General features: G+C 36.6%; 3 protein-coding genes and 1 pseudogene across 3 annotated transcripts; all 4 read left to right on the top strand.

Annotated features, from left to right (window-relative positions):
- Positions 1 to 13,949: 13,949 nt before the first annotated feature.
- On the top strand, positions 13,950 to 15,141 carry KRTAP26-1 (keratin associated protein 26-1). The gene has a single exon (XM_003319032.6). It carries the CDS (start codon positions 14,230 to 14,232, stop codon positions 14,860 to 14,862), a length of 633 nt encoding a protein of 210 aa, XP_003319080.2. The 5' UTR covers positions 13,950 to 14,229; the 3' UTR covers positions 14,863 to 15,141.
- Positions 15,142 to 44,731: 29,590 nt separating this feature from the next.
- On the top strand, positions 44,732 to 45,101 carry KRTAP25-1 (keratin associated protein 25-1). Its single transcript, XM_003319031.4, has one exon. It carries the CDS (start codon positions 44,756 to 44,758, stop codon positions 45,062 to 45,064), a length of 309 nt encoding a protein of 102 aa, XP_003319079.3. The 5' UTR covers positions 44,732 to 44,755; the 3' UTR covers positions 45,065 to 45,101.
- Positions 45,102 to 51,287: 6,186 nt separating this feature from the next.
- On the top strand, positions 51,288 to 52,924 carry KRTAP24-1 (keratin associated protein 24-1). The gene has a single exon (XM_003319030.3). The coding sequence runs from the start codon at positions 51,306 to 51,308 to the stop codon at positions 52,068 to 52,070; it is 765 nt and encodes a 254-aa protein (XP_003319078.2). The 5' UTR covers positions 51,288 to 51,305; the 3' UTR covers positions 52,071 to 52,924.
- Positions 52,925 to 66,628: 13,704 nt separating this feature from the next.
- On the top strand, positions 66,629 to 70,821 carry LOC100609486 (large ribosomal subunit protein uL2-like; annotated as a pseudogene).
- Positions 70,822 to 72,089: the final 1,268 nt, after the last annotated feature.

Raw genomic sequence — 72,089 nt, 5'->3', positions numbered from 1 at the left:
CTGAAGCAAACAACATTGACATAAAGCTTCCGTCCACAGCACTGATGGCAGTAACACAGCATTGGCAACAGTAAAGACAGAATTTATCTCGTGGCAGCTTCTCAGGATTCTAGTCACAGCCAATCATGTGAACATAGATCAAGTTCATCCACAATAAGGATTTTTACTAATGCAATGCCAATTGGGTTGCCCAGAAAAAGCTCAATTCATTTGGACCACTGTTTCTAAAGACAAGAGGGAAAACCTACCCATTCCATGTGCCTTCCAAGTATATATTATTTTACTGGGTGTAGCTTGCTGAGAAAACAGGACTTTGGCAAAAACGGGCTATGTGTGGTATGTGTTGTGGAGCAGGGGAGTGCCAGGAAAGAGGGACGTGATGTTAAGTTTCACTTTCCCATCTACTCTGTTCATCATTCTACACATTAGCTTTCCAGGCTGAGCTTGACCACTGCTAGAAGGAGAAGCTAGCTGAAGAAGGAGCCAGTATTTAATCTAACTCAACATGGAGCATATTAGAGCTCCTCATAGAAAGAAATTATGTGGACTCAGGTACAAAAAGACTTTTGATATTGGAATATGGAATGCCATAATTATATAAACCTTGGTAGAAAATTTAATGTAAGGAAAAGGACATGAATCTTATAGTATGACTAGATCTTACTCAATTCCAAATTCTGTGTATTAAAAGCTATGTGCTCTGGGATGAATTAACATTCTTTTTTTCTTTTTCTTTTTCTTTTTCTTTTTTTTTTGTCAGCGTCTCACTTTGCTGCCCAGGCTGGAGGGCAGTAGTGCAATGTTAGCTCCCTGCAAACTCTGTCTCCCGGGTTCAAGCGATTCTCATGCCTCAGCCTCCCAAGTAGCTGGAATTACAGGTGCATGCCACAACACCTGGCTAATATTTGTACTTCTTGTAGAGATGGGGTTTCATCATGCTGGGCAGGCTGGTCTCAAACTCCTGACATCAAGTGATCCATCTGCCTCAGCCTTCAAAAATGCTGGGATTACAGGCATGAGCCACTGCACCTGGCCCAAATTAACATTTCTGAGACTTGGTTCCATTATTGTAAAATGGAGATAATAATATTAAAGTCATTGGATGATTATGACAACTAAATGGCATGATTCCAATTAAATGCTTAGTGGAGTGTTTGGCACATAATAAGAGCACAATATATGCTAGGTATCATTTGATACTTCGTCTGATATTTTTCTCTTGGGCCTCAATTTCAGTTTGTTTTTATGATTGTCTATAATGCATTTGAATCCAGGGCAGAGACCAAGAAAATCATTTCATTGCATGTCAAAAGAATGTAAGCAGTATGGGACATAACCAGGATATTCCATGCAGGACTCATTTTTAAGCAATGTCAAAACATATCGGTGGGAATATGCATGCTACAGAGCATTCTTCATAGACCAAGGGACTTCTTCCTGCCTAAAAAGAATGGTAGGATTTGTACATTGGTATCCTGAACACTTCAAGACATTGGTAGTTTAACCACATGTTTTTCTCTTAGAAGTAAAGCATAATGACTATCGAGAATGTCTTCTTGCCTGTACAGTGCAGGGTCAAGAGCCATAAAATAGCTCTTATTAATTGGGTGCTTACTATTTACCTAACACTTTGTACATATTTTGTCATTTTAAACTCAAATAACCCAGTGGTATAAGTAACATTAGTAAATCCCCCTTTTTCCAGTGAGGACAAAGGCACCAATTTGTTCTGTGGAGGACAAGACTTTGCTTTGTGTTAGAAGAGAATTACTCATATCTTTCTTTAAGCCATGATATCCTTCCCTAGTTCTACTCTGTCTGTCTACTTTCAAGAGTCTTACTTACTCCCTACTCTGTAATTTAAGTAACTTTTCCAGTACAGGAAGTAAATGGTGGAACGAGGGTTTTAACCCATGAATCTTTAAAGTTTGAGTATAACGCTTTAATACTTTAATTGTGCTTTACTTATATTATACTTCTAGTCATTAGAGTAGCTTCAAATGTGGAAGAAATATCTGTGCAATGTGGAGGACCGATAAAATAATTTGACTAAAAATGATTGGTCTGGTTATATTGTATTGTTGTGAGACTGCAGAGGAAACACCCAGAGAACTGAGTATTGTTGACTGGATGGCTCATTTGTAACTCAAAAATAAATGCAATAAAGGAAATGAACATATTTTCATTAGAGTTTGTAAAATATTATGCACTTGAAATATCTTAGAAAAGAACAAATACTAACTTCAAGTCATGCATAATCAATAGACTCTCGATGCTAGGAAAAGGATTTAGATGGCATGGAGTCAGATTCACCTACAATACAACGATTATCGTCTTAATGGTAGTACTTTCATTTTCCATATCCTTTAGTCCTTATTCTTTTTAAATTAAATACTATTTCTCTTGAAAATTTTGAGCTCATTGTAGACACTAATAGGATTGGACAGGACTTTGCTCCATGTTAGATGAGAATCACTCGTATCTCTATTGAAGCCACAATATCCTTCCCTAGTTGTGCTTTCTGTTTTATTTCCAGGAGTCTTACTTACTTCCTCATTTGAAATTCTTTTACCTAGAGAGTTGTTCTAAAATCTTCCACTTGGACTCAAATAATAGTTGATTGAAAAAATATTTAAGAAGGAAACAGCTAATATAATTAATAAATAATATTCTGGTTATATCAGAGATATGGCCTTGATGAAGTATAAAATGCATCATAGGTAGATAGGTACAAATACACTAAACATCTAAAGCTGAATTTTAAAATAAAATACAAGTCTTTTTGTAGTTGCATAAGAATAAGTTATTTGCCTGACTTTTTGTATAACTTCCTCTAGCTTTACGGAAACAAAGTCACTGATGGCATTCAAAGAGAGTTGTCCCTTGTATCTCAGAGGCAAAACTAATGTAGTTGTATCCAAACTTAAGAACATAGAAATGTTGAGGGTAAATTTCAGAAAATAGTTAAGCCAATTTCTATTCTTCCATTACTCAATGGTACTGGGTCGTTGGCCCTGAAGGAGTTTAGTAACTACGAATTGACAAAGATAATGAGAAAAGAAGGCTGAAAATCAAAGAGAAAGCTAAGAATAGCATCGCCCTTATTATTGCAGTGCCTTGTCACTATTACTTTATGGACAGTTGCATGCTCCTTATTTAAATTGACTGTGCAGAGTGAAACACCTGGATTAAAAAGCCCTCTTTCACAATAAACTGTGTCAAAATTTAGAGTAGAGTTATTAGCCATTGTTCTTATCTCCCACTTGGCATGAGCGAATTCACTTTCACACTCTATATGTTAGGAAACCAATCTAATAATGCATGTTGAGATTCTTAGGAACAAAGTACCTTCCTCTAGACCTCATATTTTATTAAATTAAACTGCAGGAGCAAGTACAATAAATAGATTTTAAATTTTAGCTGTTGATATTCACAAGGTTTGTAGTGATTACCGGTGTACTTACCAGATTAAAGTTAGAATATACATTACCACTGAAAGAAACACATCTTTCTTAGAAAACAGAAACAGGCTTCATGTGTTTCTTCCATTTTTCAAGTCTATATTTATTCAGCAGCTTGCTTAAAGTGGGCCTGCTCCCACATTCCCATCTCTCTGAGGCTACAGCTGATGGTGGCTTGGTCCTCAGGAGTCTGGTTTAATTTCCAGCAGTGAATGATGGTGGAGATCAAACCATTGATCTTGAGAAGGTCCTGGAGGGGCTTCTAATGCAAGGTCAGTGCTCCACGGCCCTGAGGCTACAAATGAAATGTTAGGCAATTAAAAAAAACAATATTCTACACTTTGAGCCTTTGAGTTTTCCTTAGAGGACAAATATCAGCCCAAGCTGTGTTTTGCTCTGAAAGATGCCTAATCAGAGTTAAATGTTTCCCAAGCTTCCATCAGATATCTGAGTGAAATGCTGTGGTCTTTGTATTTATGGCAAAGACCAGTGACCATTTTTGCATGGTTTCTTCTGAAGCTGCCTCATTTCTATCACAGTTATGATTTCATAGAATCACAATCATGTCTAAATGTGTAAGAGATCTTTAGTGAACCTTACTTATTCTGCAGTTGAGCAAATACATCTGCTGAAGTTAAATGAGTTCTTCAATTTCACGTGGCTAATTACCAGCCGATCAGGGCTAGAACTCAAGCCTTGTGATGCTCAACCTAGTGTCCTACTGATTGTACATCGAAGTATCTCTCATGAGAAGTTTATTAAAAATATTTAAACATATGAAGCACAATAATTTTAGTGAGCCCTTTATGTACCTTAAAGGCCACACTTAACACATATACAAGTCTTTATTAGGTCATAAATGTAACCTATTTTAAATGAATATTCCAGGTGTAATAAATATTCATCTAGCCACAGAATTTTAAATATATTTTAATAAAACTTGAAATATTGTTTTTCTAGATGCATGGTTTGTTAAACAGTAAACAAGACCACAGTTCTCTTGCTTTAGAGATTCACTGAGTACTTTTTTCATAGTAATAAGTAGCCATTTTCCCTGACATCTGAATAATTGAGCTATGTTCATAACCACATTTGAAATAGTGAGTCAGAATAAAACCTACACTGAATGCTAGTAGTCATTACTAAAAAATTCTAGAAGCCACAGCAAAGAAGGAGAAATAGCATTAAGTAAGTGCGAGTACTTTACCTATAATCTAAACTAAGGTCATCTTGTCTTTCAATAATTGCTCAGGTGAAAACCACAGCTGTCATTCCCTCAATGGTTATTGCCATGGGGCTGTCATCCCCTCTAATAGCCCCTTTTTTCATGTGACCCTCAGAGATGTCCTCTGCTAAGCCAGGAACAGCTATGGCAGAATCCAGCTCCTGAATTACTGCCAAGAAACCTGAGGGGATCCCCAGCTGCCAACAGCATGCCGCGTACCCAGCTCTTGTGAAACCACTCCCTGTACTCCTCTGCTTGTGATGTGTCCAGAACTTGCCATACAATCTTTTTCACCCTAAGTCTTTACTTCCTTCCACCAAGCAATCTGTGATCAATGTTTTGGACTACATGAACAGCAGTGGCTGTCCCAGGATTCTCTGGTCTTAGAGCTATTAACCTCTGGGCTGGCTCTTGCATCTCATTCATGATTGGGATTTAGCAGCTGCTGCCCCCTCGTGCAGCACCTTCACTTGTTAACAAATGATGAGCTATATAATAAACAGCTTTTGCCCCTGACTTGCATACTGTGTATGTATACATATTGTATACCTATGCTTATTGTATACAAATGCATCATATTGTATACATATTGCCATATCTATACATATTGTATACATATTGTATACCTATACATATTATATACAATATGGAAGTCAGGGGCAAAAGCTGTTGCTTATATAGCTCACGGGGGTATTTTGAGTACTCCCTCATAATTGTCAATTCCCAAGTAAACTATCCAAACATTTCTATCTAGCATAGTTGGGGAAAATGGGCAGTCTCATGGAGGGCTATGTTATATGGCTGGATTGCTGTAAAAAATATGTGACAGACCTATTTATTGCTCTCCTATTCCATGAGCAGACTGTTTATTAACTAAACTGTGGTTCACATGTGTCCCTTTTCTTTGTCAGCTTTTTCTTTTAATGCCTTATAAGCCTTTAAGATGTATTTTCAATATGGTATCAAGTTGCTTTCTTTATCTTCTAATAGCTTCGATTAATCTCTACTAGTTATTACTGCATAAATTGCCCATAATTATTTCAATATTATTATGACTATATTATATTTTGACTAAAATGTCTGTGTCTTATTAAAAGATTGTCAAAGCAATAGAGTTGGTGATTATGATGACGTTGCAGTGCCACAATTTCAACTAGAAAACCGAAATCTGTGGAAGGGGCATTGAGAACTGTGAAAAGTCAGAAATTTTATCCTATTTGTATGCTAACAAGTTAACCCGTCATAGTTTCGGGAATGCAGGCAGAAGACATAAGAAGCCTAGGTTAGAGACAAAGACCTTTATCATTTATGGCAATAGCCAAAGCCAGAGTGTTAGGATTGACACCAGATCCCTGAGCTCCAATTCCCATAGGGCCAGCTGACACCTGCATATGCAGCAGGTTGTTTCACAGGAGAGGAATGTTGAGTTTAGGAACCTTGGATCATAGACATAATGAAGAGTAAGCATGTTTGACATTTGATCCTGAGAGAAACACTGTATCTATTTTCCAAGACTGTTTCTCTAAAAACATGCTTGAAAAGTTAATTTAGAACAAAGGGAGCCAGTGACTCTGCACTGAAGACATGCAGAAATGCAAGAGACCCATGGGGATTATTTTCTCTGAAACAATACCCAACTCTTATCTCTACACTGCACTGCTCCTGATGAATTTTCCCATGAGAATGACATTCCACTGACCACTCCGATTAGTCTGACCAATAGAGGCTGCAACCAAATCTATTTAATATATCTCATATATCATTCAGGTTAGAATACTATTAACAAGACTCCAAGTGGCATTCAGTGAGTGGAGGCGTCTACCTATGCTAAGTGCTCCAATAACAAAATCATCAGTCGCAGTGACTTGTAACTCACAGAGACCCCAAAAGTACTAGCACTTCTATGAATACAGATCTTCACAATCGGTGGAATCCCTTTTGTAATTTATGGAACGGGGTAACATAGTCATATAACACAACAGCAAAAGTATAGTTTGCCCTCTGTATCTGTGGGTTCACCATCTGTGGATTCAACTAATCACAGACTGAAAACATTAAGGGAAGCAAAGATGATTGCATATGTGTTGAACATATACAGACATTTTTCCTTATAATTAGTCCCTAGAAAACACATAATAACTATTTACATAGCACTTACATTGTATCAGCTATTATTAGTAATCTAGAAATGATTTAAAGTAGATGACAGCCTGTGTGTGAATTAAATGCAAATACTATATCATTTTATAACAAGTACTTGAGTATCCATAAATTTTGGTATCTGCAGGGATTCTGGAACCAGTCCCCCAAAGATGCCAAGGGCCAATTGTACATTAAACTGACACAAAGGGCTCCACCTAGAAAGTCACATTATTTTTCCTTTCCATCTGTAATCTCTTCCAAAGCCTCATTAGCTGTATTCAAGTATTTCCCTTTCACCTCCACTGGACTGAGTAAAATGGTAACTTGGACACCTGTATCCAAGAGAGCGACAAAAGTTTGAGTTCCTCTTTTTCTTGAAGTTCCTCAACATATCTGAATGAGTGTATACAGCTTCGGTCTCTCTTGGGGAAAGATAGACATTTTTCCTACCCTGAATTGTCTTTCTCCTTAAAGTGACTTATGTCAGGATAGAGAAGGAGGAACAGATTAGCAGGTGTGGAGAGACAGCAGCTTAGCACCAGAAAACAAGATGCTTTTACTTATAGTTTTTGGCAGCAAGACATCTGCTAGGGGCTCAAACAAACAAACATGTAATTTTTTAGTCCACCCAATGTTCTATATTAAGCAGTAATATAATCATTATTGACACAGTTTAATTAAGCCATGGAGTAACTGGACCAGCAGTTGCAGCCATGTTGTTTTCCTGCTGCAGACACAAAGTTTGTACCTTTTGGCTACATGAGACTTGAGAGACATGTTTGTTAATCATGAGTATCTACTCCCCCATTATGAAGAAAAATGACTTGTCACAAACTAGGGAAGTTTCATGAGACTATCAGGAAATTTCTCAGCAAAATCCTTTGAGGCCAGTAGAGTGGAATGATGTATTCAAAGTGCTGAAACAGACAAACAAACACTTGCCAACTAAGAATAATATCCCCAGTGAAGCTGGCTCTCAGAAATGAAAAAGAAATAAAGACTTTCTGAGATATACAAAAGCCCAAGAATTTCCTCAACACTAGATCTGCCTTATAAGGTATGCTAAAGGGAGGTCTTCAACTTGAAATGAAAAGGCACTAATAAGGAACATGAAAACTTGAGAAAGTATAAAACTCACTGTTAAAGGTAAGTATCTACTCAAATTCAGAATACTTTAATATTGTAATGGTGGTATATAAATCACTTTTAACTTTAGTATAAAAGTTAAAAGACAAAAGTATTAAAAACAACTATAACTACTGTGATAGTTAATTACAGGTGTCAATTTGGCTGGTTAAGGATTTACCAAAATAGTGGGCAAAGCATATTTCTAGATGTGTCTGTGAAGGTGTTTCTAAAAGAGATTAGCATTTGAATTAGTAGACTAAATAAGGAAGATCTGCCCTTATCAATCTGTCAGACCTCATCCAATCCAATGGAGCCCAGGAGGGAAGAAAATGGTGCAGGAAAGGTAAATTTCCTCTCTCTTCTGGAGCTGGGAGAGCCGTCTTCTCCTGCTCTTCGATACTGGAGCTCCTGGTTTTTGGGCCTTTGGACTCCAGGATTTACACCAACACTCCCTTCCCCAACCCTCCATGGTTCTCAGGCCCTTGGACTCATATTAAATTACACCACTGACTTTTCTGGTTCTCCATCTTGCAGATGGCATGGATGGAGCTTCTCGGCCTTCATAACCATGTGAGTCAATTTTCATAATAAATATCCTCATATATTTATATATATTCTATTAGTTTTGATCCTCTGAAGAACCCTAATACAGCTAAAATAATTTGTTAATAGATACATAATATAAAAAGATGTAATTATGACATCAATAACAAAATATGTGTGTGTGGGGAAGAAGTGTAGAACTTCTGTATGTGATCAAAGTGAAATTATTGTCAGCTTAAAATAAACAGTTAGAAGATGTTTTATGTAAGCCTTATGGTGATCACCAAGAATAAGCTGTAGTAAACACATTAAAATTAAAAGAATCAAAGCATACCACTACGAAAAAATCGTCAAATCAAAAAGAACAAGGAATCACAAAACAGACAGAAAACCATTAAAATGGCAGTAGTAAGTTCTTCGCAGCAGTAAAGTAAAGTAATCAAGAATTACTTTAAACGTAAATGGATTTAAATATCCACTTAAAAAATACAGGGTGGCTGAATATATTTTTTTAAAAGATCCAACTAAAATGCTGTCTACAAGAGACTCACTTGAGAGTTTAGAACTCACATAGGCTGAAAGTGAAAGTTATTCCATGAAAATGGTAACCAAATGAGAGCAGGGGTGGCTAGATCTTCTACTGTGCAAAATAGTCTTTACACCAAAAACTATCATAAGGACAAAGAAGGTCATTATATCATGAAAAAGGAGTCCATTCATAAAGAGGATATAACAATCACAAATACATATGCACCCAACATTGGAATACCTAAATATAAAAACAAATATTAACAGAACTGAGGGGAGAAATGGACAGTAGTATGATAATCATAGGAGACTTTGATACCCCGGTTTCAACAGTGGATACATCACCCAGACAGAAGATCAAAAAGGAAACAGCAGACTTACCTAACAGATTTATACAAAACATTTCATCCAAGAGGAGAAGAATACACATTCTTTTCTAGCACACACTAAATATTATCCAGGATAGATTATGGGTTAGCCCCCAAAAAAGTCTTAGGGAAATTAAAATCATATTAAACATCCAACCATAATGATATTAAACCACCAAACTAGAAATCAGTAACAAGAGGAAAATTGAAAAATTCACAAATATGTGAAAATTAAACAACACACTACTGAACAACCAATAAATCAAAGAAAAAATCAAAAGAGAAATTAAAAAATATTGAGACAATGAAAATGGAAGCACAACATTCCAAAACTTTGGAGTGCATCGAAAACCATTTTAAGATGTTTACAGCAAAAAATACCTACCTGAAAAAAGAAAGATTTCAAACAACTTAACTTCTCAAGAAGTTAGAAAAAGAATAACAAACTAAGCCCAAAGTCAGTAGAAGAAAAAAAAATAGAGCAGAAAAAAGTCAAATAGAAAATTTTTTATAAAATTAGGAAGATTTGTAGAAGTAAGGCTTGTTGTTTTTTAAACATTTCCAAATTTATTTTACAAAACCAGCATTACCCTGATACCAGTGTTGGTCAAGGAAAATAAAAGATAAAACAGAAATGAAAACATAAACTGGAAGCCAATATGCCTGATTAAGATAGATGCAAAAGTCCTCAACAAAATACTAGCAAGCAGGATTCAATGGCACATTCAAAGGATGATACAACATGATTAAGTGAATTTTATTCCTGGGAGGCTAGGATGATTCAACACATGCATATCAATGAAAGTGATACACCAAATTAGCAGAAAGAAGGATAAAAGTTATCATCTCTATGGATGTAGAAAAAGCATTTGACAGAATTCAACAAACTTTCACGATAAAGACTTTAACAAATTAGGCATAGAAGGAATATACTTCAACATAACAAAGTCCATATATGACAGACTCACAGGTGAAACACGCAATGGTGAAAACCTAAAAGATTTTCTCCCTAGATCAGGAACAAGACAAAGATGCCCACTCTTTCTACTTCTATTCAATATAGTACTAGAAGTCCTAGCCAGACCAATTAGTCAGAAAAAAAAAAAAAAGAAAATCACCCAAATCATAACGAAGTAAAATTGTCTCTGTTTGCATATGACACGATTCTATACATTAGAAACCCTAAAGACTCCACCACAAAACTATTAGAACTAGTAAATATTAACAGGCAACCCAAAAAAGTAGGAGAGAATCTTTACTGGAAAGTAGAGAAGGGCCAGACAAGTGTCAGAACAATTCTCTGTTGACAAAGAGAAATCATCCACTTTTTTGAGAAAGAGAATCATATGATGAAATTAATTTCATGAGTATTATTTCAAATGCATTATTCAGGCAAAATAGAAGACCATAGGGACAGAAGTCAAAGGTGGCAGTAGGAAATTCACCGAAGGAGAACAAAAAAGCCCAACTTAAATCATTGCCATGATAACAGAAAGAAAAAAATGGAAAGAAATATGTAATTTTAGAAGATAAAGGGAGAAAAGCATAACAGGTTTTCCCACTTTCCAATTTATGCTGCAAATTAACCTCAGCACTCTCTTCTTGAAACACATTACTGGATCACCACACCTTTAGAACAATATCTGAACTACTTCCCCCAGTAATTTCAACATGTGAATATGAGTTTGCTTCTTAGAATCCTTCACTGGGAAGCTCTATGTTGTCATTTTCTCTACCTTGACATCTTCTTCCATAGCCTAAAGTGTTTTCCTCTTCTCCAAAGCCCCTTCCATCTTTCAAAATTAATATCAAATGTTAAGTTTTTGGTAAGGTGAATGAACTATGTTTGCTCTTCTCTGTACATTACTTACGGAACTTAGTAAACACTGACATGGGTTATGTACCTGTCTTATTACGCTTACCAGATAGTGTACGTCTGAGAGCAGAAACCAATTTTATGTTGGTTCCATTGCCAGCATCTATCATAATGTTTTGCACATACTACATGCTCAATAATATTTGCTGAATGGATGAGTTAAAAGTACCTTGTTTATTGGCACAACTTTATTGTTGAAATGTTCTGGGGATTTTTTGTCTCTAAGACAGAGAAACTCAGAATTCTCCTTCTACAGTAGGAGAGACAAAGATCCATGGTTTATTTAAAAAAAAAAAAAGCAACGCCATGGGTAAATCTGGGAAATCACACAGGATGCCCAGTTCCTCCGATTATCCCTGGGCTCTTAACTCAGAAGAGAAGTCTGAAACATGTAGTTTATAGGATCCTGCTAATGAGGTACCTGGTATTATGCCCAAATAAGCAATTCTCTATTAGTGACACAGCCACTACGAAATAATTTCAGTTCAACCTATATTACATGAAGGACAACTTATATTCAGGGCACTTCACTTTCTGAAGATCTGTTGATATTTTTGCAATTTTACCCCCCACCACCGCCCCCCCCCCCCCACACACACACGAGAAACTCATGGTGGTGCTCTAAAGAAATGAAACCCAAGGTCGTACTCTCTGGAATGGGTTAAGAACGCCAAAGCAAGAAAATAGATTACTCTTGTATAACGTTTTACAGTTTATTTTAACTTTTAATGACATCTCAATATATTCCTGAAATGTCACTGAAAAGTAGATACTATTAATATTTCCATAAAATTATACTGATAGTGACTGGGGAGCAGAGCAATTATGCAAATTACCCAATTCACACGGTTATTGGTTATTAAATGATAGTATCAATGCATCTCTATGTAATGCCATATTGGATAGAGAAAAACTGTTTGGGGAGTCAAGGAGCCTTTTTTCAGATGTTTTTCGTAATATCTATTACTGCAACTTTCTAAAGCTCAAGTTTTCTCGTATGAGTACTTGAAATAGTAAGATCTACTGTATAGAATTGTGAGGACAAAGTGAATGGCACATGTGGGCACCCACAGCACGAGGTTCTTCAGAGTAGGCATTCCATGAATGCCAGTTTCCTCTTATTCCACACCCCTTCTCTTCATGGAAAACCATCCATGTATACATAGAACATGTAGTATATACATCTATCCACACATACACACAAGCGTATTGATGTACTAATGATACAGACGTTGGGCTCTTGTTTATATTAGAGAAGAGCAGACATAAAAAGGATCAACATACAATTTCATAAGCATTCAGCTAAATATGACTGTACCTATTACTAACGCCATTCAGCTGATGCAACCAGGATTTTACAAGAAGACTCTAGCAGCTGTATACGCAGAGTATTAGGTGATGTCCAAAGTAAACAAAGTATCCGGTTATACAAACAGTATTAGGTGATGAGGGCCTGGGGTTGGGGGTTGGAGTGAGTGGGGCTTTCTCAAATACATCAGGTACAAATCATCTGACCTAAAATACTGAGATAAATTCAACATGTTAGTACAGGACCTCCGGGATTATACCATTTTATTTTTATATTTCTCCCCCGGTAGTAAAATAGTCTAGTGTTGTCTCATTGAGAAACCAACTTTCTATTTCAGAGATTTCACTCCTCCAGGACAGAGGGAGACTTGATAAGCACAAGTATGTCCCTCAAACACCAAAATAGAAGAAAGTGTTATGATTTAAATTGACTAGCCAAAAGGAATTGGAACTTAGAGCCAGCAGATAATTTAAAATCCCATTAAAATAGCTACTGGAGCCACTGGGTATGTCAGTATGAGAAAAATATAGAGGGATAGTTGAAACTAACTAAAATCATACATTTTTAAAAACAATTTTACCAGAAATACATATTCTCAAACGGCCTTTAAAGTACTAAAACTTGGGAAAACAATAATTTATCCTGATGCTTTTCCCTATGTAAAGCAGTTTAGAAGCTCCTTTTTGGAAATTGACATCAAGGCCAATGTAGAAAGCAAAATAAATTCATGTCATAATCAATGTATTTGTTAACCAGGAACAATATTTTTTCAGTTGGAATATGAGAAACCATGCAATACATAAGCTTGAAATAATCATGAAAAATGTCAAGATGCCTGATTTTCTTTAAGGGGTCTACTTCTTTGCTTTTGTTCACAGTAGGATACATAATTTTAACTTGGCCCAACTTCATTATCTATATTCAAGAATATCTTAAACATAAGCCAAGGTTTCAGCTTCACTCAGCTTATTTATTTATTGAAATGACTAAAATGAGCACATATTTTTGAATAAAGATATTTTGGTAGAAAGTCAAGTCTGAATAGAATTCTGAAATAAAGCAAATCACAACTTAGAAAAATAAATTCTAACCAAGCAAAACATATTGAAATTGTCCATATTTCTGTCATATAGTTTGCAAGGATTTTCATTTTCTCTTATACTTGTTCCAAGTTACTCACTTCTGGCAATTTCCAAGAAGAATAGAATTTTTCTTCAAAAAGATGTAAGTTCTCACTGTTTCAAAGAAGTTGCTACAACTTTCAAAGACAATTCTAAGAGAGGAATCTTAAGAATGTTTGTGCAATGGTGGTTATAATTGGAATAAGCACATAGGCTTTAAAATGTGTCTGTTTTGTTTGGATAATTTAAGAAGGATAGATCCTATTAAAACGCAGTCGCATTGGTTTATAGATAGACGTAATCAATGGATGGCATTGCAAGGAGCATCCAGTTTTATGGAAGGTGGAAGCATCACTTCCTTGGCTATAATAAAGAGTTCTGATGCATCTTCATACAACAAGAGGAAGAGTCTGCACGCAGAAGCACCACCTTCTAGGGATAAATAAAGGGTGAAGCTAAGGAAGGGCAGAACAAACTTCAGACACTCACTTCTTTGCCTCAACTGCAGCCTGCTCTCACAACCTCACTATGTCTTGCCCCAACTACTGCTCGGGAAACTCCAGCTCAGGATCTCTCAGAACCTCCCGCCATATTCCTCTCACCTCCATCGACCTCTGCCCTACCAGCGTGAGCTGTGGAGATGTCCTCTACTTACCCACTAGCTCTCAAGACCATACCTGGGTCACAGACAACTGCCAAGAGACCTGCGGTGAACCAACCAGCTGCCAGCCGGTCCACTGTGAGACCGGCAGTCTTGAAACCTCTTGCGGTTCTTCCACTGCTTACTACGTGCCCAGGCCTTGCCAAGGAAGCAGTTTTCTTCCTGCTTCTTTCTTCTCCAGTTCCTGCCTTCCAGTATCCTGTAGACCACAGAGGTATGTGTCCAGCGGCTGTCGTCCACTGAGGCCGCTGCTCAATAGTTACCAGCCCATAGGAGACTGTGTGCCCAATGCCTATCGCCCCCAATTCTGCTTGTCCAAGAGTTGCCAGCCCCAAAACCTCCTCACTTCTGGATGCCAACCCTCGAGTTGCTTGGCCTATCGTCCTCAAAGTCTTCACGTTGTGTCCAGCAGCCTCAGACCTCTGGGGCCTCTGTTCAGTGGTTGCCAACCTCTGACCCATGTGTTCAGCACGTGTCGTCCATCTTGCTCTGGACTGTGAAACCAGCAGCTTCTTTGTTCCAGTGAATAATCACTCTGAGCATCCACAACAAAAATTCAAACTCCATGGACTTTTGCTTCTTTGCTAGTAGCAACTGATGTTTCTTAGTTTTACTGTGTCTGATCTAATGCAAGCTGCTTCTCTCGCATGTTTTATCTTGTTTTCATCTTTTCTTGACATCAAAAAAATTAGTTTACAATGCTATTCAATGTTGCTCTGGTCTGGGAAGAATGTATTTGTTTTGCACTATAATAAATGCGATTAAGTCCAAATTAAGAATCTGGTTCAGCACTTTGTGTTTCATGACTTAATTTTAACACAGAAATAACCAACGTCAATTGCTTGCAAGATGACTGAGTTGGACAAGTGATACTCAACCATATATTCTTACCTGACAGTAGAGGGATTGTTTGATGGTTTATTCCTTAAGCTGCTTTTTAGACTTCTGACCTTATGTACTTGAGAGACCCAAAAAGTCCTTGGGAAAGCTGTTTTGAAAAGGAAAAATTAGGAGTGATGTCTCTTATCTCTCTACCCCATGAACACACTTCCACCAGAATGTTCTTTCTAATTGCAAACCTAACCAAGTTTCTGCTTACGTCTTTGATGGCTTCCTATAATCTATTCCCATAAGATAAATATTCAAACCTCTTAGCATGACACCTAGTTCCCCCACTGTCTTTCTCCCCCATACCTCTCTGGCTTCATGCTCTTTTGCTCAATATTGCAAATAATAAAACTAAGCTCCTGCGATCCTGACTTACACATGGGTCCCCAAACATATGCTTTTTACAATCATCCATCCTTTTGCATAGGTCATCATCGAGAGCGGTATGTTCTTCAGCTCTGTTTTGAAAACTCATACTTGCTTTTAAAAAAACACAGTCTGAGTTCATTAATTAATCTTTTGATTTATTCAGAAACAAATGTACTGCTTGCATACTATATGCCAGGCACAAAAGATACTGAGGTGAACAAAACAGTCCTGAACTATCACAGAATTTGCCAGAAGTTATAAGCTATGGGACATGTAACAATTAAAGATACATTTTTTCTCTCACTCAACCTAAAATGTGTGGGGGCGTATATTTCATTAATTAAAAGAAAATAAAGTTTTAAAAGCATGAATATTTACCTTTTTGAGGAACTGGAATAGCTAGAAAAGCTAGAAACTGTATCACTGTGCAAGAAAGTGATTGGCAGGCAGCTCGCAGTAACTCCCAGCTGTTCCCTTTAGACAGGGCACACACTTTTGGTTCTCAGTTCAATCTTGCCCTAGAGACTTCCTGACAATGAAGCAGAATACCAGTACCACTTACTATCATGATCATGCCACTGTTGTTAATTTCATTCTGGTTCATTATTTGCCTTATTTGCTTGCTCTCCTGGATATTTTGAATTTGTGACATCTGTATCCCCTATTTTTTGAAGCCTTTCCCCGGCCCTCTCTGTGCCTCTTACCCTAATCACACATTGGCTCAGCCTGAATTTTATCTCAGCCATATGTCTACTGTTAATCTTGTTGAACTGTTATTTTTAACATCATTTTAAATGAGATTTTAGTTAACATATAACATACATAACTAATTTTTGCATGTTCTTGAACTGTAAAATGAAATTATAAAGTATTTACCCATTGGTGTCTGTCTTCTTGTACTAAATATTATGTGTGATTTTTCCATATTGTTATATGTACCAGTAGTCTTTTAATTTTTTGTGTACATAATATTCAAGGCTAAAACACCAAAATATATTTATACATTCTTTTGTTGATGAGCCTTTGGGTTGTTTCTAGTTTGGATCTATTAGAATTAGTGTACAGAATATTCTTGTATTCTTCGGCTATATTTTAATACACATCTGGATCTATTTCTATTCTGCAATATGTGTAAGGGTGGAATTAAGTTATGTAGGATGTGCTTGTTCAGCTCTATTTTATACCATTACAAAGTTATCCTTGCAGTTATGCTAATATTGACTTCTACTATCAGAGTATGAGAATTCCAGTTGTTCTACACCCTCACCAACACTTGAAGTTGTCAGCCTATTTACATTTAGCACTTCTAGTGAGAATGTAATTCTAAAAAATGTTTGTTTTATTTTTAATTTTCTTGATGGTCCATTGAACTGAGCACTTTTTAAATAAAATGTTTCTTGTTTCTTGGCCATTTAAATTTTTTGCTTGAAGTAACATCCATGTCATTTGTCCCTATTTTTAGTAGGTTTGTCTGTCTTCAGGATTGGATAGTTCTTCACATGGTCTAGATATTAACTCTTTGTTGATTATACATATTTAGCTTAACTTCTTCCATATCATTCCTTGTCTTTTTATGCCCTTAATGGTGTATTTAGATTAACAGAAATGAATCTAATTTATTGATCTTCTGTTTATAGTTAGTAATTTTCTCATCCTTTTAAATAAATCTTTGTTTACCCCAAATTAATAAAAATATTAACTTTAGAAACTTTCTCATTTGATTTTCCACATTTAAATATGCCATCAATGAAAAGCTGTTTGTGTGTTTATGTGTGTGTGTCTGTGTGCCTGTGTGTGATGTGAGTTAGTGGTCAAAATTCTGTTGAATCAGCACTATCTCCTAAAACACTCTCCTTTTTCTACTACTCTGCAGTTCCGTGCCCCTTTTTTCGTAAATACATTATCTTTAAATGGATGGGTCTATTTCTTGACTCTATTCTGTTCTGTTGACTAATTGTCTAGCCTTACCTCACTAACATGTTTTATTTTTCATTATTTGCATTTATAAACTCTCCTCTACACTTTGAGCCCTTCAAATGCTGCTTTTGTGGCAGTACCATGACTAGGCTCTCTGTAAATGTTTATTGATTTGAATGACAGTAGATTGCATTTTGATTGGATGGTGATGAGAAATTCACATTTTTTCCTTTGGAGTTTTGTTTTATGCTATCTTTCCTGAGTCTGGGGGAAATAAATGTTTGCTTCTCATTTCCCCACAGCTTACAAGTCCAAGCGCTAGGAATTAAGGAAAGTTCTGTATCAATTATCCCGTGACTAGACAGGACATGCTAATAGCTATACCTTAGTCCACCTTTGATACTTGTCTGTTGCCAGCTATGTCTGATTTAGTATTTTATTAATTTAATTTCTTTAATATCCAGCACAGTAGCTCTAATTGTTCATAATTTAGCCACAATCATAGAGATTGTAAATTACTTGTCTGAGATTTATTTTTAAGTTTTCTCAAAGTCTGTGTTTCTCCACAGTAAACTACATTACAAGTGTAATATGAAGATTTATTTATTTGAGCAAATTACAGGGCAATGTACTATCTGATAAGTTTTGACTTCTAGTTGTATAGGTTTTATTCCCATGAGTAAGGTAAGTGGAGGGTAGATCTTTAGGCTCCTCTTTTCACAAAATTTAAATATTTCTTTATTAATATTCAGGTACCATTGTGTTCCTTGTGATTAACCTTCTGGATGTAGTCATTTTCAAACTGGATTTTATAAAAGCTGACATCATTTTGTCAAACCATAAGCGCAAATAATACATTGCCCTTTTCAACTGAACTTTAATCAGGAAAGCGTTAGTCTCCATCAAAAGCAATTGTGAAGCATCACTACTTTTCCTTAATTTCAAGATGAGACTCCACATACCAAATACATAAGAAAGACACACAGAATCATCTTCTTCTTTATCTTGATTGAAATGGGTTGAGGTAAAAGTAAACATATACCTTAATAATTATTAGAGTCTTTAAATCAGTCATACATAAGAAAAATGAAAACAGAGTTAGTCTAACAGATACTCAGATATTTTGAGGGTAGAATTTGGATTCTGAGTCTTCTTTCTAAACTTAACTCTGAATAGTCACTTGCCAGTATAAACATTAATTTCATTCTCCACTGAAACTATATTTTTGCTTAGAGAATTTTTCCAGAAATTAATGAAAGTGATGCCATTGGGGATGATGACTCAACAAATGTATGGATTTCTGGTTTCCATTCCAACCCGTAAGGAGCTTAAGAGTCACCAATCCTGTCTTACAACAAGAAAACAATGGGCAACTTGAAAATCAATGACTTTTCCTGAACCCGTCAAAGAGCTAAGTCTGGAGGGCCAAATTCCACTCCAAAATCTGGGGAGGCAGGTGAGTCTAGAGTCACATCTGGAGTATGCTTTCCTAGAGCAAAAGCTGCTGAAGCCATCATCTGGTAGGAACACTTAAATCACAAATTTGAGGAATTTCTGGAGGCTGAGTGTGTACCAGCATGTGTATCAAACCCTCCTAGCTGCAACAGTCTTAAGGATGCCTCATACCTCATATACTCCATGGTTTTTGCCTCTAGGAATCCCACAGGTTTCTCATGGAAGAAATCCAAGGATGATGCCCCAATGGCTCTGTCAAGAGAAAGAGAGGAATAATCCTAGAAGAGCATGCTCAGAACCTCCTCCATCATAAATCCTTACTCTTCAGGAAAAAAAGACTTTACCAGGACCTTATTCAACCCAAGGAAAGGGTATTTTTCCCACTCCACACGATGCCCGCACTACCTTTTCTGGCTCACCTAAGTAGGGAGGACTAAGAAATACCAGTTAAGGTCACAGCTCAGGGACACAGGTCCAATAAAAGACTGAGGTTTAATTATAAGATTATGAAATGCTTCTCCTCTCCTCCATCTTTCCCCCCACACCGGCAAGGCTCCAGTTTAATAACAGTGGATTATAGTTGAAAGGGCTCCATGAAACAGATCGTCTCTAAGGAGGAGTACTTAGGTCAGCTGAAAGCCAAGAGGGTAGACAAAAATTAAGGATAATAGAGAAATCTGAAGCCTCTGACACCTACAACTACAGCAGATATTAAACACAGCCCAACTTCTAGCCAGAATCATTTCAAATCTAACATTAAATGCCAATTTGCCTCAGTTCCTACTACTGAATGTAGCACAAACGACTTTCAACAAAAAAGTTAAGAGACACACCAAAAGGCAATGAAAGCACAGCCTCCAAAGTAAAAGCAAGCATCCACATCAGACTCAAATATGACACAGACATTGGAATCATCAGACACAATTTAAAATAACTCTGATTAATATATTTAGAGTTCTAATGGGAAAAGTAGATATAATAACATATAAAGACAGATGGACAATGGAAGCAGGGAGATAGAAATTTAAAGAATGAATTAAATAAACTAGAAATAAAAATTACTGCAACATAAATGAATAATTATTTTAATGGTCTCATTAGTAGACTAGTCATGGTGAAGGGCAGAATCAGTGAACTTGAAGCTAAGCCAGTAGAAACTCCCCAAACTGAAATGCAAAGATTAAAAAAACAGAAAAACGACAACAACAACAAACACAAAAACACAGAAGAGGACATCCAAAACTATGGAACAATTCAAAACATATAATATACTCTTAACTTGAATGTCAAAAGGAGAAGAAATAAGGTTTTGAAGCAGTAATGACGGAGAACTTTCAAATTTTAATGATAAACACCAAACCACCTACTCAGGAAGCTCAGAGAACACCAAGCAGCATTTTAGAATAAAACAAAAAGATTATTATACCTAGGCATATCATATTCATACTTCAGATAAACAAAAATGATGTGAAATCTTTAGAAAAGAAAAAGCCAGGGGAAAAATACCTTATCTATAGAGAAACTGGGACAAGAATTGCAATAGACTCCTTGTCAGAAGCCATGCATGCAAGAAAAGCATGGAGTGAAATATTTAAAACATATGCAGTGACATGATTACTTACTCACTGTTCCACTTATCATTTAAATCATTAAACCAGTCATTTTCTTTGCTTTTTTTTTTTGGATTATGTTCCCTGAAACGGTTGGGAGAATCTACTTAAACATTTCAGATTGATAATTCAGTCAGTGATTCATCGTATCATTTGATAAACGCATTTTTATCCTTCGAAGTAATTTCAGCATACATAAGCGCTCAGTCAATAATAAGGAATTTCTATCGTATGCCAAGCCCCCTTCTATGTTCTGGAAATACAATAATAAACAACTCAATCTGGGGGAATGACAAAAAATAAATCATAAATATTGATAAAGAAATATGATAATATTAGAGTATATAAAACAGTATAAAGGGGATACAAATTATATTATAAAAAGAGGGGAGCTGGCTAATTTTAACAAGGTTGGGATATTTTGGCTTTAACAAAAATTTCATTTGAATCATATCTAGAAATATTAAAAGGAGAGTGCCCTGCAGTCAACGGTTTTAGACATGGAGAACAAGATCAAAGGCAGGAACTTGGGGAGAATGCAGAGTAAAAGGAACCCAGTGCAGCTAGATGGTATTGAATGAAGAAAGAGCAGTATCAGAGAGTTTGCCAATATGTTCAATACATTAGACCCTTTGCCACCAACAGGGTCACCTCAAATAGTTATGTCTGAAAGGTATTTAGCAATCATTGGTTGTTTTCCAAAAGTAGAGTAAGTTCAACAAGATAGACTTCTAATTAAAGATGAGTATTTAATTTTTGCTTACTAAGAATTATAGCATCTTGCTGAGACAGCAAGATCCAAGTGGTCCATGTTACATAACAAGACTTATTCTTTCATAAGATTATTTTTTAAAGCTTGCAATTATAATTTTTAGGAGTTGTTAATTAGTTATTCATCTAATGTCTCACTGGAGTCACTTTAGGTTCTGACCTAAGATTTTGGCTGGTAGTCCTAGTCCATTTTCTATTGCTGTAACAGAATACTACACACTGGGCAAATTATAAACAATAGAAATTTTTATCAGTTCTTAGCTATGGAGTCTGGAAATTCCAGATAGAGGGTTTGCATCTGATAAGGATCCCCTTGCTGTGTGAAAACATGGTGGAAGATATCACATGATGAGAGAGAACAAAGGAGCCTGTGAAACAGAGAAAGGGTATCCTGGGGAACTCATTCCCAGGAGTCTAAACCACTCATGAAATAACAGGATTTATGAAGACTCTGCCACTTAATCACCACTTAGAGGTTCCACTTGCCAAGATCATCACAATGGCAGTTAAATTTCAACATGAGTTATGGAGAAGACATCCAAATCATAGTACTGGTTATGGATTTTTGTTGTTGCTATCTGTGATGTACCAGCAGCTATGCAGGGATAAGCAACAATATTTTTCTCTAGATGTGTTAATATATTCTGTTACTCCCATTCATGCATTTATTTCATCAATGGAATAAAAACAAAAACAGCATATTTTGAACTTTTCAATAAATCCTTCTAAGTTATTACATGGTAGAAGAATATACAGTGTGTGTAATTCTTAAACCAATAGAAGGGAGAAGTATAGTCCACTTCATATCATAGAGATGACATATGGAGGTGCCCTTCCTAATCAAGTAAGAAAGCCTAGTGACTTTTTCCTTGCAATATAAATATGCAAAATCTTTCCAATTTGACACTGATGTTTATTAACTTCCAACACAAAGTTCCTCAGCCAATACCTTGTAAACATTTTACTCACCTTTTAAACCTTAACAAATTACCAAAACAGATATTAAGATATCAGAGTAAACCTGATTGCAAGCTTTAAAGGAAATACATAACATAAAACTTTCTTAGTTCTATAACTTTTCTGACATATATCACAATGACAGTACTTAAATGTTTGTGACCTTATTCAAGGTCCAAGCACTTTTCTTCTCTCAAATTTTTTGGACATTTCTGTTCCTTTTTACTGGTCTTATTACTTTTTTTCATAGGAAATTACTCTTTATATTTTAATGTATTCCCTTGATCAAATAAGCATGTCATTAATGATATTAATTCTTGCTGACATATTTACAATGGACTTTTTTTGTACTTGGAATGCAGATGTTCAAAGTTTGGTTTGTGCATTAAAACAAAAGCAGGTTGTTCTCATACTAATCTAGTTTGTGCTGAGAGATATCTGGCAATGAAACTAGAGATCTACTTTTAAAATACAATATGTGGCTATTTATACTCTGAGGTGTGTAACAATTATCTTGATAGATAGCATTAATTAGGAAAAATCCCACAGATTACTGAAAGCTTTCATGTCCTATGCATACTCCAGTAATTTTATACTATGGAAAGCAATAACTTTTTCAAGTAGGTGAATGCCCTTTACGTGACATCTAGGCCTCCGGGACAACATGAGCAGGCAATTTACTGCACACGAGGCACCTATATCATGTGCCATATACAGAAAGTGCTACTAGTGAGAGGCTATAGGATAAACTAAAAGGAAATCTTCAAAGTTCATATCCCAACAAGGGTGAACTGAGGAACAGCCATTCTGTATAGACAGTATAGTATTGACCATGTCATTCAGATAAAGGTTCTTCACTTGAATCCAAAGGAAGGGGACTGCAGATTGGACATTTGATATACAGATCTTTCAACTAAATGCCAGAACTTTTCAGTATTAGAAAATGAATACAAAGCTACTTTCTGTAGTAATCTAATCTAATCAAATAATAGAGTGTGGCCCCTCAAAAATGTATTTAATTCTCTTCAGTAAATTCTTTAAAGCCCATGTTAAGTTTATCTAAATATGAAGTTAATAATAAACACCATATTATTACTTAATGCCTCATTGCAGAACAGTCAATAAAGTGTCAAGTTTTTAAAATTATTCCTGTGAACTAATACAATATTGAATAAATTATGGTTGGCCTTCTTAATTATATCTATATTGACCAGTTCTATTACAACATGTAGATAAAATTATTTAGCAAAACATAACATATCCCTTTTATAACAGAAACATTCACATTAAAATGATTCTATGAAATAGGCCCACATGAAGATATCGAGCGATCAAGTTCAATTATGGTAGCTCGTACTTTCTTATGCACAAGTACCTGTCATCATTTTTGATGCAGCTGCTTAACTTTAATCAGCTGACTATGGACATTGACTTGTACTTTTCTAACTGACAGTTGTGCTGGATCACAGGTGTTTTAGCTTTGTATTTCCTCTGCTATTATCTTATTTTTTCATCCAAAGAAAAAGAAAAAAGACATTACTATTCTCTGAAGAAACAATCAAATTTTTTTAGTATTTGTATGTCTTGGCAATTAATTATTTAAAAATTAAAGGAAGGATATAGGGTTTGCAATATAGGTCACACTCCAGTTAGTGAAATCAATTGCAGGCTATGTTTTCTTCTAAACCCAAATCAGAGCATTATTGCAAATGTCAAAATCATTTTATTTCCATGACCTAAAAAAATTTAGTGTACTTAATAAGGAATTTTTTATAGAACCTTCCAAGGAGTAATTTAGCCTTACCTAGGCACTCAAGGCCAATGACTTCAGAGGCAAATTCAGAGGATACACACAAAAAAACACAATATTTTGCTGCCTTTTCACTTTTTCTGTTCCTTTTAATTCCATATACGAGTGCAATCTACCTCTGGCTCCCAATATAGACAATTATCAGATGTAACAATACAGTGGAAAAAAAAAGACCACACAAGGAAATGTTATTCAGCCCACACGTAACACGCTGTCTGTTCCTGTTTGCTCTAGGGACAGTTGTATTGATGAGCCTTCATTCTCCATTAAAATAGAAGAGCACTTTCCATTTTCTTTATGAAATTCTTATTGGTCGATAAATATCTGGTATTGTTAAGTCAGCATGAGCTGAATCTCTGGAGGTGATGATGGCCTATAAGAAATATCTGTAACACAAATTTATGAATTGATTACAGAACTTTCTCAACCACAGGGTAAAGAGACTGCTGTATTTTAAAGCATACTTGTTGCCTTGTTTCCCATAAAGAGACCTATACTTCATTACTCTATTTATTATTAGGGTGAAACTGTGAGGAAAACAAAATGCTTTCTATTTCCTTCCCAGTAGTGTGAAGAGATGGCAAAAATGAAGAAGAAAAAGCAAGACAGGGAGAGAGAAATCTTGAAAGAAAAAAAATTTCCTCAGGGATAGTCTCATACTATGTTTGCTGAAACACAGCTGAATACCATTATTTAAAATTATATCTTCAAACACATCATTCAGCATAATTTAATCAACAAACACTTTTGAGTTGCTGTTATATACTAAGCATTATTCTAAGTGCTGACCACAGTTCATTTTTAGCTGTGGACTGTGAATGGTCCACATTTTACTGGACAGTAAAATGGACACTCATTTTACCGAATCTTCTACATCTATAAACAAGCAATTTAGAAATATTACTATGTTAATGCTTTGGCACATGGAAGCCACACACTACTAAACCTTTAATCCAATGTGTCACTCTATAATCTAATCTATCTATCAAATGTCAAAGCAATTTGATATAAGTCTGTCAGGGGAGATCTGCAAAATAAAATATTTGGTGAAAGTTGCATAAGAGCTTTCCCTAAGAAAGTTCGATGGAAAATTGTTTCTATCTTAGATCTTTTGGAATGCAATGAGTTTGTTTTAATTTTATATAGACATACTAATCAGAGACTTTGATAATTGTCAAATGTCTGTGGAATTTTCTCATCCAGTGGATTTCTAACCAGGCTTTGTAAATGTATCCTCAAATTAAATCAAGTTCTTGGGTCCAATTCCAACTCTCTAAATACGAGCCTCTAAGTGACAGGCCAGGAATCGGCTTTTTTTTTTTTTTTTTCTAAAAATTAACCGTATTTTTCAAAGCGAAGGTTAATTTGACAATACAGAATCCATCAAAACTACTCTTTCTGAAAATGTTCATTTTCTTCTGTTTTTTTAAGAAAAAATATCTCTTTTTAAAATGAAAGATACATTTACTGAGTGATATTAAAACTGACAATAAAGATCCACAACTAGGAAGCTAAATAATCAATACAAATATACCAAAATAGAAAGCCTCACCAGTCATCTAATGAATACTTATTAGCTCAATAATTAAAGACTATTTTTCACATCAAACAGTCAAAATAAATATGCTAACAATACTTAGTGGTGTTGAGGAGGTGGGGAACCAGATACTCATCACTGTAGTCCAAGTGTGGATTTGGACACATCTATCAAAAATCTTTTAAATATATTGTGATTTGAATAGGTTAGATTTTGTTTAATGAAATAATAAACTAAATCAGAATAAACCAGATGTAAGAGCACCCTCCAAACAAATCTTAGTAAATTTTCTAGTTCTCACAAGGGTCTATAAAAACATTTGCAAAATGTCTCAGGACTTTGGAATCCAATTCACCTCAGGTAGGGTTCCAATTAATTTGAATTTTACATGCTAGTTTTTGTTTGTTTGTTTTTGTTTTTGAGACAGAGTTTCGCTCTTGTCGCCCAGGCTGGAATGCAATGGTGCAATTTCTGCTCACTGAAACATCTGCCTTCCAGGTTCAAGCAATTCTTCTGCCTCGGCCTCTCGAGTAGCTGGAATTACAGGCACCCACCACCATGCCCAGCTAATCTTTGTGTTTTTGGCAGGGATGGGGTTTCATTATGTTGGCCAGGCTGGTCTCAAACTCCTGACCTCAGGTGATCTGCCCACCTTGGCCTCCCAAAGTGCTGGGATTACAGGTGTGAGCCACCACACCCGGCCTAGTATGTTATTTAAATGGGTGAATTTATATGGAGATACAATCTGGATAGAATCTTAGAATAAATGATAATGTTTTATTTTGAAGAGTTTAGTTTATAAAAAGCCCACCACATTGTATGCATTTTTTCTCTTTTTGCTGATAAAAAGAACTGTGAAACTTTCAAGAACGAGAAGTCATCTTTTTTTGCAAGCCACTAACCTATTCTTTGGCATGTTGTATCCACCACCTGTGGGAAAGAGCACTTATGTTTCCCTCTTTCTTGCACCATATCCTAAAGAAGGAATTCCATCTCAGCTAGTTATGATTCTGAACATTTCCTGGACAAAATGAAAAGAATGAAGGTTAATAGCTGAGACATTTAAAATTATGAGTAAAATTATACAAGAAAGCTGGAGGGCATTTTCATGGACATCCGAACAAACTATTAAGGGAATGACATCAGGTAAAAGAATCTCAGGAAGACAGAAGTGAGTGAGTATACGGAACTGCCAGAAAGCAGTGAGGATATATAAGAAATTTGCTTAGAAGGTGATGAGCACATTTGAAAAAGCTTCTATACATCTTCTGAAACTCACTTTGTTAACTCATGTGTTTCAGCTACTGCTGCTTTGGAAATGAGAGCTCCTGCTCTTTGAGGAGTTATTGCTACATTCTTTTTTCCTGATTTGTTTTTCTCTGCTCTAGAAGAGTGAGCTAAAGAGGTGCCCTCTGCTTACTTAGTAGTTTCCAACCTGGGTCCTGGACAACTGCCAGGAGAACAGTAACAAACCCACCAGCTGCCAGCCAGCCAACTGTGCGTTCAGCAACTGTCAAATCTATTGCGGCCCTTCTACTGATTGTCCTGTGTCCAGACTCTGCCAAGAAACTCACTTTGTTCCTGCCACTTCCTGTGTCTGTAGTTCAGGGCATCCACCAACACACACCACATACCAAGATTCCTGATTAACAGCTTCCATCCGCTGACCCACTTCTCTTGTATCTACTAGATCTTGAACTATATGTCTGATAGTGGCTTCCCTTTGACCTATGTCTTCTGTTGTCGCCAGCCATTGACTAGATGCATAGCAGATGCCAACCGCTAACCTTATTGTCAGCTAACTTCAGATCTCTGAGCTATGCTTCTGGTGATTTCTAAAGCTTGTGCTCTCTCTGGAGGACCTGGCATTTACCTTCCAGTAAGTTTGGCTAAGCAGAATCAATATTAGGATTGAGATTTCTTGCGAAATATAGCTTGCCATACATCACTTCTTAAAAAACTCTTCCAAATAAAACTCTTTCTTTTTGTACCAGTTGTTTCAAGATTCTCCTGGCCAGCACAGTCCCTCAGGTTTTGTTTGTGTGTCTTCCACCAGGTGAGAGAAGACTTACTTTAACACCTAATAAATGTGCTTCCTCAGGTACTAAAAATGTGGCTTTTGTTAATATTTATTTGTTAATTCTAGTGGATCTATGATGCTTTTAATTAATGAGAGAGCTCTAGCTGCTTGATAAAGAATGACAAATGTAACTTGAGTGATTTGCTGACTTCTTCATTGATTCACTCAGCAAGTATTCATCAACTTTCAAAAGTGTGCCAGATAGTGTGTTGTAATATTTACTCTGGATTCTTCTGGATGTTTCTCTTCCTAAATCTTTTTCTTTTTTCTTTTTTTCTTTTTTGAGACAGGGTCTCAGTCTGTTACCCAGGCTGGAGTAAAAGTGCAGTGGCACAATCATAATTCACTATAACCTCAAACTCCTGCACTCAAGAGATCTTCCTGCCTCAAACTCCTGGGCTCAAGAGATCCTCCTGCCTCCTAATATTGAGGCAGCCTTTGACTAGTAGCTAAAATCGCAGGTATGCACCACCATGTGCTGCTAATTTTTAATAATTTTTAAGAGACATTGTCTCACTATGTTGCCTGGGCTGATCTCAGACTCCTGGCTTCAAGTGATCCTCCAACCTCTGCCTCCCAAAGCACTGGAATAATAGGCATGAACCACTGTGCCAGGCCTAAGGCTTTCTTATCATTTATAAATTACTCTGACTAAACCCACTCAAATCCTTCTTTTGAGACTTTCATGGGACTAAGTCTAGAAGGGAATAAACCTCATTCCAGAGTGGTTCACGGAGTCCCAGTTAAGACTGTACTTAGGGTTTATGCTACCTTTTTATGGCTCTCAAAGATGGAAAGTAATTAAAATTGTGTAATCTTGCTGATGAATTTTCAAGTGACCACTGTGATTAAAAGCATAAAACTACTAAGCAAACATGGTGGGATATAGGTGTGGAAGAGCCATTAGTGATTCTCGAATTAAATGTATGTGCAAATTCCTCATAATTAATTAATATCTGTTGAAATTCCATCAACTCTTCAGCAACTAGAAAAATTGTGCTCATTATTTACAAGATGGTGTCCTAAAATTAATGTATTGTACCAGTTACTAAAAAACGTATGAATTCTAGGAGGTAAAATACAAATGCAATGTATAGAGAAGTATACAATGTGTGCAGGGGGTTAAATTTTCCTCAGTGCTTTATTTACTCTTACTGGTAAATTAGTCACGTGATTTAGTATATAGTGATGTCGCAATAGGCCTATTTAGATTTTCTGGTAAAGTATTAGTTTTCTATAACCTGTTACAATTAGAAAATTGTGTGCTTTTTAAGTAAATAGCCTCCAAAACTCATAAAGACTTTGAAAACACCTACCAAAGGCATAGTTACAGCTGTTGTTCATTCATCAGAAATAGAGCTACTGTACTGTCAGAAATGTTAAATTCTTCTTCCCTTGAATACTGCCTGTGATATGTCAGGACCGTAATAACAAAGTTTCTCACCATGAAGCCCATTGTCTTTACTTCATTTCCTGAGAAATAAAGTAGAAGAAAAAAAGGTACAATCAATTGCCCAGTTCTTATTACCAGAGGGAGAGTAAAGTTATATATGAGGAAGTCACTTAGGAAAGTATATTATCATCATTGTTTTATAGGCTACAATAGTGCTATATAGCATTCAAAAAACAGCATAGTAATATGCTTTTTGCTCTATGACTATAGTCAAAGGAAAAGATATTTTCCTTTTTAACAATGGCATGGTTTTTCTTAAGGGGGATACAAAGAAATGCGAGGTAAGGGCTGAGAGCGGTGGCTCACACCCGTAATCCCAGCACTTTGGGAGACCGAGGCGGGCGGATCACGAAGTCAGGAGATTGAGACCATCCTGGCTAACATGGTGAAACCCTGTCTCTACTAAAAATACAAAAAAATTAGCCGGGCGTAGTGGTGGGCACCTGTAGTCCCAGCTACTCGGGAGGCTGAGGCAGGAGAATGGCGTGAACCCAGGAGGCAGAGGTTGCAGTGAGCTGAGATTGCGCCACTGCACTCCAGCCTGGGCGACAGAGCCAGACTCCATCTCAAAAAAAAAAAAAAAAAAAATGCTAGGTAAGATATCACAAGAGCTGACTTATAATCTCAGCTGTGCTTGTTAATAATTCTGTGACGTGGATAAATTGAGTAAAATTGTAAATTTATCTTCTCATCAATTAAACAAACCCGCCTTCCTGACTCAGACACTTGTCACAAAAATTAAATGAGGTGAAATATGAGAAAGTGCATTATAAATAGTACCTGAATGGTACCAAAATGTGAGTTATAATTAAACGTTAGCTTATTTGACAAAAGTTAAGCCTCAGTAGCTTTGGAATAAGCTGATGAAGATGTAACATAAACAAATCTCTTTGATTTTTCATTAGTAAAGAATTTAACCTATTGTTTGCATTATAAATAAATTCTTTATTTTAAGCTGTTTTATATTTGCAGAAAAGTCATGAAGATAATACCTAGTTCCATATATCCTGCACCTGGTTTCTCCTATGAATGACAGCATGCATTGGTATTCATATTTGTCACAATTAATGAACCAATGTTGATTTATTATTATGAACTAACGTCCATACTTCATTCACACTTCTTTAGTTTTTAACTAATGTCTTTTTATAATCTAGGATCCCACTTGAGATAGTACATTACGTTTAATTGTCATGTCTCTTTAGGCTATTTTTGTCTGTGATAGTTCCTCAGATATTCCTTGTGTTTGATGCCCTTGACATTTTTAAAGAGCGTCAGTCAGGAATTTTACAGATTGTTCCCAATGTAGATTTGGCCAATATCTTTCTCAGGATTAGAATAGAATTCTAGGTTTGCAGGAGAAAGACCAGCGAGGTAAAATTTCACATCAAGAGCATATGCCATCAACGTGACTAAGCACTATTGGTGTTAACCTTGATCACTTTGCTGCAGTAGTGTTCATCAAGATTCCGCTGTGAAGTTACTCATTTTTCCCCCCTTTTCATACTGTATTTTTTGGAAGAAATCCACTGTGTGCAGTTCACATTTAAGTGGGAATCATTCTTTACCTCCTTAAGGAGTATCTGTGTATATTACTTGGAGTCCTTCTGCATTCGAATATTCGCCTATTCTCTTCTACTTTCTGTTTATACAATTATTTATTTATATCAGTATAAATGCATAAATACAATACATTAGGTTATAATCTAATGTTATGTGTGGTTTTTTTGCTCAAATTTTTCCAGCTTTGACCATTAAGAGCTACATTAGTTGGCTCTTGTGTCTTTTTAACAAACCTCATACTTTTGTTTCATTTTGTTGTTGAACACTCCTTTTTTCTAGAAGAAGACCTCTAGTTTCATCTTGTATATTTCTTGTGAGGAATGTATATATGTATATATATTCCATGTGAGAAGATAATGTTTTAGACATCACAAACCCTTGCAGATTCATTGAGCCTTTGGCCTTAGGAAGGTGTTGCTTAAAGACTCATCAAAATATTCTTCATAGTAAACTTATATTTCATAATGGTTTATCCACTTTGGTAGTTATTATGATATCATGTTTGACATATCATTGAATAAAAATATTTATGAAAAAGAAGAGAAAAAGCTACGTCCAAGACATAGCTGACCATGCAATATATATGAAGAATTATGCAATGACAATATCATTTTTGATTGCGTTAGTAGGGAATTAAATATTTGATAGCTGAGACATTACTTTCCTTTCCAGAGTCATCCTTTGAGAGTCTCTTGGTAGAACATTGCTCCCTGTTTTTCTAAAACAACAACAATAACGACAATTAAAAAAAAGCAAAGAAATTGCTTGAGAACTTTTATATACATATGAGAATAAAGAAGTGGGGCTTGTTGGCCTAAAGTGAAGCATAACTTATTTCTTTTGCTTGAAAGGTATCCTAAGAAACTGATCTTCATACTCAAAACAACCATAAGTGAAGACAATGGATTAACATAAAATAGGAATGGTGATTGTTGAACACAAAAAAGATCTTTATAGTAAGAAAAACTATCTCTATGACTCTACGAAATACGCAGTCTGTATTTAATTATCTTCAAAAACTATGGTAAATTGATTTTCTTTATTTATTGGATATTTATCTGTATGAAAACAGAGATTCAAACGAGATGATTTGGACTTGCTTCCAGACAAGATGGAGTTGCAGAGACAAGATTATTCTTCCATCTGAAGTAATACTATAACTAGATAAATATCTAAAACATGGGTTTTCAGGACTTTGGATAATAGGCAAATAAAGCACAGTATTCCATGAAAGACAGTTGTGAGAACTGAATAGAAAGAGGGTTGCAGGGATCTACAGAGGATACATCAAAGCCTTGACTGAGTCATAACCATCAGTGCACTGCATGAAGCTGAGTGTAGGGACACCCAAAAAAATTAGAAGAGAGATAATTGGAGCCCAAAGATGGCTGAGAATAGTTTATATTCTCAACAGACAGAGTAGAAAACTGGTATAAAACTAGGAAGGGTTTTCTTTCAGTCCTGGGGCTAAAATTATCCTATATTAAATGCTGCTTTAGTTCTACCTAATGATGCTTACAAGCAAGACTCAAAAGGATTAAGCTGTTTCTGAGTAAATTATCTGTGTTCCAGAACAAATCACAGGAGTTTTTATAAGAATACAAAAATATACAACACACACAAAATGTTAAATCATAATATCTGGCATTCAATCAAAAGTTACCAAGCAGGAAAAGAAGCAGAGAAATAAGACCTATAATAGGGAGAAAATAAATCAACCACAACTAATCAGAAATTACACAGAATTGTTAGGAAAGGACATTAAAACAATTAATATAACTGTATTTATATATTTAAGAAGCTAGAGAAAATATTGTTCATGTTAGAGAAATGGAAGATATAAACGAAGACTCAAATCACAATAACAGAGATAAAAACTAAAATGAGTGAGGTGGAAAATACAATAAATGGCTTTAACAGAAGATTAGACACTGCAGAAGAAAATATTAATAAATTTCAAAATGCAGAAACAGAAACTATCCTAATGACATAAAGAGAAACAAATTCTAAATAAAATGAGAAAACCAGGTGATTTACTGTGATCTCCCCTAGCTTTACAATTTCATGATATGAAATACAGATAGGCCTAGAAAATGAGGCAGAATTTTGTCCTCCTTTCATCCTTGGCTATAATTGACTCTGATCCCTACCATTTCCATGATCTGTGAAATCCTATGCCATCTTGCCATTTCTACTAATTCCTTGGGTATTATGGCCCAGTGTTAACTGATTCTATTCTGGTTAGTTATCTCATCATCCACCCAGAAGCTGTACATAGCCCTTTACTATTTTCCAAAAGAAATGAATCAATAATGTTACTCTAAAGATTATTCAAATAGTGGGGCCATATAACAGTGCATATAGCATAACTCTTTCAGCCCCTGTATTCTTTTGTCTCCAGTTATCTCACATTTGGATTAATTCTGGGAGCTCCAAAATCTTCTCATTCTCGAATGTAAAAAAGTTAAGCACTCTCTGAATCTTACTTCCAAACTTAGACATCTGCACCAACCCATGTTCTCAGAATAACAAATCAATCTCCTTGTAAGTAGACCGAGGTTTAGAAGGCAGTTGGAGCTACAAATAATTCGGTTGTTTTTGTTTGTTTGTTTGTTTTTACGTTTTTATAGCCTCAGGGGAAAGATAGTAACATTTCCATTCTTTTGATGCTTGTGGCATTTTTGTTCATACATGAACTTGAAAATATAGTATATTGGAGGTAAATCAGCATTACATACTTCACTAAATATAGACTTGTATACTAACTGAATCAAAAAAAGCAAAAACAGGCCTTATGTACAGTAATGCCCAATTAGTTATGTCATGGGTATCTGATGATGGGGATCTAACCATGGCTAATCAACCCACTCACACAATACCACAATTCCATGGTTGGCTATTGATAAATATAAAGGATAAATCCTTATGAATCATGGAGACACTTGAACTTTTGTGGGTACGTGAGAACTTAATTGGTTTGAGGGTCCTAAATCATTAGAGAACATCTCTTTGCAGGATTAGGAAAGATATGTTGCCTGTGGTATCCATTTTTTAAATTTAATGGTCAGTTGGCCAAACTTTAAAAATAAATGTTCCTCTCTTCAAGGCAAGGAGGGTGGAGTATGTTGCTAGTTATAACAGACACTCAACAAAAATAATTACAACCTGACTTACTTGATTTCCAGTTTATCCAAAGATCATAAAAGGTATTTATAGTGCTACCAATATCATTGGGATTCATATAAATATGACTGTTGAATATGCATACACAGTAACTGATATATACTCAACACCAGTGTGGAAGTTTCCTGTTGTCTCAAATGGGGAAAAGACTTTATCTAATTACTAAATTTGCACAAATAAGCCATGAGAGATTTAAAGGCTTTGAGCAAGAAAGTTCAGCTACTCATGTACCCTCAACTAAGAAACGTCTCTCCTCTGTGGGGGAAGGTTTGCCCTTTTCCACAAGCTGAGTTGAAAAAGGCAGCATGTGACAGCAATCTAGAAAACCAGCTCAGTCAATTCTATGTTGGCCATAATTGCTGTGTGTGATGGTTAATAGTAAATGTCAACTTGATTGGATTGCAGGATGAAAATCATTGCTTCTGGGTGTATCTGGGTGTTTCTGGGTGTTGCCAGAGGAGATTCACATTTGAGTCAATGGACGAGGAGGGGCAGACCCACCCTCAATCTGGATGGGCACCATCCAATTCGCTGCCAGCACTGCTAGAAATAGCAGGCAGAAGAAGATGGAAAATGAGCAGACTTGCTGAGTCTCCTGGCCTTCAACTTCCTCACACGCTGGATGCTTCCTGCTCTTGAACACCAGACTCCAAGTTCTTCAGCTTTTGGACTTACACCAGTGGTGTGCCAGGAGCTCGTGGGCCTTTGGCCACAGACTGAAGGCTGTACTGTCGGCTTCCCTACTTTTGAGGTTTTGGGACTCGGACTGAGCCACTATTTGGCTTCTTTGCTCCTCAGCTCGCAGACGGCCTATCATGGGACTTCCCCTTGCAATCCTGTGAGTCAATTCTCCTTACTAAACTCCCTTTCATATATACATCTATCCTATTAGTTCTGTCCCTCTAGAGAACCCTGACTAATACGCTGTGCCTCATGTCTCAGTCAGACTAATTTGCATAAGCCACTTCATTCAGGGTGTGCTAAGTGGATAATGCTCAGAATCTTTCATATACATTTAAAAAATTAAATCATTAAAGATACTGGTGAAATGGTGTTTAATGTGCCCATTTTATAGTCAAGAAAAATGAAACGTAGAAAAGTTATGTTGAGAGCTTTATAACTAGATAGTGCCAAATCATGAGTTCTGGCTACATTTGCTTGAACCATAAATGTCAGCTCTTGTTCCTTCACCATTGAAAAAGATGATTCTCACACTGAGAACTAGGAGGAGGAACGCTGTTCTAGATAAGATCTACTATTTTCCGATGGCAATGTGTACCACCAAAAGCAGGTTTTCAGACGTGCCATAATCTAAGTAGTCTCTTCAAATGAAACCCCTCAAGGAAGTAATAAGATCCATTTATCCTAATGTGGTCAAAATTGAGTTGTAGAGTTCATTTATGTTACTAGGCTAAAAATATGTTTCTTTGGGGAAGACTAGTCTAGGAATTTTCACTTCCTTTCCATGTATAAATACATTCCGAATCCAAATAATCAACCAAAAAGGGTCTCTTTGGAAAAAAAACTTCATTGTAAATTAAACGGCCTCTCTTAGCAAACTAATTAGAAAAACATGAATTATTTCAAAATCTTTTATGTACAGGAATATATTCCTTGGAAAATAGTAATATAGAAACAGGTTACAAACAAGCATTTTCTTCATATTTGCAATATCATGCTGAGATTTACCTAGCAAGCATCCAAGGCAAGATGGCCTCTTTCTTACACAGCACCTATCAAAACATGTGTGCTAACACCTTCAGTTTCTTGCTCACAAAATATAGAACAGTGACTTATATGCTCATTGGGTGTGGATCTTAGCAAAGCTTGTCAAAGCTTCTGAGGCCAACATTCTTCATTGGAAAGACACACTTGAAAGTGATGTCAAATTTTCCAGAGATGAATTAGGTTTTGGATCTAGGTTATGTCTCAGAAGAATGCAAAATAAGGTTCAGTTTCCAAATTAAGAATTTTCATTATTTAGCTCTTCTAAAAATATCTCACTAATACTTTTAAATGTTAATATATAGATAGTTTGGTTCTGTGGGAAAAAAAAAAGTGGCCATAAAGAAATTCTCTCCAATTATGGAGATCCATCTGTGGCTTTTTAGCAGTGACTTCAAGGAATTGTCAAGACTGACAAAGGAACATGATTTCTAAAGAAGCAGTTTACCTATACTGTAAGAAAGATTAAGCAAGAAAGACCAGATTGACTTTGGAATGACAGTTATTTGAAGGATGTGATATTGATAATATATATTTTATACGGTGGTGGGAGGACTGCTTGGTAGGCGACTAAGTAAAATTCTAGTAAGATGTCATACAAATGATTCCAAAATAGGAGCAGGAGGATGGGCTATAGAGGGAACCAACGCCCAGTATTCAGGGTATATAGAAACGATAGGTCACATAGACAACAACTATACTTCAGCAACCTGCTCTCTGCAATTTAATCAAGGCTTGATCTTCTGTCTCCACTATGTCTTAACAGCAATTTCTGCTTTGAAAACTACAGCTCTCACTCCCTTTGGAATCCCCACCAGGTTCCTGTCACCTCACCCAGTGCTCTCTGCATAACTAAGGTGAGCTGTGGAGCTCACGTGCCATGACAACTGTCACAAGTCATGTGGTGAGGGTGGTGCCTGCGGCCCTTCTGTCTACTCTTTGATTGTTTCCGATGAGTCCGTATCCCATCAAGGAACTAGCTGTCTTCCTATCGCATCCCATAGTTCCAGTTCTTATTATTCAGAATCCTGTAGACAGCCTTTCAACTGCCATCTTCCAAGTTACCAATCCGATAGCTGTCAACAACTGAACTCCCTTCCCTATGGCCGTCAGCCACTGAGCTACCTGACCTATGATCATCAACCCCTAAGAAATCTGTCCTATGGATGCCAACCTCTTAGCTACAAGTCTGACTGCTAGAGACCCATAAGCTATACATAGAGCAACTTTCAGCCATATTTATTTTCCTTGAGCAACTGGCAGTATACTTATGAAAGAAAATTATCATGAATAGCTGGAACAAAAACTCACGCTTACTGGCTTTGATAGATCATTCATCAGTGCTTCTTATTCTACATGAGTTACGTTATCTCTTCCAATTCTATACCAAATATTCTTAACAACTTTTCTTTGCTTCCGGATTTCTTATCATACACACACACACACACACACACACACACACACAGACACACACACACATGCACACACACATTATGTATAGTATTTTAAAGCTTGATGTTTTTCAATTTGGGTAAAACTATTTTCATCTATTTTATTTCTAATAAATCATACCTTGGCATACAAATCATACTTTTTCATATGTTATCATTTACATGTACCTTATTTTTTGTCTAGTTATTCCCTTTAGATATGTCACTTTATGTAATATGGATGACTTTTAGACTCTGAATTAATTATGGAGACTATTGAAGGTTTCCAGAGGTAGAGAAGATAATTTATTAAAGGACCTATGAAAAAAATCAAAGTACATGGAGCAATATGACTTAGTGACTGTCAAAGTGTTCAAGCACTATATGGCTACATGGAATTTGAAATTAGTATCCTTCGAGTAATAGTAAATTTAGAGTAAGCAGGAACAAAATCAACAGAGAAGCCCTCCATGCAGTCAGGGATTAGTTGACAGAGACTTGACTATGATGTGACTGTCAGCATTGCCCCAGAGGTTGCACTCCATTGCAGTTTAGCATAGAACTCAGCAGCTTGGCCTTTCCCAATCTCAAAAGAGGCTGTTACATATAAAATGCAGTCATGTGTCCAGAAAGAAGAGGAGAGCATAGACTTGGTAGAACATCTAAAGCTTTCTGTAACAGGGACTAATTTGAGACAGAATTGAGGGAACAAACAAAAAAAGAACATCTACATCTACTACCACATTATATCTAAAGTTCTGATACAACTATGAAAAATATAACTTTGTTTTGCAGAATTCAAACATCTGATGCTCTTGCTTTATTGTACCCCACCGTTCCAATACCTCCAATGTGCATTTTAACTACAGAACTATAGCCCTCTTTCCTAAAATTGCTATTTTTCAAATTCCAGTTTCGCAGTTACTTGTTTTGTCAAATCAACTTGATGCTCATAAGTGGGTACCATGGCTTGATTTTGATCGGTTCTGACAGAAGTGTTTACTATTGGATGGGGAACATGGAGAATAACTACTATGTGCCTGGCACATCTTATATATGACCACATTAATCCTCATAACCACTCTCCTGTACCAAAACTATTATGTTTTTACAAACGAGAAGACTTAGGTTCAGAATAAACCAAGAATAAACTAAAATATAGATAAATAGAGATACACACGCATACACATACACATATATACATACATACATAAAGTTTTAGGGCACAGTTGAGATTCAAAATCACATTCACCTGTTTTAGAACCTATGCCTTATTTTACAATCATTTATTTGATTTTCAAATATTTCAGTTCTGCTGTTACACCAGTCCCTGAAGAAAAAATAATGGAAGAAAAAATGTATATTTTTTTCACATATCTGGTTCCAGGCTTTTTATAAATATTAAACCTAATTTTTCTTACAACTTGCAAGATTGTTAACATTAGTTCTGTCTCACTGATGAAGAAACAGCCTTAGTGAGATTAAATCTCATGCCCAAATTTCATTACTAGTAAGTGAGAGAGTTGAAATTTGAATTCAAAACAATATTATTTTTCTCATGATATGTAACTGAATACTAATGTTACTTCTCTGATACAGTTTGATATACCAGTGAATTTTGATTATGTTGCTAGTCTCCAAAGAGACCAAAAAAGCAGAAAAAACATCATATTGTAACAATACTGAAGATTAAAATTCAACATAATTGAATGGTTCACAGCTAATAGAAACAGTAAACATGTTCTACAAACACAAGAAATATGTGACTAATTTTATCATACGTCCACCTTGAAATGATTCCTTCCATTCACGAATATAAAATATAATCCAATATAGGAAAATGTGATTAGATAATATAAATATAAGAGGCATATTTTCAACTGTGAAATGCCTTTCCATTTTTTTGGAGCCTCTGTCTTGGGAAGGTGTAGTCACTCCCTGCAATGTTCAGACTACTCTGTCCCTATTTAGGGCACCTAAATCAATGATCATAGCAATTATTTTTTTCAGTTCTATAGCTACATGAAGTAAATTACAGAGATGTTTAAAAAAATAGATGTTTAAAAAAAAATTCTACTACATAGAATAGTAGGCTGGGCGTGGTGGTAATCCCAGCACTTTGTGAGGCCGAGGTGGGTAGATACCTGAGGTAATGAGATCGAGACTAGCCTGGCCAACATAATGAAACCCCGTCTCTACTAAAAATACAAAAATGAGCTGAGGGTGGTGGTAGGCACCTGTAATCCCAGCTACTTAGGAGGCTGAGGCAGGAGAATCGCTTGAACCAGGGAGATGGAGGTTGTAGTGAGTCGAGATTGCACCACTGCACTCCAGCCTGGGTAACAGAGTAAGATTCTATCTCAAAAAAAAGAAAAAAAAATTTCTGGACTTCCAGTTTCTTTGTCAGTTTCTGGTGCAGCATTTAAAAAGCTTGGAGGTCAACTTTGTAAAATAATTACAAAAAAATGTGTAATGTATACATAATGAGAATATCAGAAGAAAAAATAAAGTAACAGAGGAACTATGTGTGGCAATAATGACTGAGAATTTCAAAAAATTAATAATAGGCACTTAAAAACATAGATCTAGGAAGTTCAGAAAACACCAGTCAAGATAAATACCAAAATACCTTCAGCTAGGTATATCATGGTCAACCCACAGAAAAGCAAAGCAAAGAGAAATTCTTGAAAGAGACTAAAGGGAAGAAAAACATCATTCCTATAGAAAAGCAAGAATGAGAATCACATTAGACTTCTCATCAGACACATACAAGCAAGAAAAAAGTGAAGCAGAATATTGAAAGTTTTTTTTAATAAAAAACTACAAATTGGGTTCAATTTATACTGCTTGGGTAATGGGTGTACCAAAATCTCACAAATCACCACTAAAGAACTTACTCATGTAACCAAATACTACCTGTCCCTCAAAATCCTATGGAAATAAATAATAATAATAATAATAATAATAATAAACTAACCTACAATTCTGTATCCAGTGAACTTATCCTTCAGAAAAATAGAAATTGTGGGAATTTGTTGCCAGGAGAACTGCCTTGGAAGAAATGTTAAAAGAAATTCTTTGAAACAAAGGAAAATGAAATAGGTCAGAAACTTGGATTTACTTAATGAGAGGAAGAAATTTAGAAGAGAAATAGAGTAGAAGGATAGAGTGAAGCAGATCAGTAAGGTGTATAGTTGTGAGAATGAGGAAGGCTTGGAGGATTTACGATGAGATCACATATATGGAAATAAGCAGATACATTTGAGATATACTTAGAAGAAAGAAACAGTACTTGCTTATTGTTTGTAAGTGGGAAATAAGGGAAATAAAAGAATCATGTTTGATACTCTGATTTCTGGCTTGAGAAATTGAGTAGGTTAATTTAAACTTACTAAGATAAGGAAATATAGGAGACGAAATTTTTAGGACCAGAATCAAAAATTTGACTCTAGATATTAAATTCGAATGGCTAATAAAGAAAAAAAAAAAAGAAAATCAAAGGAACAATGTCAAATAAGTGGCTTGGATTTTTAAAAATCTGATCTCAGTTTAAAAAAAAGTTTATTTCATTCATCTAACATTCAAAAACAATTATTGACTGTCTACGTTGTTCAAGGAACTGGCAACTAGTAAAATTGATACGAATAAGACATATCTGTGGCCACAAGGAGGTCAAAGTCTTAGAGACTAGAGGGATAGTCTATAAAATATCTTTATCTCATAGATATTGAACCTAAGCAAACAGGTTCAATATCCTGTGTAATTGCATGAATTAATTTTTGAATAAAGTTCTATAGATAAAAGGAAGAAGGAAAGGAAAGAAGTGGGAGCACTCCTCTTCTTGATATGGTTCTTGGTTGGTATTATTTGCCTATTGTATGCATTGAAAGAGTGTGATGTTTCAAATGTGATGATGTACTGAATAGCGCTATTAAATTCTTGAATGAGCAGTATTTATCCTGGGCCAAGATGATATACGTTTGACAAGAACAAAATAATTATAAATCATTATGTTGGGACCCATACTCTATTAAGTCGGAGTATCTCTAAGAAAGGATGAGTGAGGAATTGACAAAGTGATCCCTCCCCCATCTCTACACATAACCAAGAAAATTAGGCCAATATGAACGTTTTTTCCAACTTCTATAGTGACAGGAGAAAATCAAATGCAATGTTTAAGGCATAATGCATAGATATGGGTAAAGAGATGCAGAAAATATCTCTGAGAGAGCCATTTGTAACCTGCTTTTAAAAATGTAAAGTAATTTGCAGAGGCACAATGAAGAAGGATATTCCAGAAGGGTGTAGCTTATGCAGAGTTTCTGTGACTAAAAAGCAGGGTTTTATGAAATTTGAACATTAAATTGAAATGGAAATATGGGGGTTTTGGAATAGGATCACAAAGAGAAGTTGAAAATACATGTTGATCCCAGATATTGAAGATTTTGTGAACCCCGTTCAGGAGTGTGTACTTTATTATACACGCAATTAGGAGTCATTAAAATCTGTATTTCACAAAGAACTCCAATGAAAATACAGAGGATGTATTAGACTTATAAACTCTAAATAAGATTTAGCATGTTCATTAGTATGTGAGAATGAAACTGTAAACTCTTTTTTTTTATTATTTTTTTGAGACGGAGTTTTGCTCTTGTTGCCCAGGCTGGAGTGCAATGGCGCAATCTCGGCTCACCGCAACCTCCATCTCCCGGGTTCAAGCAATTCTCCTGCCTCAGCCTCCTGAGGAGCTGGGATTACAGGCATGTGCCACCACACCCGGCTAATTTTATATTTTTAGTAGAGAAGAGGTTTCTTCATGTTGGTCAGGCTGGTCTCAAACTCCTGACCTCAGGTGATCGGCCCGCCTCAGCCTCCCAAGGTGAAAATGTGAACTCTTAAACGCTATTTTTATTACTTTATGTTAATTTCATCATATCCTCCACCAATCATTTCAAACAAAATATATAACTTCTCAGTAGCTTTTTTGATCTCAGGCTATTAAGCCAGGTAGCTACATGGAGATGTTTTAAACTTAAAGAACCATTAGTCTCTACAGACATTTGAAGAAATTATAAATGGAATTAGAAATAATAAATCAGGACACGCGTCAGGTAGGTATATGTATAGGGCTTCTCTGGCATTTGTCATCAAGATGTAATACATTATTTGATGATACCAGGTTTCTCTCATTTACATGCCCCACATCTAACTTAAATTTTAATGACTGATGATGAATGATGGGATTATATTTAGTTTGATAACTGTGGCCCTAATGACTTTCCAGTTACCAGATATATTTCAATAGCCGTTCTATTGAGATCAAATCTGTTTTCACTATGGTTTAAAAAGAAAAACCTTAATTTTGGTTTTGAAACGCATATGTAACATGCCAATATGCTGAGGAAAATATTTTATAGACTAGTTGGTTACCACTTGTTTTCAAATTTCACAAAATATAAGAAGTGAACATAAACTTCAACTAAATTATGAGGCATTTAGGTGAGGTGCATACACCTCAACTAAAATATTTCACTTTGGAGGACTCTTCTTTGGAAGCATATAAGGATTTGAAAGATTTCACTTATCTGGAGTGCTTAAGGTTCTCAGAAAAGATGGAAAAATGTCAGACAGATTCTCAAACTTATCTCAATCCTTGATGATTCCAATCTCTTCTGTTCCTTTTTATCCCTAACAGTCCTCTTTTACATTGATGTGATCTGAGGCTTTCTTTAACAAGAATGTAGCAATCGACTGTGAAAATTCCTCATGTGAAACGTCAAACATTTTTTCTTTCACTGTCTGAAACAAAAAATGTGAAATTCAGAGGAAGAACCTTATACTACATCTGTACCAAATGTCATGTTTATGTAAACAAATGTCAAAATATATCATAAGTGTGTTTTCTCTGTCTGTCTCTGTTTTCTTCATTTGTGCATGTTTGCATGGGTGATGAGATATCTGCAGTTTTCTGAATGCTCCGTAAAAGCTTCCAATTAAAATGTTATTTCAATATCTTTTCCTCAAAATTAAAATAATAATCAGTCTTCCAGAATCTTCAATGAACAATGCAGGAACAACAGGACTATTGTACAATAGGAAAGTATTCAACAGAAGGATCATCAATGATACGCTAAGATGCCAAGTGGCTACTTGGAATCTTTAGTGTCCTCTGCTCATGAACAACTCCGTCACCGCTGATAAGTGAGAAGATGATTGAGAATGGAATTTATTGGTTTGGGAAGACAAGAGACTCCAGGAAATAGATGCCTGTAAACGTTAACTTGCCTCTTTGGGGAAGAATCAAAAATATTGTTGTTCCTTCCATAGTATTCAAGTAAGCAGGCTTCGGACATCTTTTTTATGTAATATTATAGTTTTGCATAATCCTTGTTTAGCTCATTGCATGAAGACCAAATTGGTCCTCCTGAAAAATTGCTTCAGATGAAGACATCCATTAATTCTGGAAAGCTAGTACACAAGCTGATGACTATTGATATCATGTTTATCCTCTTATTTGAAGACCACAGGTACATGTAAGACATTTGCACTAGTATAAAAGCACGTATGTCATCAATGTTACCATGTAAAAATATTATATGTCTTTTCTCAAGTGTTTAGAAATCAAACACAACTTTTAAGTATGAAAAATATTAAGTTGTCAAAGCTGAGCTCTTTAAAATGTACCCTAACATGCTTATATAAAATTGACTATCAAGACAATATACAGATAGCAACATCACATAATTAGATTCTCAGCTAAGTATGAAAAACAGCGAATAGCATGAAATATTTTGTCTGGAAAATCCAAGAAACTTTGATATATGGAAACTATTTTAGGACATCAACACCTCCTCTAAGCATTGCAACATTGTATCTCTTCTTCCAGGATGAGGACTATACCTTCCTAACTGTGGGGTTCCTTGTAGATAATGAATAGGATAAACATCCATTCAAATGGACTCCTTTTAATTAAGCATTATTTAGGAGTGGAAGCAGAAGCAAAGCAGATAAAATACACAAGTGATTACATCACATACATTCTCAAACCTGATAAACAGGAGAAGGATTACAACTGTAGATATATAGAAGATTAAAACCAAAATTATTTTATGGATGGGAAGAAAGTTATCTTCATAGGCAACACAACACTAAGTTCATGAGATATTATGATGCAAATTAATCTAAAATATGGGGAGGCAGAGAGTCTGAGTATATAGCTATCAAGGTATAGAAGCAACCTGGTCTAGTTTGATGTAGACTTAGATAAGCTATTCTTTGTTACTTATCCGAATGAAAGCCTTACTTCAGACTCTATCATGTCAGCCAGCATCTGCTATTATGGAAACTACAACTTCTGCTGTCTTGGGAGTTACTGCCATGTTCTTGTCACCTCATCCACTGCACTCTGGCCTACTTGTGTAAACTGGGACCATGCTCTGTGCTTGTCCAACCAACGCTGAATTTGACTTCTAGAAAACTCCCCAGAGACATGTGGTAAACCTTCCAGCTACCATTCATCCAGTTGTGTGCATGCAATTTATGAAATTTCTTGCTGCTTTCTACTACTTACTGTGTCTCCAGACCTTGCCACTCAACTAGCTGTTTTTCTATCAATCCTTATTTCTCAAGTTCCTGCCAATCCTCAATGCATAACAGATCTCAAGGCTATTTTTTCAGTAGTTGCCACCCCCAAAACCACGTCTCTTATGGCTGTCAATCACCGAGCTTTATTTTTTGTCGCTGTCAACCACTGAATTTTGTGTCCAGGACCTGCTATCCTTTGAGCTATTTCTCCTATGGTAATCAACCTATAGGTTCTATATCCAACAGCTTCAGATCCCTGAATTATGTGTCTCATAGTTTCCAACCTATTTCCTTCATGCACAGCAGTTTCCAACCAGCTTGTTCTGATTTTGTGGGTTGGCAATCTCCATTTCTTAGAAGAACATGCTGAATTGTCATTTCAGTGTCTTGCCCTGACAGCGTTTTACAGAAATTTTATCTTTAGGTTGAAGATTTGTTCTTAGGCTGATGGACCATTGTCTTTATAGTTCAGGTGCTGTTTTAACCTGTACCATTTTACTTGATCAAATTCTAAGAGATTGTAATTGTTTCTTCACTAGAAAATTTTCACTGCCAGTGATTCTTGATTTCTATGCCAATAATATGTCCTTGAATAGGAAGACAAGTTTTCATGGTTATTTATAAGTAAATTGTCTTCAAATTATATAGAAAAGGGTATCTTTTGGTTCTTCATTATCTTCAATGAAGTTAAGGACTGTTAGTTTCTCTAAACAAATATAATGAAAAGAAAGAAAATAAAGAGTATCTGAAAAACGCAGGCAAGATAGATCCTTTCAAGAATCTGATTGCATGTGTCCTACTACTTAAACATTAAATATGCATCTGTATTTTCTAACAGTTAAAAAGAGAATTATTTAGCCCGAATAGACTACATTTTGCCTTAGCAACCAACAACTTCAAAATTCCAGATGCTTAAAATTGGAATGGTCTACTTATCACCCCTACTACACATTCATTGTTTCAGCTCCCAAATTATTCTCATTCTGGGACCCAGGCATAGAGGATCTTCAGTATCAGGAATAATGCCAGTAGAGGCAGAGAGAAAATAGTAAGGAAAATTAATTGCTCGTCAGCACTGAATATGTCTTCTAAATTACCATTGAACAGAACAAGTTACAATGCCCAGCCTGCCCCACAAGATTAAGCACAAAGGGGTTACATAAATTTTAGTTCTGTACAATGGACAGCACAATATTTTTTCCTCTTGAATGAAACTTAAGTCCTCCCCCCTTCCCTCCCATGGATCCTTGCATAGAGAAAATTGTTATTACTTTGAACTTGTTTCTCTCTTATATGTATGTAACTAATTAATTCAGTTATTCCACCTACTCACTGGGAACTTGTTCTTCTTACAAGCAACTGCTCATATTCCAATAACTATTCCACCATATTGATCATCTTCAATGTACCGGGCATACCACTACATGATCAATAATCTTCCAATGCAAGTATGAAAAGATACTATCATCCCCATTGTTGCAGATAAGAAAATTCAAATAGGTCAAGAAACTTGCCAGAAGACCCACATAAGTTATAGTTCGAAGACTTTTCGTTGTCTTTCATATTATCTCTATTTTTATTTATTCAGGTTTTGACTAATCTAGAAGCCACTTGGAAGTTATCAATTACTTGGTGACCATAATCTTCAATTCTAGAATGACAAATCTAAACTTCAAATAAAAGTATTTCCTCTCTGCCACAGCCCCTCCCAGCCTTTCTCTCTAGGTGGACTAACTTTAATGGCGTGTACCTTTATGGAGTATGCCCTCTCTGGGATCCTTATTTCCCACATAAATGGTGGTAAATGCCTTCAACTTATTCAATTCCTCCAAATTTAATTTCTAAGATCAACATATAGTTTATACACATCATAGCAAGTTACCTAGCCTAAAACAGCCTATTCTGGCATGTTCTTTCCTTCCTTTTTCCTTCCTTCCTTTCTTCCTTCTTTCCTCTCTCTTTCCTTCCATTTTTCCTCCCTCCCTCCTTCCTTCTTCCTCTCCCTTCCTTCTTCCCTCCCTCCATCCCTTCCTTTCTTGCGTCCTTCCTTCTTTATTTTTTCTTTCTTCTTGCTTTTGATGTACACATACAAAATGCAGTAAGTTTTAGATGAGATCCAATGACAATAAAAAATAATAATACTAACAAATATTATAGGCTGATGATAATGATAAAGGTTAACATCAAAACATCAGCTACACAAAACTATATTTCCTATGCTGTGCTTGACCAACTCTCACACCCACCTATTGAGCAAATACTACTATTAGTAGTATTTATTTAATTTAATAAATACAGCCACCTATGGAGCAAATACTACTATTAATTCTCACAGCTACCTATTTAATTCTCATAGCCACCTGTGGAGCAAATACTACTATTAGCTTTATTTTGAAGAGGTGGAAATTAAGTTACAGAAACACATGGTAGTCAAACTGAGCATCAGAAACAGGATTAGAATCCAGGGAATTTGAGCATTGAGCCTTTATTGCTAGCAATACATATACGGCTTCCAGGAACTAGCTAATGATATATGACACTGAAGGATTTGAGTTATACAAGAGGAGTCATTAGTAGCCTGTTGTCAAGCAAGTCATTTTTCTTAACTACACAAGGTAGAATTGCTCATTTTTAGCATTTACTTTTAAAGGACACAATGATTATTGTAGGACTATGTGTTTACAACATCAAAGTAAATTGCGAATAATATTTTTTAGTCTAATTGGTGACTGGAATTCCCTAAAGTGGAGCATTAGAAAATTAGAAAGAAAAGATTTAATTTGCATCTACTATGTCCATTGCACTTTTCTAGGTATTTTCATATTTATTATCTCATTGCATCTGCAGGAAAGTCCTGCAAAGTACATGCTATTAGCTCCAGTTTTATTTAAGATACTGATGTACTGAGAGAGAACAATTTTCCAAGGTACATGCTAATAAATACATTTAAATGGTAGTCAGCAAGACAGTAATGCCTAACTCAGTAGGGCACAGTCCTGACAGTTCCACTTAAAAATGTTTAACTTTTACTACAGTTGTATTTCATTACATGTATACCATGTTTCCCTGAATTTAAGCATGAAAATTCCTCTTTCCACCCATTTGTGCTATCATTTTTTAAAGGCTTTACCTTCATTTATTTCTGTTTCTTAAAATTTTTTATATTTCTCATCTGTTCTTCAGCTTCTTAAACCACTAACGATCTATTAAGCCAACAATGTAAATGCTGCATTACATTTACAGCAATATAAATGCTACTTGTAAACAGCAAGTAACCAATATTTTAGGTTACCAATGCTAAATGTAAGAATCATTTTGACTCAATATTTGCAATTCAATTGTTATTTAAGTATGGATTCACAAACATTTTGCTTTTTCAGTCATAAGATCAGTTTTGCCTAATTTAACACCATCTTGGCAAGTGGAAAAATACATTACTGCATATATAGTAGCAAAAGGGAATATAAAATTTTGTTTGACCTAAAAGACTAGAAAAGTGTCCTCTGTTACTTTTTTTAAGGGCCATTTACTGGAAAATTTAGCTTTATTTGATCTTCTGTTTACCCTAAAGGATTTTTAACCTATGGATAAAACTGGGAAAGAGTTCCATAACTCTTTTTTAATGAGGGAAGGAGTCTGCTGGCTCATTAGATACAGGAAGTTTGTTGCGTATTCCACAGACAGTATTGGTATCTCTCTGAATTATCTGATAGCTAGGAAGCTCATTCCTTACATCTTAAACTTTCCCTGAATACAGAGTGCAAACTTCTCAAACTACATAAGGACTATCTATTATATTTTCCTATACTTTTCTGGCATAGTGTATTTATTTCTTGTGACAGCTGTAACAACTTACCACAAACTCAATGGAAAGGCATAAAACAACGAAAGTGTATTTTCTTACAGTTCTAGAGGCTAATAGTCCAAAATCTGCTTCACTGACCCAAAGTGAAGTTATCAACAGTGCTGAGTCCTCCTGGAATCCCCAGGGAGAAATCCATTCCCTACGTTTTTTGGATTATAACGATTGCTGACATTCCTTAGCTTGTGGCCACATCATTCCAAACTCTGTTTCCATCCTCATATTGTCTGGAAATTACATCAGGCCCACCCAGATAATCCACTTCAAGATCCTTAATTTAGTCACACCTGCACAGTCCCTTTTTGCCATGTCACGTAGCATTCACAGATTTCCCAGTACTAGAAAGTGAGCCTCTTAGGTAGGTGCATTATTCAGCCTTCCGCACACAACAAATACTAATAACAGGGGAATTAATGGAAGAAAACAGTATTTTAGGAGTTAAGTGAAAACAGAGAAATGCATATGCCTCTCCAAAGCCTTCAGACCACAATGCCACTCAAGCGACAATGGTCTTTATTTTCTACTCAAGCCTGCCATCGCTATGAACCTGATATTTGCTATATTTCTGATGCGGTGTGCTCCATCTCTTTCAAAGGTTGAGATTAGAGTAGGAGACAATTCTGCAGAGGTATCATGTACAGAAAATGATGGTGTGAATGGGATGGGGTGTTGTTTCTATAGGTGTGTGATATTCTGCGTAAGGAAGGAGAGGAAACACAAAAGCAAATGAGAGGAAGCGAGCTAGGGTTCCTTTCTCAAATCTCATTGTTTATTTGTTTAGAATATTATCATAGCAAAATCAATTTAAATATGTTGTAATGGCTCATGCTTTGAATATTGGTCATGCCATATGATGTTCCACATTATTTTTTAGACTTACACCTGTGTGAATCAAATTAATTCAAAATACCTCACTATTTAATTTTAAGATGGAAGGGAAGAATGTGAGCTTTACAGTAACTAACTTAACTCATTCTGTGTTTGTTAATGGTGTTAGCCCTCAAACCTGCTTCAAGGATGCCTAAGAAAAAAAGGCTAGAGGCAACAATGATACAATAGAGAAATGTAGAAATAAAGCTTCATCAACCTGTGGCTTTTCTGTGTATCACCGGGGCTCAGTAACTTAGCGGAAAGTTGGCCGTCAACTAACTGCCCATGTATCTTCTTTCCTATTTTGCCTGCCTCAGGACTAACATTTTCCTCACAAAATCCCAAGGCTCTCTATAGCCAAACAATTTGCTGGAAATACGGTTTCATGATTGTGGCCTTTGTCACCTGAGAGAAACTGCAGAAGGCAGCAAAACATGTTTAATACAGAATTGCTTATTGTCAACTTACAGAATACTGAGAAAAGCACTGAGAAAATGGAGATTTTTTTAAAAAAAGAGAATATCTGTAGGTTTAAATTGCTGTGCATTTGAAAAATCTAACTGAAAAGTAACCGAAAACAGTGAGAGAAATGTCATAGTTTGCTATAAAGAGAGTTAATTTAAAAAACTATCCCTATAGCTGATTCTACCTGAAGAAGACTGTTCTATTCTCTGTCTGAACTCTTCACAGTTAATAAATGCATTGCTGTTTCCAATTCAATAGAGGCTGGAATTATAAATTATAATTTTATATTTTGAAGAACAAAATTTCAATTCTTCAGTTTAAATTAAAATCTTTAAAAAAATTCTTTAGCCTTCACCCTGAGTAGTAAAAAGTGCTATTTAATATATACAGTGCTTGTAAGAACTATACAGTTTATTCAGATAAAACTTTTAAACAGTTATTTCCTTTCATTGACATAAACTAAAAATAACTGCATTTTTCAACACAGGAGTAAAATAAAGTGTAGGTGCTAAAGAAAGCAAATAAAGAATAAGAGAACTTATTTGGGGAAAAACGGGGAAAATGTTTACATCTGACAGCAATTGGGGTTTACAGCAGGCAATGGAACACGTGATATGTAATCTTAGTCAATTAGGAAGGTATCATCTTGCAAAGCTGGGTTTATTTGATAGTGCATATTGCCGACACTCTTTAAGAAGGGATTTAACAGAAGTCTTGGTTGCTTAGCAACAAATGCCCCCTGGGAACAAGTTCATTTTTAGCCAGGTGTTGGTCACCAAGTTTCCCAAGTATTGCTGTGAGTCTTACCTATGAACTTCTCCTAATACATTACATGAGAAGCCGTTACCAGTATATGGCCCTGCACAGGTAAGAGTATAGCACATATTTGGAAAACTGATTCTTGAAAGGTCAATGCCTGCTTTTGAGTAACCATATTGAGACAGACAAACTACTTGACTTATTTCAGAGTATATGATTAAGTCCTTCAGTGTTTTCCAGTAGTTAACAGCGTGGAAAAATACAGGTTACTTGCTTTACTTGAGTCCTTGTGAACCTTTAAATAACCATGTTGCAGAAGCCCATAGACCCATGAACTCTTGTTAACCTCTGATTGACAGGTGAGAGTTTGCCTATTAACATGAAAATCACTATTTGCTGAAGGTATGGTCTACAGATGATGAGTGATGGGTGATGGTCAAAGTGGTGATTATGGATACTTTGAAGAATTAAAATAAACTTATTTTTACACGTGTGAAAACATTAGCCTCTGTGGCTAACCAACACACTAATGAGATGTTGCTGTGTTATTGCCCCAAGCAGACAGAAGGAAGAGTCTGGAGAGGCTTTTGACAATCACCAGGGAAGGTATAAAACGTTCTTAGGCCACAGCCACACTGCACAGCGACCACTGAGCATGCCTGCAGCCTCCATGTCTACTATAGGCTATCCTGGGGTCTGCAGTACCACATCATACAGAACTCACTGTTATATCCCAGTGACCTCTTCTGTTACTCTTAGCTCCAGTGATTTAAGCCCTACCTTTGGACACTGCTTACCCAGTAGCTACCAAGGAAATCTCTGGCTCCTGGATTACTGCCAAGAATCCTACAGTGAAGCACCAACCTGCAAATCTCCCAGCTGTGAGTCCAAGACCTGCAGTACCACTGGTTGTGACCAGTCAAACTCCTCTGTGCCCTGCAACTCCCCATCAGCAGGCCAAGTCTTCAGTGTCTGTGAAACTACCAACGTCAGCCCCAGCCCCAGCTGCAGCCCAAGCACTCAGACCAATGGGTATGTATGCAATTGCCACATACCCATTCGAAATGCTTCCAAAGCCTGCCAAACCCTCTGCAACGGTTCCAACTGCTTTGGACAACTTAACTGCTTACCCAAGAGTTTCCAAACTCTAAACCACTGCAGATTGAGTACTTTGGGGTATAAAAGCTACCAAAATCCTTGCTTCATACCCAGCTACATCTCACCATTATGTTATATTTCCAACAGTTGCCAACCCCAAAGCTATTTAATGAGAAATTATCACTATTCAAGCTACAGGCCTACGAGCTGCCGACGACTGAGCTATTTATCTAGAAGCTTCAGATCTCTGAGCTGTATACCCAGTACCTTTCCACCTCTGAGGTATTTGTGCAGTGGTAGCAGACCTCTGAAATGCTATTGACCAACTTCCAGAATTTATAGCAGCTGGAAATTGCCCAATGGGGAAGATTCTACTAAGTACTAGAATGTCTAATTTTCTGCTGAATCTCTTTATTCAGCCTAAGAATCTTGTTACATTAAGTTCAAATATAACTCCCAGGTTTATTAACCACAGCCAGTATCACCTGCTAGCTTTTCTTTTTTCTGTTGTTCTGTTATTGCTCTTTGTACTAAAAGCTGACCCTGAAGGTAACATCATTACTTCTGAGATTTATTACAATGGACTTACCGAAGAGACTCCATTTGAAATACAACCATCACCGGCTTTCTTACTTTGGCTGTCACTGTCACTTCTCTGACAGTGTGATTATCACCTACCTTTCCTGATGAAATGGGGCCTCCATGGTTTGACTGCAGATTCCAGCATGCAAGTTCATTCGGATGGCTTTGATTGTCATTAATATTTTTGTCAACTACCTAACTAGCACCTTGCTAATAAGCCGACAGATAACACTATCTTGAGCATAATAAGTTGAACTATTTCATCCTTTTCTTACTGACTGATTGTAAGAACAGGCAAATAGCAATGGTGACGAGCTCAAAAATAGAAGACTTCAGCAAATCTCTTCCAGAGAAGCCATAAAACAAGATTCACTGGTACTCAGCTTTTGTTCTCCATGCCTAAGAAAAAGCCTCAGAATTAGCTAAAGCATGAAAATTGTTTGTTGAAAGAAGAACAAATACTGTTAGAGACCCTTTACAATTATGTGTAATCTGCGTTTAGGATTCTCCTATCATCTTGCCTTACTGATTTATTGCATTCTGACTCTGGAAAATGTCCTAGTTCTTAGTTAATAAACAAATTTCTGTCTGGAAGTAATGGCTTTCCTTATGCTTTATTTCACATTTACTAAAATTTCATCCATATTCTGGGCAATATACATAGCATTGTCAAAATGCTGCTTTCCTGCCATTTAGTTTAGAGTCTAAATTAAAGATACAAAGAAGGGGCCAGATGTGGTGGCTCATGCCTGTAATCCAAGCACTTTGGGAGGCCAAGGCAGGTGTATGACCTAAGTTCAGGAGTTCGAGACCAGCCTGACCAACATGGTGAAACCCCGTCTCTACTAAATACACAAAAAAAATTAGCCGGGCGTGGTGGTATATGCCTGTAATCCCAGCTACTTGGGAAGCCGAGGAGGTAGAATCTCTTGAACCCGGGAGGCGGAGGTTGCAGTGAGTCGAGATTGTGCCACTGCACCGCAGCCTGGGTTACAAGAGTGAAACTCAGTCTCAAAAAAAAAAAAAAAAAAAAAGTAGAATATGGAATCACAAGCTTCTGACTTGTTTTTTTCTGTTTTTAACATGTTATATTTATCTCACCTAGAATGTCTACATTAATATTGATATACAGAAATTTGGAAACATAAAATAAATCAATTTAATAAAGAGTACATAGAGTATTAAACATATGTTTATTTCTCAGCACAGTATGTGTATTTATTGGTTTTGTAGATAAGGTTTCAGCAGTTAAATAAATTTAATATTGAACCTCCTAGAAGTCATTTAACCTCTGTAAGTTATTACCCAAAAAATGAAAATAAAATCATCTATTTGAGTGGTGAAAACAACATGATAAATACCCGAAGCATTTTTGTAAATAAAAAGCAAATCATATTTAAAGAAAAATAAAACGATCCCCAGTGATGGGTGTAACTGAAGTCTGGAAAGATGGGGAAGAAACCCCAATATCAAGAGTCAATGTTTAAAATTAAAACTCATGAAGCATATAAATAGAGCTAATATCTCATTCATTCCTTCAGTAGGACTACTGTGTGTACAAAGGGCTTTAGAAGAAATATTAATGCACTGTTTCTGCTTGAATGAGGCTGGGAATAATCAAGTTAGTCCTGTGTGAGTTCGTTCAATTTTCAGAGAATTCTATTTGCTGAAAATTTCTTCTTCGTATTGAGAAAAATACTGTATAGTTGCCCTTAGCAATGATCTATTGACCATATAGGACCACTTCAATTCCTTTAACCTAGGATAGGTGTTCAAGTATTTGGAAATAATTACTGTGTGTCCCAGATGAGCATTCAGTTGTTCAAACTAAACATACATTTTTTTCTCTTTACAAAAGTTAATGGTAAACCTATTCTTTGAGACACTGAGTAGGACTCTTTGGGGATATCAAGATTTATAGATCCTGTTCTCAAGAACTATTTGGAAGAATAATATACTGAAACAAGCATAATACTGTCTTGACTAGTTTAAGTACAATATAAAAACTTCAGGAGAAGAAAAGAAAATCACCTTTTTTTTTTTTTGCAAGACTCTCTGGCAAGCAAGAAGATTGCTCCTAACCTGAAGAACAAGAGAACACTCAGGGGAAGAAACGGCATGGAAGTGACATCTGAATGGTGAGGTAACTAGGGTATGAGTACTCAATGGAAAAAAATGTGTGAGGTGACAGGCAAATTTGAAAAGAGGTGTAGTTAAATTTAAGTAGAAAAAAGAAAGCCTAAAATAAAAAAGGGAAAATATAAGACATTACCTTAAAGACCTTAGATAGGAAAGATTTTTTCCAAGTAAGTACAAACAAACAAATAAACAATACTTGTAAAATAAAAGATTAGCAAATATGGCTACATCAAAATGAAAAGCTCCTGGTAATATGAGATATCACGAAGAAATTAAAAATAAAGCAAGAGCATGTGTAAGGATGGGGGGATGATAATGCCTACCAGAACGCCATGTACTTTCCACTCAATGTTTCTGTAAATATTAACCCTACAGAAATAGTCTATTAACGAAAAAATCAACCTAGCAACAAAACATAGAAAAAAAAAACCAGATTTAGAGAAAATATATACAACATGTACCATAAATACTATCCAAAATATTTAAGAACTCCTACAAATTAAAAGACTATCCTGACCAACATGGTGAAACCCCGTCTCTACTAAAAATACAAAAATTAGCTGGGCATGGTGGTGCACACCTGTAGTCCCAGCTACTCAGGAGGCTGAGGCAGGAGAATTGCTTGAACCTGGGAGGCAGAGGTTGTAGTGAGCTGAGATCATGCCACTGCACTCCAGCCTGGTGACAGAATGAGACTCCGTCTCAAAAAAATACAAATAAAAAAAGAAAGAACAAATGACTCAATAGAAAATAAGCAAAGTATATAAGCAATTACTAACAAAGAAAATACGATTTAATAAAAATATTAAAAAGTGTTCAACCTTAGTAATAGGTAATTATAAACTACAAAATATTATTTGTAATCATCCATTTGGCAAACTTTTTTAAAGTTAATCATGTGGCAACTTAAAAATATATTCTCACATACTGCAGATGGAAATGGAATTTAACAACCACTATATATGTGAATATTTAAAATACCCACACTTTATGACAAGGTAAATTCACTTCTCAAAGTCCCTTCTACCTAAACATCCTTTCAAGTTCTACAATATTCACCTCAGCACCACCTGGACGCTGAAAAATTGAGAACAATGGAAAAGTCCATCAGTTGGAGACTATAAATTATAATATAGTCACATGAATAAATATTTTACAACAGATAAAAAGGATGGAATAAATCCATATGAATTAATATGACAAAAAGTTATAAAATTAATAAATAAGATCTATAAAATTAGTAGACTGGCATATTTTATGTATAACCACTTGCAAATAAACATTTCTTTATGTAATATACATTTGTATATTATAGTGTGTATGTGCGTGTGTACATATACAGAGAGAGAGAATAAAAAGCTTTACAAAAACACAGCCTACACAAAAATTGTTAGCTTTGGAGAAGCCTTGGAAATGAGGATTGGATATTCTGTTTTTCTTTTTTAATATACTTTAAGTTCTGGGGTGCATGTGCAGAACGTGCAGGTTTGTTACATAACCATACACATGCCATGGTGGTTTGCTGCACCCATCAACCCGTCACCTACATTAGGTATTTCTCCTAATGCTATCCCTCCCCAAGCCTCCCACCCACCGGCAGGCCCAGGTGTGTGATGTTCCCCTCCCTGTGTCCATGTGTTCTCATTGTTCTAGTCCTATTTATGAGTGAGAACATGAGGTGTTTGATTTTCTGTTCTTGTGTTAGTTTGCTGAGAATGATGGTTTCCAGCTTCATCCATGTCCCTGCAAAAGGCATGAACTCATCTTTTTTATGGCTGCAGAGTGTTCCATGGTGTATATGTGCTACGTTTTCTTTATCCAGTCTATCATTGATAGACATTTGGCTTGGTTCCAAGTCTTTGCTATTGTGAATAGTGCCACAATAAACATACGTGTGCATGTGTCTTTATAGTAGAATGATTTATAATCCTTGGGGTGCATACCCAGTAATCGGATTACTGGGTCAAATGGTATTTCTAGTTCTAGATTCTTAAAGTGATTTTTAGACTTAACAATTATGCTTTGATGAGCAAGTAATTTTTAAAATTTAGAAAAATAGAAGTACTGAGAAATAAAGATGGCCCCATCCTAAGAATTGCTAGAGTCAACAACATTCTCCAAACTACTATTAATAAAAATATTGAATAGCAAAATGAAATAGGCATCAGTCCTGTATAGCACATTGCCTTCTAGAAAGCCATAGGATGTGAGGATTCATATGTTTTGTCTGATTCAATTTTAGTTAAATTTTATTTAGGCAAAGAATATCCCTAGTAAACAACATACTATGTCCATTGCTCCAGTGACAAGAAATCAGCCGAGATCCTTTAAATGTGTGTTTAAAAATACACAATTTAAACTTATTTTCCCATAAATTTCACTGCATAGTAGATCAAAATTTTCTGCCTCCTAAATAAAAGATAACAACCTAATTTTCATTTGTTTTGCAAGAAATAAACCCTGATTATAAACTGAAGTATCACTTTTCACAGCTGTAAACATTTTACAAATCCAAATATGAGCTATAAGGAGCTATAAGCATCCAGGTGTTTCTTAGGCATACCCCCTTCACTTTTATAGACAACAGAGAAAGAAGTACAAGAAAACACAATACATATGCACCTTCTGTCCCAAATGTATGAATCAAGCAAAACTCTACCCTAGAATTTATTTAATGCACAATCTACTTAACCATGAAAATCTGTTTTAATGTATATACAAGACAGTTTATGTTTCAATGACTAACAATGTATAATATAGTTTAAAGAGTTGACAAAGCTACTACATTTGGCGTGCTATGAAAAGCATTAATATATAGCATAATTTTCATATTTATTTCTGCCTGCTATCTTGAAACTGTATTACTGACCACTATCTTTCTGAACCCTTCTTTCATAGAATGTATTTTCTGATGGGTGTATTAAGCCTACATATTTTCTAAGTCCAGTGAAACATTTTTGTTCCATTACATTTGGTTTTTTTGTTTGTTCATTCGTTTGTTTGTTTTTTAGACAGACTCTTGCTCTGTTGCCCAGGCTGGAGTGCAGCGGAATGATCTTGGCTCACTGCAACCTCCGCCTTCCAGGTTCAAGCAATTCTCCTGCCTCAGCCTCCTGAGTAGCTGGGATTACAGGCACACACCACAACGCCTGGCTAATTTTTATAGTTTTAGTACAGATGGGGTTTTGCCATGTTGGCCAGGCTGGTCTCGAACTCCTGACCTGAAGTGATCCGCCTTCCTCAGCCTCCAAAGGTGCTTGGATTACAGGCCCGAGTCACTGTGCCCTGCCTCCATTGAGTTTCTTAATTTTTTTTCTTTGAGTTCACCGCAAGCTGCCTATCAAATTTCTCATCATACAGTTAGTGTGCTACATGCGATTCACTAAAGGAAAAGGGTTTCCACTTACCAGGAGGCCCTTAACGAGCAGAGGTTTCACATGACAGTTCAATTAACCATACTGCCACTCCCAACATTATGAGAGAATATTCCAAGATCATGGAACTCTATCCATAACCCCCAATACTGTACTGTTCATGCTAAAATTTCCACTTATATCAGTGCTGGCTGGAATCATGGTTTCTAGATTACGGCAGAATTAGAATCAGAAGCAAACTGAATTCTTGATCAGATGTGCATAGGTGTTGTCTCAGAGCTGATCTAATAAAATGTTTCCTGTCTTCAACTACTCATTATGCCCATGGTTCTTATTCTTTCTGTCTGTGAGTTTAATCTGATTGACAGGACTCAGCGAGTCCCCAAGCTATGTATCTACAGTCAGGTGACTGACAAATCAGAATAGCATTTGAAGCTCAGCTGTCACCTTTGTTTTCAGTGTCTTACAGTCTGGAGTCCAGAAAACTCTGGGCGATGCAATTGTTTACTGCCTCAAACTCCAGGGTCTCACATATTTAAAGGAAAAATTATTCAAAAGTGGAAAGTAATTTTCTTATTTTTTAAATCAAAAATATACAATCCCCAAATTTAAATTCAGATTCTGCTATTTAATGCAAAGAATTATGTTAAAGTTTCTTTATCTAAAGAATAAATATTCTCAATCTGGAATGGTTTCATTCAAAATAGGAAAAATAAAGATTTTAAGTCCAGAATTCTATCTTTCAGGCAACAACTATGATAATGACGATTATTATTGTCACAGTTGTGACTTCTTACAGTGAACCATTTTTTACCTGGAGTGAAGGCACTGAGGATGTATTACTACAGAGTCTAATCTTTTTCATCAATTTGCAACTTTACTCAGTAATCTCTAATAAGTAGGAGTCGTTTCTGAGCTCTTTTCTCCCAGATTGGGGAAGATATTCAATTTCTATTTTGTGCTACAATAGCTGGTTGTAATATAAATCTTGAGTAATTTTGAGAAATATTTGGTGGCTGATAGACTCAAAGAAAAATACCAAGATACCAAGTGCTTCTTTCTTCATGTATTGTGTATGGCACCTTAATTCACATATCATGAGCAGAGCAGAGTGACTCATTGACCTTGAGTTGCAATCCCGACTATTCTACTTAACTTGTATAACATAAACCATCATTTAACCCTCTGGATTTTTATAGAGTGATGGACTTTCTGAGAATTAAATAAAGGAGACTGTAAGATGCTCTGACACAGTGCCTAGGACTAGTGCTCAACAAATGACAAATGACAGTAATTTTGTTGTATTATAAAAGGGAAGAGGCCCTAAAATTCACCAACTCTACAGCCTTTTTTTCTGTAGAGGATGTGATTGAGAACCACAATCCAAGGTTTTAGAGCTAATTAGTTAGGAAGCTAGAGCCAGAATCTAAATTACTTTTGTTGTAGTAGTCTAGGGTATTAAAAGAGCTTTTTTCTCACTACTGTTTCCTATGAGGAATGACTTTCCCCTAAATATCCTTCTGACCTCTCTCTAACCCTTTATTCACTCAGCCTCTGGAGAGATGAAGACACCTTTATGATTGATATATCTGAGAAGAATAACTGGGCATGCGCCTTTCATCCCTGACCCTCCCCTTCTTGGGAACCCTTCTTTATTCATGTACAAATTGCCCACGGGCTGTCCACTCCCACTACTTTCCCCATCTTAGGGAACTTCTCCTGGACACATGCTACCCTGACATGGGTAACTCAGTCTGATTCTAGGGTTTAGCATTGGCAAAGCCATTTGTTTTAACACACCTAGTTCTACTATCAAAAATAAAGGTGACATATGTGTTCCCTGCCTGCAACTTTTTGCCATTTCAGAGTGTTCAGAACCCAGTTAGTAACAAAGAGTGGTTTCTCCGGACCCAAAACAGTGCTTCCTAAAATAGGTCACACTACCTATCATTTAAGGGAAGATGGTTTAACAATAAGTAACTGGTAAATAGCTAATTAATGAAGACTTGTATTGTAGGGGCACAACCAGTCTACATTTATCTGAAAAGGAGTTCATGGTGTAAAGTAAATCAGATGACATCACTCCATTCCATTATGGCTTTTTTCTATTGTTATCACACTTAGGATGCAAATTGAACTTGAAATGGAAGATATTTATTTGACAGAATGCAGACATACCCTTATTTTCCTTATTTTTTTAGTGTAATGTTATGAGGAGAAACAATAGATGATGAAACAAGAAGTATATAAGGGGAGTATAAATATTTCAGGCCCAAGAAAAATATTACAATCTTCCTACCTCTCAACATTGGTACTCGAAGATCAGATTGTGCCATCTACACTCCATTTGATGCCTTAAGTTAGGAAACTAAAGGAAAGATGCCAGGAACAATTTGTGCCCAGCATACGTAATCTTTATTTTTTATTTTTTCAGAGACAGGACCTTGCTTTGTCTCCCAGGCCGGAGTGCAGTGTCACAATCATAGCTCACGGTAGCTTCAAAATCTTTGGCTTCAACAATCCTGCAGCCTCACCCCCTGAGTAGCTGTGACCACAGGTGTGTGCCACCACAATTGGCTAATTTTTGTTATTATTATTATTGTTATTATTATGCAGAGAAGGGGTCTATTTTGAAGAGCTGGTCTGGAACTTCTGGCCTCAATCAATCCTCCCATATTGGCCCCCTAAAGCACTGGTATTACAGGTGTGAGCCACTGTGCCTGGCCATAGGTAGCCTTTCCCTCTGGGAAAGAACATTTTCCTGAAGTACTGAATTACATACATTTTCATTCCACAACACATAGAGCAAAATGGCACATGAGAATGTCTCACATGGAGGCAATATCTACAAATTAAAATATTTAAGAACTGGTTCCAAACAGAACAAAAATTTGGGGGAAGAACCTTATAAAATTTAGAACTGGTACTCCTGATCTTGCCTGAATTCGAGGGAAACAGTCTAGAATAGGAATAAACAAGTAAATTTTCAAAGAAAAAGGTATAACTTTAGTCAAGAGTGCTCTAAATTTCTGGCTTGGAACACGTAGCATGGGCCACCGCCATCAACAAGAAGAGAGAAGGAAATGGGGTGGAGATAAAGAGGAATGGGAAAAGGAAGGTAAGGGAAAGCATGTAAAAGGAAAGGAAAGGGCAGGGAAGAGGATTGTTTAAACATTTTCCAGCAACTCCCCTTCCTGGCCTCATATGAGAATCATTGACTTGAAAACACATAACCTTGGCATCCCAATAAACTAGAAAGACCCTCAAACTGCAGATGAATTAATCTCATCCTGCCCCAGGCCTCCTCACCACGGTAAGTCACATCTGACTCTCTGAATTCCATCTCTTACAAACTCTTAATGTGGATGATGACTAATGTTTGAATTTCTACTAAAGCTAATGGGTTCTTTGAAGATTATCTTGGAATCAGATAAAGGCAATAACTGTGCTAACTTTATGAATAATTGTGAATAGGTATGTGAGCTTATAGATGTGTATGAATACACATATAGGTCTTTTCATCATGATTCTTAAACTTGTTATGTTTATATCCAGAAGTCATAGTTCTACTATTTTTGAAAATACATATTTACTGCTTTTTTTCTATTTTAATTATTGGTTTAAGACATGGGCATAATTATCATAATAAAGAATGTTATCTCCATAACTTAGAAAACTGTTGATAAAGAAGAGAGAACTTAGCCAGCGTATTTTTTTTCCTTTTTTTTCCTTGCCTCTCTTGAAAGATAGGTAATAGAGATTTTAAGTGTAACAGTGCAATCCAGCCTGAGGCATAGAACATCTACAGTTCTCTCTGCTTTTAGATAAAAAAAAAAAAACCATAGTAGTGTTATAAAATATTAATAGAAACATAATATAAAAGCACAAGTATTCCAGGGACCGGGTATGACAGCTCTATCTGATCGAGATAGTTGTGGTGGTTTTCAAGGAACATTTCTCTACTCATTCCAGAGAATGCATGAACTCATTAGTCTAAAAAGTACCTAACCAACCTGAATGTGAAGGCACAGTGAAGGTTTTCTCAACCACAGCTATACCATGGCAGAGAAACTATTATACACAATTCCTGGAAGAGCTGGTCATGTTGGCTTGAGCCTGTAATCTCAGCTACTAGGGAGGCTGAGATGGGAGGATGGCTTCAGGCCAGGAGCTGAAGACCAGCCTGGGCAAAGTAGTAAGACTTCACTTCACCTCTAAAAATAAAAAAGAAAAGAATATAAAAATTAGCTGGGCATGATTATGTCTATAGTCCCAGCTGTTTGGAAAGCTGAGATGAGAGGATCACTTGAGCCCAGGAGTTCGAGGCTGCAGTGAGCTATAATTGCACCCCTCTGCACTCCAGCCTGGGCAACAGAGCAAGACTCTGTCTCTAAAAATAAAAATTCAAAAAATATTCTGGGATACATATTTCCAGGAAGCACACACTGAAACAATAATTTTAGGTGATGATGGTTTAACCAGACACAAAACCAGCCCCAAATCCTTCTCTAATCTAAATTTAGGGCACAATTTTATTCTTCTGATTCCAGTGTAGGCTCACATTCTGTGGTAATCAAGAGCATAAGGGGACCTCAACCCCAGAGTCCCAAGCCCAGAAGTTCTGCTGTTTTCAGTGATTGCAAAACATCATTCCATGCCGTCAACATCTGTTTACCAAGTTATGAAACTTTATTCCATACATGAAACTAGGTGCATATTTATCATTATCTCCATGTAAACAGCTTCAGAAATAGCTATGCAACATATTCTAAAATAAACTGTTAAAGGCAGAGGGTTTACATGATCAGGGTTGAGGGTATCAGTGAACAAGGCTGTTAGAAACATCGTGTTGATTTTAGAAGTCTGTGTCCGATCGCAGGGATGCCCTATATATTTTGCTATCCTGAGAGAGAACATGGGACCAAGAAAGCAATTTCCTGGATCATTTAAGTCTTTAAAATATAAAACCAATGAATTCTTGCAAGTGAACAGTCCTTCAACTTTTCTACATAAAATCTAAAGGCCATTTGGATAGTTGCCTGGTGGCCTGTGGGACCACATACATATTTGTGGGAAGTAGAGATGATGCCTGTCACTGCAGCCAAGTCAGGCAGATGACTGGAGACAAGAGACAGGGCACAGAGTCGTAAAAGGAGACTGGGCTTGGGAATAGGAGGTTATTCTCTAGTGCTGGTATTGCCACATTTTGTCTCTGGGCCTCAGATTCCCTACCAGAAAAAAAAAGGAGGTTGAATTTAATGAACACTTACACCTCTGAAATATGATGATTCTGTCATTCTAGATATAAACTGTGCTTTTTTGTTGTTGTTGTTGTTTTTGTTTTGTTTCTAGACAGAGTTTCACTCTTGTTGCCTAGGCTGGAGTGCAACGGTGCGATCTCGGGTCACCACAACATCTGCCTCCTGGGTTCAAGCGATTCTCCTGCCTCAGCCTCCCGAGTAGCTGGGATTACAGGCATGCGCCACCATGCCCAGCTAATTTTGTATTTTTAGTAGAGACGGGGTTTCTCCATGTTGGTCAGGCTGGTCTCGAACGCCTGACCTCAGGTGATCCACCTGCCTCAGTCTCCCAAAGTGTTGGGATTACAGGCGTGAGCCAACACTCCTGCCCCAACCTCTGTTAAATTTTTTTATGGTGTTTAACTATGCCTTCCTTCCGCATGTTCCCTTCCCAAAGTGTTTATCAGAATCCATCCAAGCCCAGGCAATGTCTTTTAAAGATACAGGCATATTTTCATTACATGTCACAAATAAGCCATTAAATCAGTAGAGACGCATTTAGTTTTGTTACACCTTAATTACTGAATTGCCAAGAGCTACCAATGGAAGCTTTATACCTAACTTACATATTTCCTCAAGACCCTGTGTTTGGGCTAATGCTAATTTATGTTTCAAAAGAAGAAAAACAGAGGAAGTGCCATAGGAGACCAGAATTTCCTCCATGAGTTAATTTTCGGAAGAGAAGCTGCAAACTGCAGTCATTTTAACTGAGAGACTCCACCCTTCTTGTAAAACACATGTACCTAATTGTACTAGTAAAATCTGCCTGGACCCCGGGCCAGATCATTAAAGCTTTCAGTAGACACCAGGCCCTATGTCTGATGGAACTGATTTCACAACTAAAGACATTAAATATCATAATCAGGTAATAATAAGGTTCACCTTAACCTTGACCATTTAAACTCTACAATTATTAACCTTTTAAAAGAGTAACACAATAAAAAGTCTGACATATTTTTGCAAGCAACATATTAACTCCAGTTTGGTTGGGCTGGAATCTGACTATTTTCAACAGCTGGTGAGAAAGCTTATCAAGTCATATATCCCCTCCTGATATGAAGATCCAGAGATAACATGTGTTTATTTCTACAGCCATAAAATAAAAGGAAAATGCAAACAAAGAAAGGAGAGGCACACTGACAGGTGAGATCATCATATTTAGAAACTCAAGGAATGCTGAAGATCAAAAGTTTATTATAGCCGGGCCCCAGAATATAACCTGATCACAGGGAGAGATGGTGGGCAATGGAAGACTCCACAAATGGATTATCATTAAAAACTACAATCTTTTACAGGCTCAGAAAAAGCAATGAGGAGAATTTTTATTTAGTTTTTCAAACTGCTGAGTGAATTTTATTATAGTTGCTAAATCAGTCTGAAGAATGGAATTTCAACATAAGGCAAGAACAAGCAGTTCTGTTTCCTTTGCCCCGTACCCCCAAACATCCTTTTTCTTTGTCTCATTCTCTCTCGTTATTCTTGCCTGGAGGCAACTTTAGTTGTAAAATAATGTGTCTTAGAAACAATTTTAAAGAATGCATAAATAATTTAAGCTTATTTCTCAGAAACCAGTTCATATTGCCGGCTTTTGACCCTTGCCCTAATTGCAAAGATACTGTGCAATAAGTATGATGGTCAAGGGTTTTTGTTTGAGAACTTTCTTCTTTAACATTTTACTTCTAGAAGTGCTACTGAGCACCATCTGTTCACATGACTTCTGATTTGATGAGTGGATGATGCTGACATGTTCTAGAACTGACTTGGATATTGAATGTTAGCTGTGGATCCAGAGTGGTTGGAGAAAGACCATTTGGGAGTTTAACTTTTCCTAAATGTATATGGTATGCCTAGCATTGGGCAACTGCTCAGAGTCCACGCAGGAAAACAGAAACCAGGGCAATATAATATAGAGAATTTGTTAGGCAAGTATTAGAGGACTGGAAATGCCAAGATGATGGGGATAGTAATTGCAGGAAGCAGCCTCACCCGTGAGATCCGGGACAAAGGGAAGAAGTCAGGGTTGCTAGACTCCAATAAGTGCTAGGGGAGTGAGACTGATCTCTGAAGAGAGGCACAGTTCAGATGGTGGAACAGGGGGACGCTGTGGAATGGTGAGCCAGACCTCTATGGAGGGGGCACTGCTGTTGGGGTGTGCTGGTCTCTGGTGGGAATTCAATGGGACTAGTTCTTCAAATCAGAAGGTGGGAGGGGGGAACTGGAACCAACTGCCATTGCCAAAGTGACATTACAGAAACAGAAAGGCAAAGAAGGAACAGTTCCTTTCTCCTCCTGCCTGTTACTCTCTAGTGCCCCCTGTTGACAGAACATAACAAGTAACGTTTAAAACAGACCATACCTTCATAACCATCACAGACCGCCTTTGTTCTTCTGAGCTAACTCTAAGAGTTTATGCTATATACTTGTCATTTTAGGCTACATCTATACAAATCATAAGTGCGTTTAATACATAGTTGACCAGAAGACTGTATTTTTCTTAAAGAAGAAAATATTTTAGGTTTTTGCTTTAATTATGCCCAAAGGTCCGTGGTATGAGTCACTATCCTATACCTATGTGAGCAAAGAAACTCTTGGGTGAGGTTTAGAATAGGCACACATTGTAATGAATCTCTCTCTTGTGAATTATAATATCATTTCAGTATAAAAGATGCCTATTTCAAAAGCAAGACGGGCCCATTATTAAAAGCAAACTAGGCCCGGCACAGTGGCTCACGCCTGTAATCCCAGCACTTTGGGAAGCTGAGGTGGGTGGATCACCTGAGGTAAGGATTTCGAGACCAGCCTGGCCAACATGATGAAACCCTGACTCTACTGACAATACAAAAAATTAGCCGGGCCTGGTGGCGGGTGCCTGTAATCTCAGCTACTCGGGAGGCTGAGGCAGAAGAATCGCTTGAACCTGGGAGGCAAAGTTTGCAGTGAGCCAAGATCATGCCACTGCACTCCAGCCTGGGAAACAAGAACAAAACTCCACCTCAAAAAAAAAAAAAAAAAAAAAAAAAAAGCAAACTAATACACAAATAAAATATAGATAGCAAATCAGAATTACATGACCTAAAATTAGGTAGTACAGCCTTCATATCTTCTAAACTACTCTTGCATGTTTCTATAGGGCCTTTGACTTTTGCTACATAAAAATTGATCTGAAATTTTGTGTTAGGTTTGATGGCGATCCCAAATGTAACACTCCTTTCCCTCAGCAATTTTTGAACCAAATGAAAAATAGAATAAAAGAGTCAGCAAATAAGAGTAAACTGCTGTTTTTACTACTGAAATTACTTCTCACAGAGATAGGTGACTCTATATAAAGGTAAGAGGTGTTCCTGATATTAATTCCAGAATTAAATAGATTGAGCTGTTGCTATGGCCTGGATATTTATGTTCCCTCCAAAATTCATATGTTGAAATCCTAACCCCCAACTTGATGGTATTAGGAGATAGAGCATTTAGGAGATGATAATTAGGTCATGAGGGAGAAGCCGTCTATGAACGGGATTAATGCTCTTATAAAACAATCAGAGAGAACTGCCCTGCCCCTTCCACCGTGTGAAGATACAAAGAAGTTGGCAGTCTTCAACCAGGAAGCTGGCCCTCATCAGATACTGGGTCTGCCAGTGCCTTGGTTGTTTTCCAGACTCCAGAACTATAAGAAATACACTTCTGTTATTGATAACCCGCTCAATTTATGGTACTTCTGTTATAGCAGCCCAAATGGGCTAAGACATTCACCTAGAGACAGACGGTGCTAGACCACTGAAGTCCTAATCACGCTTAGGAGAGAAGTGGAGCAGAATAGAAGCTACCTGATAGGAAGGAAAGGAGGTGCTGATTAAGCATGCCTAATTCCATATCCAAGCCCATTGATCAGACGAGAAAACCTCCCTTTACCTGCCTAATGGACAGAGGGAGGTCAGAAACTTTTTCCTAGTGGTGTTCCCACCACATGGACGTCAACACTGAGAGCTGAGACTTGGAGGTGGGGGAGTCATTCTCCACATTCTCTAACCCCACTGGTGATAAATGCCAGGGAAATAGTAAAGATATCTGTCTTGCCATCAAATTGTCAATGGCTAGATTATTGTCTGGCAATTAATAATCCCTTAATAGTCATTTGTTGAACAAGTTGAGTAGATCGATTCTTACTTTTATGGAAATGTATATGTTTAGAAAACGTAAATTCAAATTCTGGTTTCGATACTAACTAGCAGTGTTACTTTGGACAAGTAATTTAGCGTCTCTAGACCTCAATCACTTGTCTGTCATATGGCATGATAGGCCTTTATCTAAAATTAATTCTGGGATGCATTCCAATTTCACAATTCTGTTACTCATCTTCACATTAGTGGTTTGGATAATCTATGGCTGCTTTTGTAATCACAAAGTCTGTGTCATAAACAAATGCTAAAATAAGTATGCTTGGTGGGTAGCCAGAAACGTACGGGCTGATTCTATGTATAGGGTTTTCCTTCATTTTCTATTCTCTTAGTATTTTATTTTTCATGAGAATTGTACAAGATGTTAGAAAAGAGGACTTATTATCCTACATCCTGCCTTCCTAGGTGCCTTCTTTGACCTCTAGCGTGAGCATTCAATGTCCAGCACAGTATTTTGGCACATCTATCGAATAATCAACATGAAATCCTTTACTGAAGTGTAATTTCTAAATAAGTGGTTATAGGAGGCAGTGCTGATGAGCAGAAATAGCATTTTAAAAGATAGAAAACATCTGAGCTCTCCCCAAACCTTGTATTTCTATGTGGAAACTTATGGACGTCATATTAACCCTCAGATACTCAGGTTTTACCATCATAAAATAGAAGGCTATAGTACCTCTCTGTATTCTTTCACTTCCAACATTCAACAATTCAGACTAATGCACTGAAGAATACAGTATATTTTTATGGCTAAAATTTGCCCCCAGGTGTGGCAGACTTCCACAGTTAATACTTGAGACTGTCACTACGGCAGTTACTACTGTTACTACTTGAGACTGTCATTAGGAGACTGAACGAAGGAGGAAGAACATAGAAATGAAAGCTTCAGACAAAAGAAACTATTTTAAAGGAAGGGGCCAGGGGAAGAAGAAAAGGTCTCCCTGCTCCTAATGAGCAAAGGCAGCCGTGCTGAGCTTCTACAGCCCTTCGTATTTATTGAGTAGAAAGAGCAGGGAGGAGGAGGTAACAATTGGTCAGCTGCTTAATTGATCACAGGTTCACTTTATTGCTAACAGGCTTCAGATGTGCCTAATCACAAGAAACACTTGTGCCTGGGTCGTGACAGGCCTCAGCATTCCTTCTGGGTGGCAGACCCAGTTTGTCAGTTTGCCAACATCCTGCTTTCATGAGAAACAGTTTGCTGTTTACTCATATGGCCTTCAGTGGTATACTGACTTGATCATGACCCTCATTCGTTCGGCCTTCAACACCCAGGAATACACATTTTAAGACCTGAGATTTTGGTTTTGCTGATCTGGTAGGTAGATAAAAATAAAAGACTGAAAGCACCACTATTGTTCAATATTTCTGGGAGTTAAATTTATTTTTATTTTTTTAATTTTAATTTTTAATTTTTGTAGCTACATGGTATATATATTTATTGGGTACATGAAATGTTTTGATACAGGCATGCAATTCATAATAAGCACATCATGGAGAATAGGATATCCATCCCTTTACACGCAATCTTATTATACTCTTTTAGTTATTTTAAAATATATGATTAAATTATTATTGACTACTGTCACCTGTTTTGCTATCAAATAGCAGGTCTTATTCATGCTCACTAACTATAACTATTACTAACTATAATGGGAGTTAAATTTATAGCGTCCATTTTAAGGTCAATTTGACATCAGTTGCTAAAATTTAGAATATGTAAACCTTGTGGGTCAGCTCTCCCACATCTAGGAGTGGTATAGAACAGTAAAGCATAAAGTCTCCAGGCAGAAGAGCCTGAGTTTGAATTGTAGGCCTGCAAGCATGTGGCCTGAGATGCTACTTTTAGACTCTCCATGTCAGTTTCCTCGTCTGTAAAATAGGGATTGCAATAAAACTCCGTCAAGTGATGGTAAGGGCTAAATGAGACAATACATATGTTTTAAAGAGCTTAGAAATGTACCAGGAATAATGTAGCTACTTAGTGAAAGATAGCTATTACCACAGCTACTGTTATTACAGATTGAGTATCCCTCATCCAAAGTGCTTGGGACCAAAGGCATTCTGGAGTTCAGATTTGTTCAGATCATGGAATATTTGCATTACAATGGTTCAGCATCCCAAATTTGACAATCCCAAATCTAAAATGTTCCAAGGAGCATTTCCTTCTAATATTATGTCACTGCTGAAAAAGTTTTGGGATAGGTGCAGCAAACCACCATGGCACACGTTTATCTATGTAAGAAACCTGCACATTCTGCCCAAGTATCCCAGGACCTAAAATAAAATAAAATTTTTCAAAAAAGTTTTGGATTTTGAAACATTTTGAATTTTGGATTTTCAGATTAAGGATACTCAATCTGTATTATTATTATAGATAATGGTGTGAACCTGTTCACAGAATACATGTTTAAGGATTTTCATTTAAGAAGGCTTTTACTGAAAATACAAAAAATAATCAGCTAAATTACTACCAGTAGTGGAATGTAAGGTAGGAAGATGACAGAAGATGAATAATTAATACGTGATACTAACGGTCTCAAAGCCAGCCATGGGGACATAACTGGAAATAGAAAGAAATGGAGATGCCACTGAGAAATTTATGGAGAAGTTTTAGGAACACCTGGAGAATAAGAAGGTGATTCTGAGCATGGGTAGAAAAATGACAACTTGGAGTAAAAGGTTTGGTGCCAAAAATAGGGAGAGAAAAAGGTCAGGGACGCCGATTTATTTTTGCACTGCTTTTATTGCTAAATGTTCTGAAGGGATCATTTCCTCCCCCATGACAAAAAATGCTCCATCAGCACCAGCCCAGGGTCTCCACGGAAATCAGGATGGAAGGTGGATCAATCAAATTCAGCAAGAGAGGGGTTTGCCACTGCTAGTCTCAATTGATTGTGGGAAGAGGTCACATTTTGTGGCGGGCTTGAGAGACAGAGTCTTTAAAAAAATGCTTGTTACATTTTCAAATTATGAATTGAAATTCTGGCACCATTATTATAAAATATTAAACCTCATTTTAATATGAAATAGTAAAATGTTGCCCAGCTCAACATTGGCAATGTTCTCCCTGTGGGTACCATGCCTGAGAGGTACAATCATGTGCTACTTGGAGGAGAAGCCTAGAGACCATGGCAAGCTGACCTAGGCATCAGGGAACTATGCCACAGTTATCTCCCACAATCCTGAGACCAAGTAGAGCTGTGTAAAGCTACCCTCTGGCTCCAAGAAGGTTATCTCCTCAGCCAACAGAGCTGTGGTTGGTGTGGTGGCTGGAGGTGGCCAAATTGACAAACCCATCTTGAAGGCTGGCTGGCCATACCACAGATATAAGGCAAAGAGGAACTGCTGGCCACAAGTACGGGGTGGGGTGTGAACATGAACCCTGTGGAGCATCATTTCGGAGGGAGGTGGCAGCCACCAGCACATCGGCAAGCCCTCCACCATCCGCAGAGATGCCTCTGCTGGCCAAAGTGGGTCTCATTGCTGCCCGCCAGACTGGATAGTCTAGGGAACCAAGACCGGGCAGGAGAAAGAGAACTAGTGCTGTTCTCAATAAAGTTTGTCCTTATGCCACCAAGAAAAAGAGAGAGAGAGAGAAGAAAGAAGCTGTGAATCATGTTAATCAGTGCTAAATCATGAAAAACTGTCACTTTTGTATTTTTTTCCTGAGGAGAAACCTGCAATCCAAGATTGAATTTATACATGTATTTACATTTCCATCCCCCTATCTTTACTAAGCGCCTACAGTAGGCATAGCAAGCAGCATACAACATGTCTTACCATAGAGCGGATCATGTCTACATTGACATAGCTGATTCAATATCTGACATCTAAAAGTGTGGCCTATATCTTGACTACCCTAAACTTCCATTGTGGATATTAGATGAGATTTCTGGGATCAATTAATTTCTTTTTGTTTTTTGAGATGGAGTCTCACTGTCATCCAGGTTGGAGTGCAGTGGTGCCATCTCAGCTGACTGCAGTCTCCACCTCCTGGGTTCAAGCAATTCTCCTGCTTCGAGCTCCAGAGTAGGTGGGATTACAGGCACCTGGCACCACACCCAGCTAATTTTTGTATTTTTGGTAGATACGAGGTTTCACCATGTTGGCCAGGCTGGTCTTGAACTCCTGACTTCAAGTGATCCTGCCTGCCTTGGCCTCCCAAAGTTCTGGGCGAGAGCCACCCCTCCTGGCCTGGGATCAATTAATTTCTAACAATACTTTTAACCACCTGCCAGTGTTCCGAATCCATGGGAGAGTAAAGTGAGTAAACACTTGATTTTATTTAAGAAGTTAATCAAGGCTGGGCGTGGTGGCTCATACCTGTAATTCCAGCACTTTGGGAAGCAGAGGCGGGTGGATCACCTGAGGTCAGGAGTTTGAGACCAGCCTGGCCATCATGGTGAAACCCCATCTCTACCAAAAATACGAAATTAGCGGGGTATAGTGGCACATGCCTGTAATCCCAGCTACTTGGGAGGCTGAGGCAGGAGAATCACTTGAACCCAGGAGGCGGAGGTTGCAGTGAGTGGAGATCACACCATTGCACTCCAACCTGGACAACAAGAGCGAAACTTCATCTCAAAAAAAAAAAATTTTTTTTAATCAAAATATTTGGAAAAACACTTATCATCAAGCATAAAAGGCCCTGGTTATCTATTTCTAATGACAAGGACAACCCCAGCTACAAGGAATCATTTATTTATGCTGTGTGTTGATTTACTAATAGGAAACTGGTAATAAATTATTCAAAACTTTTTTTTTCTGGAAA

The sequence above is a fragment of the Pan troglodytes genome, chromosome 22, assembly GCF_028858775.2.
Source record: "Pan troglodytes isolate AG18354 chromosome 22, NHGRI_mPanTro3-v2.0_pri, whole genome shotgun sequence".
Taxonomy (NCBI): Eukaryota; Metazoa; Chordata; class Mammalia; order Primates; family Hominidae; genus Pan; species Pan troglodytes.
Note: the sequence above shows the minus strand (reverse complement) of the source record. Positions and strands in the feature narration are given on the sequence as shown.

Coding starts and splice junctions, on each gene's coding strand:
- KRTAP26-1 (XM_003319032.6), top strand. CDS start 14,230: ATGTCTTGCCCCAACTACTGCTCGGGAAACTCCAGCTCAGGATCTCTC.
- KRTAP25-1 (XM_003319031.4), top strand. CDS start 44,756: ATGCATAACAGATCTCAAGGCTATTTTTTCAGTAGTTGCCACCCCCAA.
- KRTAP24-1 (XM_003319030.3), top strand. CDS start 51,306: ATGCCTGCAGCCTCCATGTCTACTATAGGCTATCCTGGGGTCTGCAGT.